Source organism: Ornithorhynchus anatinus, chromosome 19 (assembly GCF_004115215.2).
Source record: "Ornithorhynchus anatinus isolate Pmale09 chromosome 19, mOrnAna1.pri.v4, whole genome shotgun sequence".
Taxonomy (NCBI): Eukaryota; Metazoa; Chordata; class Mammalia; order Monotremata; family Ornithorhynchidae; genus Ornithorhynchus; species Ornithorhynchus anatinus.
In genome coordinates this window covers 1702380-1755981 of record NC_041746.1, presented here as the reverse complement: position 1 = coordinate 1755981, position 53602 = coordinate 1702380, and the positions used below count along the sequence as shown (strand labels likewise).

Below are 53602 nucleotides of genomic sequence, written 5' to 3'. Positions count from 1 at the left end.
GAGCACTGCTCTAAGCGCTCTGGTAGACACAGACAGGGTCATCAGGTTGTCCCACATGAGGCTCACGGTTAATCCCCATTTTACAGATGAGGGAACTGAGGCCTGGAGAAGAATAATAATAATAATGTTGGTATTTGTTAAGCGCTTACTAGGTGCAGAGCGCTGTTCTAAGCACTGGGGAGAGACAGGGTCATCAGGTTGTCCCACGGGGGCTCACAGTCTTCATCCCCATTTTACAGATGAGGTAACGGAGGCCCAGAGAAGTGAGGTGACTTGCCCACAGTCACCCAGCTGACAAGTGGAGGAGTGGGGATTCGAACCCCTGACCTCTGACTCCCCAGCCCGGGCTCTTTCCACTGAGCCACGCTGCTTCTCTACCAATAATAATGGTATTCGTTAAGCGCTTACTCCGTGCCGAGCACTGTTCTAAGCGCTGGGGGAGATGCAGGGTCATCAGGTTGTCCCACGCGAGGCTCACAGTCTTCACCCCCATTTTCCAGATGAGGGAACTGAGGCCCAGAGAAGTGAGTGACTCGCCCACAGTCGCACAGCTGACAAGTGGCAGAGCCGGGAGTCGAACCCATGACCCCCGACTCTGAAACCCAGGCTCTTTCCACTGAGCCACGCTGCTCCCCCCGATCGTATTCATTGATCTCCTACTGTGTGCAGAGCATCGGACTAAGCGCTTGGAATGGACAATAGGGAAGCAGCGTGGCTCAGTGGCAAGAGGCCGGGCTTGGGAGTCAGAGGTCACGGGTTCTAATTCCGGCTCCACCACTGGTCAGCTGTGTGAATCTGGGCAAGTCACTTCACTTCTCTGGGCCTCAGTTTCCTCAGCTGTAAAATGGGAATTAAGACCGTGAGCCCCACGTGGGACAACCTGATGACCTTGTATCCCCCCCAGCGCTTAGAACGGTGCTTTGCCCATAGTAAGCGCTTAACAAATACCGTCATTCTTATTATTATTGATCGAGGGACCGTCTCTGTCAGTCGCCGAACTGTCCATTCCAAGCGTTTAGTCCAGTGCTCTGCACACAGGGGCTCAATAAATACAGTTGATTGAGGGATTGTCTCTCTCGCCGAACTGTCCATTCCAAGCGTTATTATGATGATTATTATTATGATGATGATTATTAACCCGCCTTCTGCCTGCGATTGGTCCCCGCGAACACGTGACGAGCCGGCCTTCCTATTAATTTTGCTAATGAGGTGTACGTCACCTTGATTCTATTTATTGCTCTTGTTTTAATGAGATGTTCATCCCCTCGATTCTATTCATCGCTACTGTTTTTGTCCGTCCGTCTCCCCCGATTAGACCGTGAGCCCGTCGATGGGCGGGGACTGTCTCTATCTGAGGCCCATCTGTCCATTCCAAGCACTCAGTCCAGTGCTCTGCACGTAGTAAGCGCTCAAGACAAGCGGCTCAGTGGAAAGAGCCCGGGCTTGGGAGTCAGAGGTCATGGGTTCGAATCCCAACTCCGCCACTTGTCAGCCGTGTGGCTGTGGGCGAGTCACTTCACTCCTCTGGGCCTCAGTGACCTCATCTGTAAAATGGGGATTAACTGCGAGCCTCACGTGGGTCCCACCCGATGACCCTGTATCTCCCCCAGCGCTTAGAACGGTGCTCTGCACCTAGTAAGCGCTTAACCGATACCAACGTTATCGATTAGACTGCGAGCCCGTCTAAGGGCAGGGACCGTCTCTATCTGTCACCGATTTGTCCATTCCCAGCGCTTAGTACAGTGCTCTGCACATAGGAAGCGCTCAATAAATACTATCGAACGTAAGCCCATTAAAGGAGAAGCAGCGTGGCTCAGTGGAAAGAGCACGGGCTTTGGAGTCAGGGCTCATGAGTTCGAATCCCAGCTCTGCCACTTGTCGGCTGTGTGACCGTGGGCGAGTCACCTCACTTCTCGGGGCCTCAGTTCCCTCATCTGTAAAATGGGGATGAAGACCGTGAGCCCCACGTGGGACGACCCGATTCCCCGGTGTCCACCCCAGCGCTTAGAACGGTGCTCGGCACCTAGTAAGCGCTTAACAAATACCAACATTATTAAAGGGCAGGGACTGTCTCTGTTAACGGATCTGTCCATTCCAAGCGCTTAGCACAGTGCTCTGCACATAGTAAGCGCTCAATAAACACTATCCAACGTAAGCCCTTCAAAGGGCAGGGACGGTCTCTGTTACCGATCTGTCCATTCCAAGCGCTTAGTACAGTGCTCTGCACTTAGGAAGCGCTCAATAAATACTATCGAAGGCAGGGACCGTCTCTCTCTGATACCGATCTGTCCATTCCAAGCGCTTAGTACAGCGCTCTGCATATAGTAGGCGCTCAGTAAATACGAATGGATGAATGAACGGACGGACGAACGAACGAACGAACGAACGAACGAACGAACGAACGAACGAACGAACGAACGAACGAACGAACGAACGAACGAATACTATTGAATGATTGGTTCCCAGGGAGGAAAAGAGGCGGGACATCCGGCCTGGGCCCGGAGGCTTCTGGGAATTGTAGTTCGGGCCGGGTTGTGCCCGGCCCAGGCCGAGCTCACAGCGCCGCCTGCCGGTCCCCTGAGCGCTCAGCACAGTGCCCTGCACCCAGTAAGCGCCCAGCAGATCTCACTGGGGCATCGACTCGGGAGCCGCTCGGGAAATCTACCGTTATGAAGGAGATTTCTGTTTCAGTGACTGAGGGCGGATAATCCCGTGAGAAGCAGCCTGGCTCAGTGGCAAGAGCCCGGGCTTGGGAGTCAGGGGTCATGGGTTATTAGGTTGCTATCTGTTAAGCGTTTACTATGTGCAGAGCACTGCTCTGAGCGCTGGGGTAGACACGGGGGAATCGGGTCGTCCCACGTGGGGCTCACGGTCTTCGTCCCCATTTTACAGAGGAGGGAACCGAGGCCCAGAGAAGTGAAGTGACTCGCCCACAGTCACCCAGCCGACGAGTGACAGAGCGTCCCGAGAATGGATTCGAACCCACGACCTCTGACTCCCGAGCCCGGGCTCTTGCCACTGAGCCACGCCGATTCGGGGGTCGAATCGCGCTTGTGCCACTTGCCAGCCGGGTGACTGCGGGCGAGTCACTTCACTTCTCTGGGCCTCGGTTCCCTCGTCTGGAAAACGGGGGTGAAGACCGTGAGCCCCCCGTGGGACGACCTGATGACCTTGCATCGCCCCAGCGCTTAGAAAGTGCTTTGCACACAGTAAACGCGTAATAAATGCCATCATTATTATCGTAATGCCGGACGATTTCGCCCAACCACCTTCGAGCGGAATAACATCCCCCAGAGGGAGAATTTGGTAGCAGGAAGCGGGGGCTTCCACCGAATCGCAGCAGGTGGGTCATCGTTATCTAAGCCCCTTTCACGGGCTCTCCGTGGCGGGATTTGCGTTCGTCGCATCTCGAAATGACAAAGGACTCTAGTAAAAAAAAAAAAAGTTATTGCTTTATTTCTCTACAAGCTGTCAACGAGGCAGAAACACAGAGGCGGGAGTCGTGGCGAACTGGCGTCAAGCGGAAAAACGAACGGACGTCGACGGAAATGGGGACGGACGAGCGGACGACCGCGGCCCGCCCCGTGAGGGGGACGGGGCGCGAGGCCCGATCGAAAGGCCCGGAGCGGCTCAAGTCCCCCTCTCCCCTCCCGAGGGTCTCCCGCCGTCGAGACGACGCCGGTCGAGCGCGGCGCAAGCGTCAGAGGGAGGACGGACGTGAAATCTGGCTCTCCGGTCGCCGGCCGCCGGCGTGAAGGCTCTCTCGCCCCGGCTCTCCTGAGAAGGCCTCCCCAGACCGGCTCCCGAGCGGCGGCGATCCCTCGGCCGGCTCAGGGTGCGAGGGAAAACTATGGCGGTGCCGCCGCCTCGTTAGGCCGCGGTGATTTCTGCCGCCAGAAGACCGTCTGCCCTCCGGTCGACTCTCCGCCGCCTGTGCCGTCCGAGCTTGGAAACCCCAGCGGGGAACCCCCGAACCTCGTCTTCTTGGATACCATCGACCCCTTCCCCCGACGATCGGACCTCTAACTAGGGTTGGGACCGACCGGAGATTCCTCTGCCCTGTCGCCCGGCTCCCGGGAGAAGCCTCTCGGCCCCGGTCGCGAGCGAGCCGGAAAGTGACGGAGACCGCGTCTGGGAAAGCGCGGGGGCGAGGGGCATCCTCCCCGCCAGGAAGGACGAAGCTCCCCGGCTCGTTCTTCGTCCCTTCGACGTCCCCGTCCGGACGGATTCGAGCGGCCCGGGAGCAGGACGGCCGACGGCCTCCGGACGTCGTCTCCCGAGCGGCCCCAGCCTGGCCTCCTGAGCCGGCGGACGAGGGGGCGGACGTGGCCGGAAAAAGGCTCGCGGATCTTTCGCGGCTCCGTGGGTCCCCAGTCTCGAACGTCTAACCGTTCCGTGTTTTTCCACATTCTTAAGCTCTCTCTCTGTCGCTGTCTCTCGCTCTCTCGTCATCCGTCTCTCTCTCTCCTCCCCGCCATCCCCCGGGCCCTCCCGGTTCCGCCTCCACGTCTCCTCCCACCCCGCGCTGGACTAGCTAAGCCTAAGAAGCCGACGCTGAAGCCGCCTACGGTGGCACCCACTCTCACGCACGCGAGGGACGGCACATTCGAACACGTTACGTTGCCGGGGGAGGGGAGGAGGGGGGCGGGAAGGGTCGGGGGCGTTCATCGCGCTTCGGAAACCCACGGGGTCGAACGATCCCGCTCGTCGGGCCTCCCGCGAGGCCCGGGCTCTGGCTTCCGGCGGGGCGGGGGGCGGGGGGCGGGGTGGGGGTCGGGGGCAGGGCGGACCGGGGGAGAGGGGCCTTCCGGGCTCACAGGTCGCTTTCCCCGTACAGGGCGGACGAGAAGGCGGCGTAATCCAGGGCCCCGGGGACGCTGCCCGGGCCCGAGTAGGCGGGCATCCTCTTGATGCAGTACTGGGCCTGGTCCGGCGGCAGCTCTCGGCGTAGCTCGTCGGCCAGGATGTAGGGCTGGGGGGGACGCGGGAAGACCGTCCTTACTGCGCCCGGGGACTCGCGCTGGGACTCGCCCGGGCACCGCCGGCCTCTAAGCGCCCCCCGGGATCGGGAGGGGCGGAGGTTTGCCCTCCGCCGGGCTCGCCTGATGGCTCAGCACGACGCGGCGCGTCCGGCGAGTACCCCGACTGAATCGGGAGCGGGGAAGACCCGCCACTGGAGCGGGAGGACAGCCGGAGTGGGCCCGCGGAAGCCTCGCCCGCCCAAGCCGCCAATTCAGGGCAGCGGGGCCTTAGCGGAGGGGGTGACTGGAAGCTCGTGGGCGGGGAGCGTGTCCGTTTATTGTTCTATCGTCCTCTCCCAAGCGCTCAGTTCAGTGCTCTGCACATCGTTTGCGCTTCCGTCCCACTTCCGGCCCACAGCACTCTATCTATCTATCATCTATCTATCTATCTATCTATCTATCTATCTATCTATCTATCTATCTTATGTATTCATCTCTCTATCTAGAGAAGCAGCGCGGCTCAGTGAAAAGAGCACGGGCTTTGGAGTCAGAGGTCACGAGTTCGAATGCCACGTGTCAGCTGTGTGACTGTGGGCAGGTCACTTCTCTGGGCCTCAGTGACCTCATCTGTAAAATGGGGGTTAAGACTGTGAGCCCCACGTGGGACGACCCGATTCCCCTCTGCGTCCACCCCAGCGCTCAGAACAGTGCTCGGCGCATAGTAAGCGCTTAACGAATACCAACGTCATTATTATTACTATCCCTAATTGATCTATCGATATGAATGTCCGTCTCCCTCTCTAGACCGGAAGCCTGTGTCGGGCAGGGAACGTGTCTGTTACGTTGTCCTCTCCCAAGCGCTCGGTCCGGTGCTCCGCACCCGGTAAGAGCTCAGTAAATACGATCGAATGACTCGAGAGGTATCACCGGCTGGCAGGTGGCGTGGGAGAGAGGGCGCCGGTCCCGGCGGGCCCCTCGTTCTGTACCCGCCGGCTCCCGCTGGGGCGCCGGGAATCCCGGGGTCCGGCTCCGGACTGACCTTGTCGGAGGCGAGGATCCTGAAGGAGGCGATGACCTGCTCGGCCGTGTCCGTGTCGGCGGTCTCCCGGGTCATGAAGTCGATGAAGGATTGGAAGGTGACGGTGCCCTGCCCGTTGGGGTCCACCAGGGTCATGATGCGGGCAAACTCGGCCTCCCCCTGACGCGACAGCGGAAGAGACGCCGCTTACCCCCGGGCGGACCCCTCCGACCGGCTCCGGGCGCCCGCCCTCCCCCTGGCTCATTCAGAGGACGTCGCCCCCTGGCCCGGGGCGGGGGGCGGGGGTCAAGGCGGGGCCGGAGGGGAGGGCGGGCGCTCTCATTTGCAAATCCAGGCCGAGAACCGGGACGGAGGACGGGGTGGTCTTAGCGGGCAGCTCCCAGCCGGGGCCGACTCTCCAAACCCCCTCCGTGCGGAGAGGGGAAGCGCTCGGCCCGGGCCCGGAATAACATCCCCATCCGACGCACGTGGGCGGCGGGCCGGCCGGCGCGCCGCCCGGCATCCCCTCCCCGGGGACCAAGGTCGATTAGGACGTGGACCCCGCGGGGAGGTCCAGACGGGCGCGCTCGGCCCGCTTTCTGGAAACGAAAGTCACCGCGCGGTCGCCCACGGGGCTGGGCCTCCGCAGCCGAGCCGGGCCCCGAGGGGAAGAGGTCGACCCCTCCGAGTACGACCGGGGCTAGAGCCCCCGCTCCCATTTAGACTCCCGGACCCGTCGGCGCCCTCCTACCAGGTCGTAGCCCATGGAGATGAGGCAGGCCCTGAAATCCTCATGGTCCATGAGCCCGTTCTTCCTCTGCGGGCCGGCGGCGGGCGACCCCGGGGGAGAGGCAGGAGGCGGCCGGGCGGAGGCGAGGCCAGGCGCGGGCGGGAGGGCCGGCGCGGCGGGACGGAGGAGAGGTGGCGTTGTCCGGCCGCGGCAGGACGGGCCGATCCCACCCCAGAGAGAGAGAGACAGACGACCGGGTGAGACCGGACAGACGGGCGGGACACAGCCACGAGGAGGAAAAGCCAAGGAGAGAAATTTAGCGTCGTGGAGGAGCCGGAGAGGGGCGGCGGCTTCGAGCCACCTCAGACCTCAGGAAGAGCCGCGTCCGAACGGTTCCCCCAGCCGGCCCCGCCTCCGGCCGCGGCCCGAGCGGGACGCCCCTCTCCGTCACGGGTCGGGCGGCTTGGGGGGGGGGGGGTGTCCCTCTCCACCCCCAACCCCCCCCGCTTCCCCGAAGGGGTTGGTCCTCGATGGGAAATCGGGACGGCGTCCCCCTCCTCTACCAGCCTCTCCCAAGCGCTTACTACAGTGCGCCGCACCCGACGGTTGAAGGGGCGCGGGGAGAACACGGGCCTGGGAGTCAGGAGGACCTGGGTCTCCTCCCCGCTCTGCCACTTGTCTGCTGGGTGCCCTTGGGCAAGAAGCAGCGTGGCTCAGTGGAGAGAGCGCGGGCTTGGGAGTCAGAGGACGTGGGTTCTAATCCTGGCTCCGCCACTAGTCTGTTGTGCGACCCCGGGCAAGTCGCTTCGCTGTGCCTCAGTTACCTCATCCGTAAAACGAGGATTAAGACGGCGACCCCCGCGTGGGACAACCCGATCACCTCGTAGCTACCCCAGCGCTTAGGACAGCGCTTGGCACATAGCAAGAGCTTAACGGAGACCCTCGTTATTATTCTCTGGGCCTCGGTTCCCTCGTCTTTACAGTGGGGATTAAGACCGCGGGCCCTGGACCGAGTCGACCTGATCACCTCGTATCTACCCGGCGCTTAGGACGGTGCCGGAAACGTAAAGATAACCGCGTAACGAAAACAACCGACTGACGGAGTGATGGCGCGGAGGCACGAAGGGACATCCCAGGAGCGGGCCTCCCGCCGGAGGGCAGGGATCGCGCCAACTAACCGCCGGGCGCGCCGTACCCGGTCGAAGTGGTTGAAAGAGGCTCGGAACTCGTTCATCTGCTCCTGGGTGATGCCCTTGGCGTCCCTGGTGAGGATCTGGGTCTCGATCTCGTTGATGGTCCTGGCGATGGTGGTGAGAAGCAGCTCCCAGCCCACGCGGATGTGCTAGGGAGGGAAGCGGGCGACCGGTCGGGCCCAGAGGACCCCCGTCGCCCCCGCGGGAGAGAGCCGAGGTCCGTCGGGGACGGCTCGGCCTCCGTGCCTCGGCCGGGGAACCGGCTCTGGCCCTTTTGGGGCGGGGCGGGGGGCGGGACTCCGCTCCTGCATCCCCTCGCCCCCCAGAGAGCCTCTCCACCTCCCCGGAGTGGCGGACGGGTAGGATACCGGGGGACCTCCGTTCACTGTGTTCCTGAGCTCGGGACGGGGAGGAGGGGAAAGGGCGGGTGCCGAGTTCTCTCCGGTGGCTCTTTCTGCGTTTCTGCCCCCGCCCGCCCCGGGACTGTAAGCCGCATGACGGCAGGGGCGGTCCCAGGCGCCCAAATCCCGCGGGCCCAAAGTGGGTGCTCGACATAAAAACAGCGAATCCGGCTACCCCCAATTTCGCATCCAGCCCCGAGCTCCCGCAGGGGCCGGTGGGCACCGGTGCCGCCCCACCTCAGTGCCCACCGTCGCCCGCACGGAGGACGGGTGGAGCGGCAGAGTGAGCCCGCAGCCTCCTGGCCCCCGACTCCGGGTTGGGGGACGCGGAAACAGTCGTGTGAGAATGACTCTTCAATTCGGCAACTGTTCCGTCGCCGAACTGTACATTCCACGCGCTTAGTACAGCGCTCTGCACATAGTAAGCGCTCGATAAATGCTATCGAATGAATGAACGAGAAGGAGCGCGACCTAGCGGAAGGAGCACGGGCCCGGGAGTCGGAGGACCCGGGTTCCCATCTCCGCTCCGCCGCTCGTCTGCCGCGCGACCCAGGGCAGGTCTCGTCACGCCTCTGTGCCTCAACTTCCTCCTCTGCACAACGGGGATTCAATACCCCTTTTTCGTCCTACTTAGGCTGTGACACCCCCCCCCCCCCACCGTGGTCTCGTATCTACCCAGCGCTTAGTTCAGTGCCCGGCACCTAGTAAGCGCTGGACGGAGAGCCCGATAAAGACGATCGTCACCTCCATGGTGTAATTGGTGTGCTTGTTGTCGAACACGAGGGCCTCCTGGATGAGCTGGTGGTCGCCCTCCAGCTTGTCGATGTTGGTTTTGTAGTTGATGATGTTGTGCTCGTACTGCTTCAGCTGGTTCATCTGGTCCTCCAGGGCGCCGGTGATCTGGATCGAGCTGCGGGCGATCTCCTGGCCGGCGGGCAGACGGGCAGAAAGAGACCCCCAGTGCCACCCCGGGAGGCCGCGGGCGTCCACGCGACGTCATCCCGGGTGCCGTTTTGCGGGAGGGGAACCCGGAAACCCTCCCGACGCGTTCCGGGGCCGTTGGTGGTCCCCCACCGTGTCACGCCCCCGTCTCGCGGCCCGGCGGCGGGAGCCACGACGTGAACGTCGAAAGGACGCCGAAGTGCCCGGGGTCGGACGCGGGACGGCCCCGCCCCAAACCGGACCGTCCCATCTCCGACTGGACACCTGGTCGCCCTCGCACGCTAGACGGGGAGTGGTGGGCCGGGGCCCTCGGTTCTTCCCGCGGGGAGCAAGAAGCCACCGGGGCCAGGCGGGCAAACCGCGAGGAGGGGGACGCCAGGTCCGGCGGGAAATTAGGACCGGGCCAAGGCGGCGAGACCCAGCCTGACCAGGGAGAGAGGGGAGCCCGCTGGATCTGCGCAATCGTTCGGGCGGCGGTAACAGACCCGGAAGCGCTCCCTCTCCGCGCCTGGGAGGCCCATGGCCCGCGACGCGAGATCCGGATGGAAGACGCACACCCGGGACCGACGGGCTCCGATCCCCCGGGAGGCCGTCGGACCCCTGGCCTCGTGCAAAGAGGCCGACGGGCTGCTCGGAAGGCCCGGTCGATCCCCCGGACGGTTACCTCCATCTTGTTCTGAATCCAGGGCCCGACGGCATTGGCCTGAGCGGCAAACTGCCGGCGCAGACGCTCATTTGCGTGCTGACGAGCCAGTTCCTCCTGCAGGGACTGATCCCTCACGGGCACGAGCTGCTTCACCTGGCCGGACATCAGGACGCCGTCAGCGGGGCCCGCCGCCCACCCAGCTCTCCCGCTCCTGAAACCGGACGCGCGGGAGCTGGGGGGAAATACCTCCCGCCCCCCCGGAAGGGAACGAGCCACGAGACGGAGAGAGACCGGGGGGGGGGCGGGGGGAGAGAGAGAGAGAGAGCCGCAGTGACCGTATCCTGGAGGGCCCGCCCGACCGGGATCGAAAAACGGGTTATTGGGCCCGGAAGGACCAGAGGACAGCGACGGCCGCGGAGTGGTTCGTAACGGCCGGCGTCGACCTCGTCTTCCGGCGTGCCCGCCCGGCGTCGGCAAAGCCCGTCCCTCCCGGGAAGGCCCGGGCGGAGGGCGCCTTGGGGGTTAAGTGCTAGGGTGGATCCTGGGTGGTCCCCGCTCGCTACAGAGCTCCCGCTCTCCCTCTCTAGACTTTAATAATAACGACTGCGGTATTTAGTAAGTGCTCACTGTGTGCCGGGCACCGTACTGAGCGCTGGGCGGATCCAAGCAGACTGGACCGGACGCAGTCCCTGCCCCACGTGGGGCCCCCGGCCTCGATCCCCGTTTTCCAGAGGAGGGAAGTGAGGCACAGAGAAGCGAAGCGCCTCGCCCGGGGTCACACGGCGGACCAGCGGCAGAGCCGGGATTAGAACCCCCGACCTTCTGACCGGCGAGTCCACCGTGGGCGGGGAATGTATCGGTTCTGTTGTTCTCCTGTCCTCTCCCAAGCACTTAGTACGGCGCTCTGCACAGAGTAAGCGCTCAGTAAATACATCCGACCAAGAGGGAGGGAGAACGGGGAGGGAGCTCTTCCTCATCGCAGAGGTGAGGAAACGGAGGCCCAGAGAGGGTACGGGACTGGCCCAGGGTCCCCCCGGGTCCCGGGCCGGTGCCCGCCCGCGTCCCCTACCTTGTCCCACTTGGCCCGGAGCTCGTCCATGGTGACGGTGCTGTAGGGGTTGGCAGAGCTGATCCGGATGTTGTAGCTCTGGATGACCTTCTCCACCTCGTTCTGGATGGCCATGATGGCCTGCCTCTCCCCGTCCGCCTCGGGCAGCGTGGCCTTGAACTGCTCGTGGGCCGTGATCAGGCTCTGGGGGGCGGCGCGGGGGAGACGGGACGTCACCTCGACCCCCGCCACCCGGGCCGCGTCGCCGGAGCCCCCTCCCCCGGCCCCCGAGCCCAGGTCGGCCCGCCAGTGTCCCTGGAGGGCGGGGATCGCGCCCGCCGACTCCGTCGCCTCGGACTCTCCCCGGTGTCCCGCGCGGAGTGAGCGTTCGATCGATCCCGTCGACCGGGCGGGGCTGGAGTTGGAGCGACCCGAGACTCGCCTCTCCCTCCTCCCGCCGAGCCCTCCCAGCTAACGGTGATAACAGGGGGTAGCTGTTAAGCGCTTCCTATGCGCCAAGCACCGGGCCAAGCACTGGAGTAGATGGGGGGATGATCCGACCGAGCCCGGTGACTGCGTTTGGCCCGTGAGCCCGTCACTGGGCGGGGATCCGTCTCTGTTGCCCAATTGTCCGTTCCAAGCGGTTAGTGCAGTGCTCTGCACGTAGTAAGCGCTCGATAAATGCGAGCGAATGAACGAACGGTGCCGGTGGGGCCCGTGGTCTGACGGGGAGAGAGAACCGGTATTTAATCGCCGCTTCACGGATGAGGAACCCGAGGCCCGGGGAAGCGAAGTGACTTGCCCGCCCGGGAGGCGAGTGGCAGGGTCGGGATTAGAACCCAGGTGGCCCGCCCTCCCCGGCCTTGTCCCCCGCTCCGTCCACTAGGCCGTGTCCCTCCTAGACGGTAACCCCCGCGTAGCCCTCCGGGGCGTCTGCCGTCTGCCGTCACCGTAAACGACGGAACCCGCCCCCCTCCTCGGCTGGCCTTCGGGGGGCTGCCCGGGAATGCCATTTTGGCCCCCGCTCTAGCCCCCCTACCTGAATCTCCTCGATGCTGTGGACGATAAACATGTCCTGCAGGTCCTCCATGGCCCCTTCCATCCAGTTATTGAAGGGGGCGGCTCTCTTGGCGAACTCCAAGTGAAGCTGGTCGATGGTCTCCAGCAGCTTCTCGGTCCTCTGCAACGGGAGAGCGGCGGGTTTCACCCCGGCGGCCACTCTAACGGTAACGCGGCTAGCTGGGACGCGCTCACTACGTGCCAAGCGCCGAACCCGGGGCTGGAGATCATCAGGGCGGACGCGGGCCCTGTCCCTCACGGGGCTCGGTCCACGTCGGGGCGGAGAACGGGATTCGGATCCCCATTTTACGGATGAGGAAACCGAGGCACCGAGAAGCCGAGTGACTTGCCCAAGGACACCCAGCGGGCAAGTGGCAGGGGGGATTAGAACTCGGGTCCCGTGACTCCCAGGCCTGAGCTCTCACCACCAGACCACACTTCTTCTCTACTGTTCTGCGTTCGGCGGTTGCCTCCCACCTCTCTTATCCAGAGAAGCAGGGTGGCTCACCGGAAAGAACCCGGGCTTGGGAGTCAGAGGTCGTGAGTTCTAATCCCGGCTCTGCCACTCGTCAGCTGTGTGACTTTGGGCAAGTCACTTCGCTTCTCTATGCCTCAGCTACCTCATCTGTAAATTGGGGATTAAGACCGTGAGCCCCCCCCCCCCCCCCGTGGGAGCTCGCAGCTATCCCGGCGCTTAGAACAGTGCTCGGCACCTAGCGAGCGCTTAACAGATACCATCGCCGTTACTAGCTGTCAAACGTGGCAGAATCGAGTCCTCCCCCTCGCCCCTCTCGCCCCACTTCCCCACCGAAGCTCTCTCCGTCGCGCCTCAAAGCCCCCCACCCCTGGAAGGGTTTTCAGAGAAGCTGGGATGGCGGTGACGGATGAGTCGTAGCGGGAGGGGACAGGACGAGGCAGAGGGGGCGGAAGAGGAGGGGGAAGGGTCAGGAGAGCTGGTGGGGAGAGGGGTTCTCCACGCTCCGTTCGGCGACCTCGCCACCGAGGCTTTCTCCTGTAGATTGCAAGCTCCCTGAGGGCGGGGACTGGTCTTCCGGCTGCTGGGGCGCTTCCCCAAGCGCCCTAAACCCTTGAGAGAGCAGCCCTGAGTCCGAGATCCGGTCCCTGCCCTCAAAAGCTTACAATCTGCGGGAGGGAGCTTCATTAAGAAAAGGCAACCTTCCATTTCCTCGCCCCCCTTCCCGTCCCTTGAGTTCCCCGGGCGGAGCTGGGCCCGTGGCTGAGATAGCAGCCACCCGCGCTCTCCGTCCCTCCCACGGTCGGGGGGCCGGTCCCGGTCTCACCTCCAGGGCTTCTCTGCGCTTCTGGGTGAGGGTCCCCAGACGGTCCCACTGGTCACAGATCTTCTGGCACCGATCGTTGACGTTGGCGGCGTCGTGGTAGTCCAGCTCGCTGGGAGGGGACGGGGGCCGCGGTTGGAGGGGGCCGGCCTCGGAGCGGGGGCAGACCGGATGGCGGAAACCGGCCCCGCTCCCCACCCTCGACCGAGGCCGGGAGCCCGGCGGGGAAACGGGCACCCGCTCCCCGGGGCGGGCGCTGCTGCCTTAAACGTCGGCACAGTGACCCGCGGGGTCGAGGGAGGACGGGCGGAAGGTCCCCCGGGCTCCCGCCGGAGACGCGGCCGGGCTCGGGGCCGGTTCCGGACCGTCGTCGCCCCGGGTCCCGTCTTCCCTCTGCCGCCCCCGCCCCCGGGCCCGTTCCGTAGGCCATCGGACGGAAGCCAGTCCCGACTCCGAAGCCGGAGCGTTTCTCTGGAAGCGAGGGTCCCCGGCCCCCCCCGCGGAGGACCACGGCTTTCCCCTACTGTCAGAGCAGAGGGCTTCCCTGCGGGGGGGGCGGGGTGGTTTCGTGAGAGGCGGGCTCCTGGACACACAGCTAGGGTCGGGGCTGGAGTGGACCTCGGGCCAGCTCAGGTGAAGAGTGCACCCCCGAGACAGTTAAAAATACACACAAAACCACCCTACCGCATACGCGCTCCCAAACCAACACGCATACCCACACCCATTAGCCCACAGTCACTCAAAACCATATATCCCAAACCGCATCCTCAAAAAACCACTTCCGTAACACCCCATTCAACCGCCCACACGCACAGGCCACCCAAAACTCAACCCGCAACACCACCCGGCCACACCCGTGCCCAAACGGCAACGCACGGCCCAGGACACGCACCTCCTGGCCACCAGATACACCCCCGCAATCCCCGCCGACGCTTGCCCTCGGGTCCCTCTCCGCGTGCCCCCCGCCCAACACGGCTGCCTCTCTAAATCTAGCCCCGGACGAGCGGGGGTCGGGCCCGGCCGGGGCCGGTCTGGGGGACGGGGAGGAGGAGTGTCCTCCGGGGCGGGGTGGCCACGGGACCTACTTCAGCTCCTGGGCGATGGCGGCGATCTGCTCCACCCGGTCCTGGTGGGCGGCCAGGTCGCTCTCGAAAGCCTCGTGTTTCCTCAGCAGGGCGCGGATCTCCGTCAGGGACGCCGACTCGTAGTCTTTCTGCAGCAGGATCTGCTCCTTACCTGGAGGGAGCGCGGGGAACGGGGCGATGCGGGAGGGGTGGGGGAGACCGGTGCGGGAGGGGTTGGAAGGCGCAGGTCAGCGCCTCCAGGGCGCGGCTTGGGAACTGAGGCCCAGGGAAGTCAGGCGGCTTATCAAGCGCTTCCCACGCTCTGAGCTCTGGGGTAGATACAAACTGATCGGCTTGGACACGGTCCCTGTCCCGTACGGGGCTCGCACTCTTAATCCCCATTTTACAGATGAGGGAACTGAGGCACAGAGAAAATTACTATTATCATTACTATTATTACGGTATTTGTTAAGCACTTACTACGTGCCAGACACAATACTAAGCACTGGGGTGGATACAAGTAAATGGGGTTGGACACAGTCCCCGACCCACGTGTGAGCCCCATCTTAATCCCTGTTTTACAGATGAGGTGACTGAGGCCCAGAGAAGTGAAGCGACTTGCCCAAGGTCACACAGCAGGCACGTGGAGGAGCCGGGATTGGAAACCAGGTCTTTCCGAGTCCCGGGTTCGTGCTCTATTCACTAGGCCATGCAGCTTCTCCTCTCCGGGCCCCTCCCTTTCGTTATCCGCAGGATGGGGATGAGATCCCCGTTCTCCCTCCTCTTTAGACTCTGAGTCGGACGGGGGACGCGTCCGACCCGATCATCTCGCATCTCCCCGAGCGGTCGGCGCGGCGCCGGGCACCGGTAAGCGCCGGACCAACGGCCCAGGGCGTGAACGTGAACTGACCGTAGGCCCAGGTCTCGTGAGTGGAGGCCTTCTGCTTGAACTTCTCGGCCAGATGCTCCAGCCGCTCCAGCCGGCGGATCTCGTTGAGCAGCCACTCCTCGTAGCCCTTCTCGGCCTGCTCCAGCCTCTGCCAGGCCCCCGCGATGTCCTACGGAGAGACAGAGGGGCAGGCTCGGGGTGCGGGTGGCCACTCTCCCCTCTCCGCCCATCTGGGGGCCACCGGACCCCCTTTGATGTGGCCCACAAATTGGGGTTTTCACCCACCCCACGGTCGCACCGGATCACTCGGACGGGGCCGGGCTTAACCGACCGAGTCCGGTTCTATCGCCGGCTGTGGTCTGGATGCCCACTGGACCAGGCTTTCGCTGGGTAGAAAATGGTAGGGCGGACGGAGGGAGAAGCGGGAGGAGATGTGACTTCCCGGGTCCCCATTTTGGAGGCAGGATGGGGTACCGAGAGTGGACTGGGAACCGGTCCAAGGGCAGCCATCTTGAGGGGCAGAGAGAGAGAAGGAAGGTGGGGAGGGACAGAGAGAGAGATAAAGGCCAAATAAAAGGATGGGGGAGGAGAGGGAGAGAGACAGGGAAGGAAGAAGAGAGGGAAGGAAAGAAAAATGAAAGGGAAAGACAGATGGAGAAAAGGACAGCTGCAGGAAGACAGGGAAGGAGGAAAGAAAGGAGCGAGGGGAGGAGGGAGGGAGGAAGAGGCAGAGAGGGAAGGCGAAATAAAGAGAGAGAGGGAAAGACATAGGGAGAGGAGGAGAAAGGGAAGCAAGAAGGGAGAAAGAAGGAGAGAGGTAAGGACGAAGGGAGAGAGAAGGAGTGAGGGAAGGAAGAAGGGAAGGAGAAGGAACGAGGGAAGGAAAAAGGGAGGGAGAAGGAGCGAGGGAAGGAAGAAGGGAGGGAGAAGGAGCGAGGGAAGGAAGAAGGGAGGGAGAAGGAGCGAGGGAAGGAAGAAGGGAGGGCGAAGGAGAGAGGGAAGGAGAAGAAGAGAGGGAGATGGAGAAAGGGAAGGGGAGGAAGGGAGGGAAAGGGAGAGAGGGAAGGAGAAAGAGCGGGAAACTTAGGACGTTCTGTCCTCGGGGCGGGAGAAGAGGCTCAAGGATGAGAGAGTGAAGCTGTGGCCGCCACCGGTGGCCCCCGTCAGGGATGAGGGAGACGCCGGGAGGCTCTGGCTCACTCACCGAGACCATCTTGCCCTCGGAGGGCATGAAGGCGGGCCGGTTGCTGATCCTGAGCTTGGTCTGCAGCGTGTTGAAGTTGATCTCCAGCTGGCATTTCTCCTGCACCTTGGGGGGCTTGTGCTTGCGGCGGTAGTCGCGGAAGTCCTCCAGCTTCTTCTGCATGGCCTGCATCGTCTTCTCGGGGGTCCGGTTCTCCAGCCAGGGGATCGTCCGGCGAATCCACTCCAAGAGCTGCCCACCCCCCGGAGGCGGCGCGGTCACGCTCGGGAGGGCCGAACCCCGCAGCCCGGCCCCCCGCGGGCGCCGGGCAGCTACGTCCGGAGGCTTCCCCGCCCCCAGGCCTCTTGGTGCCCGAGCCGGGCCCAGAGGGCATCTGGGAGAACAGGGTAGGGGTCCTTCCCTCCCGTAGCCGCTGACCGCCCCCACCGCCTCCTCCGCCAGGAACAGCGCGGCCACGAACCGCCCATCTCCCAGACCTCGGGGACCGGACTGCGTGGGCGAAGTTAGGGGAAGGCCCGTCTCCTCCAAGAAGCCTTCCTTGACTAAGTCCTCCTTTCCACTTCTCCCACTCCCTTCTGCATCGCCCTCGTTTGCCCCTCCCTGCCCCATGGCCCTTAGGTCTATATCTGTAATCTATCTATTTCTATTAATGTCTGTCTCCCCCTCTAGACCGTAAGCTAGCTGTGGGCGGGGGATAGGTCTGTTTCTTGTTCCACCGTACTCTCCCAAGCACTCAGTACAGCGCCCTGCAGGAGTAAGCACTCAATAAATACGACTGACAGTGAATGGATCGATGAATCTCAGACACGGACTATCTGCAGGTCCGAGGCCCGAGGCGGCTCTGATATTTCCCCCACCCAGCTCTTTCCTGGGGCAGGACAGAGGCGAGGGGCGGGAAACCGTTCAAGTGGACTGAGAACTCCGGCCAGAGGCGAGAGAAGGACACCGGAGCAAAGAGGGAAAGACACGTGTTCAGAGGAAACGGAAGAAACCTTATTTTAAACGCCGTGATCGCCGATGCCAGCTTTTCAGTGAATTTTTGCAGGAATGGGGATTGGGAGGAGATAGGCAAAGAGCCAAGAGGCCAGAGTGCCGCCATTCGGGGTCTCTTCGGGCCGGGCTGGAAATTCTCAGGTCTTGTCGGAGGCCCAGGAGGAGTGAGGCCTGAAGTACTGACCGGCTCCTTCCCGTGGAGGACGCACCGATGTTGGCGATAGGAGCTCTGTCTCAGAAGAAAGCCCTAAATGGTTCCGTGGTACCTCTCATTCATTCAGTCGTATTTACTGAGCGCTTTCTGCGTGCAGAGCAGTGGGCTAAGCGCTTGGAATGGACAATTCGACAACAGATAGAGGCGATCCCTGCCCAACAACGGGCTCTCACGTCTGAGAGGAGCTCCCCGAAACTGGCAGGAATCTGCTCCCGGTCAAGAATCCTCTGAAAGCCCAGCAGGAGACGGTGGGTAACTGACAGTCACATCAGGGCCCAGTGACCATCTCCGGGACACCACCCAACCGGTGGCTAGAACCCGGGGCCCGGGAGTCAGAAGGTTCTGAGTTCTAAATCTAACTTCTCCGTGCCTCAGTTACCTCATCTGTAAAATGGGGATTAACTGTGAGCCTCGCGTGGGACGACCTGATTACCCCGTATCACCCCCAGCGCTGAGAACAGTGCTCTGCACATAGTAAGCGCTTAACAGATACCGACATCATTTAAATCCCGGCTCCTCGACTTGTCTGCTGTGGGAACTCGGGCCGACGACTTCACTTACTCCGTGGCCTCGGTTCCCTCCTCTGTCAAATGGGGATTGAGACCGTGAGCCCCGTGGGGGACGTGGGCTGTGTCCAACCTGACTAGCTGGTATCTACCCCGGCGCTTAATATAGTTCCTGACACGTAGTGAGCGCTTAAATGCCATTAAAGAATCCCAAAAAGCCAAAAAACACCTCTTCTCCCACCACGTGGCCGACCAGAGCCCCATCCCAGCCACCGTTTACCTCACTCGCTAGTCTTTCGTATTCTTCCATGAGCCGCTCGTTCTCCTGGTTCACCGCCAGCACCTTGCATATCCTGTTAGCCGCCGTCTCGGCCTGGAGGACACAACGGAGAAAGAAGAGAGCTCCAAGCCCCGTCTACAAGTGGGTGAGGAGGTGTGGCGGCCGGGGAGAGGGCCGGGCGGGGGTGGTTAGCGGGGAGGCCAGGAGTGGCCCGGGGGCACGGTGGGTTAGTCGAAGGCCCGAGGAGGTTAGTCCCGTTCGCCGTAGGACGCCACGAGACACGGCAGCCCGTAGGTGCCCGCTTTGCACCGTGAGCATCGGGGGTGGGCGAGAAGCGGGTAGGGACCGTCATCTCGGGTCCGTCCAGCCCCGACTGGACGCTCTCGGGTCCGGTTTCGGGACCCCGGGAGGAGCGAGGCCGAGAATCGCGCCGTCGCTCCATCAGCCCTCGCGGAGTGGGCACCTATGGGACCCGCTAACGCGACGGTCTTCACACGGAGTCACACGGCGGGCAGATTACGGTGCGGGAGGGAAAGGTGTCATTAGACTGAAACAACAGAGTCACGGAACACCGGCTGAGTTAGTGACGGCAAAGGCAAGCCCTAAAGAATCCCAGGGTCCCGGCCGAGCGTTCGTCGGGGGAGGCGAAGGTCGTGCCGAACTCCACATCGACGACAGAGTCATCGTCGTAATAACCCCCGGGCTGGGCCCGGCGTTTTCATTCTGCCGAAGACCTTTCACGTCTACCCTCCCCGTTGAGAAGCAGGGCGGCCTAATGGAAAGAGGACGGGCCTGGGAGCCAGGGGCCCTGGGTTCTGATCCCGGCTCCGCCACGCGTCTGCCCGGTGACCCGGCGCCTCGGTTACCTCATCTGTAGAACGGGGATCAAGACCGTCAGTCCCGTCTGCGACACGGACTGTGTCCGATCTGACTAGCTCGTACCTACCCCAGCGCTCGGTAGAGAGCCCGACGGGTAGTAAGCGCGTAAATGCCATTAGAGAAAACCAAGCACGACTTCCGTGTGAGGGAGGGCGTTATTATCCCCATTTGATAGACGAAGAAACCGAGGCCCGGAGAGGAGGAGCGACTCGCCCGAGGTTACCCAGTAGGCCGGTGGCGTGGATGGGACTAGGACCCAGGTCTCTTGATTCCCAGCGCGGGCTCTTTCCCCTAGGCCGGGCTGTCTCCCGAAAGATCGAGCCCATGAACTCTAGTCCGTGCTGTTCATTCATTCGATAGTATTTATTGAACGCTGACTATGTGCAGAGCACCGTACTAAGCGTGCGACGCCTCTCCCTTGCTCACCACTCAGAGAGAGCTCCTGCCACTGAGCCCTACCCTCCCAGATGCCTTTGCTGCTCCGGACAACCGTGGCTTCTCGAAGGGGCCCACGTTCTAGACTGTGAGCTCCCTGTGGGCAGGGAACGTCTCTACCCAGTCTGTTATATCGTACTCCCCCAAGCGCTTAGTACAGTGCTCTGCACACGATAAGCGTTCAACAGATACCATCCACTCACCGCTTTCCACCGGCTGTAGCTCTGTAACGTTTTCATGGCGGGCACTATGCCCCCCCCCCCCCAAGGGGGAAACTGAGTCACAAAGTGGCAAAGTGACCCGGGCCAAGATCTGGGCGAGTCCCAGCTAGCGAGTGTCCCGTCTTCGGGTCTCGCTCTCTCTCTCGCTGCTTCCCTGCACAATTCCCAACGTTCTCTCTTCCGCCCCTCCCTCCGTAGGCTCGTCCGGCCAAAATCCATCGACTCGATGGGGCTCCTCAGGGCCAGGGGGTAAGAAGAACCGAGGCCGGGACGAGGGGACGTCCAGGAAGTCACGCGGGACACGTCCGTAATGTCACTCGAACCTCTTCCCTTCGGGGTATTCTTACCCTAAAATGCCGTCACTTTTTTCCCAAAGTGAAATCTTTTTTCTCTTTCCTCTTTGGCTTTTTTTCCTTTTTAGGCATTCTTTACTCACTGAAGACCGAAGCACTCCCTCCTGTAGCTATTCCCCTTCCTTTGTGATTTCTAGCTATTAACTATTCCCTTCTGGACCTTGAGCTCGGTGTGGGCAGGGACCGTGTCTACCCACTCCATTATACCGTATTCCCCCAAGCGTTTAGCGCAGTGCTCCGCACACAGTAGGTGCTCGGTAAATACCAGTGATGGATTGACCGACTGATTTCAGGGTCAGTCTCCCTGGCTAGATGGGAGACTCCTCGAGGGCAGGGATTGTGTTTACTAATTCACGAGGACTCCCTCGAGCGCTCAGCACAGTGCTCTGCTCACGGGGTAGATGCCCAGTACCTTGCTTTGCCCAAAGTAGGTGCCACCCAACCGGGTATTCGGGACGGAGGTGGCCAAACTCTAAGGTCCTGGAGAGCAAGGATCCCATTTACTAACCCTAGCGTCCCCTCCCAAGCCCCCAGGACGGTGGTGTGCACACCATCGGCGTTCTATAAATACTACTGATTTATACCACTGGTGTGGGTGATTCTTATTTCTCCTCAAGATAAAAAAGAAAAAGAAAAATCCCCATTTCATTTCGCGGTGGAGTCAGAGAAAACGTCACTGGAAGGAGGAGCCGAGGGTTCGCCGCCTTTCGGGACTCGGGACCAACGAGAGCGTCCCGCCGGGACCACAATCCCATCCCGACGGGAAGCGCGGACGGCCACGCGCACGGATCACGGTTCAAAGCGGCACGGCAACCCCAAAGGGCCCAGGTGACCGGGTACCTGCTCCGCTCCAGCAAAAGCATGGTAGAAGCAGGAGACATAAGTCATGATAGCTCGTTCATCGGGTTTGGGAGTGTTCACAATGTCTGAAGGGGAGGAGAAAGAAAAGAAAAAACACACACACAAATGCACGCACACACGCACACATACACAAAAGAAAAGAAAAGAAAAAAACCAATGAAGAGGAGAGGCCGGATGAAGAAGGGAAGAGCGGCGAAGCCGCTCCTTCTCCGGGGGCCGGGACCAGAGCGGATCTCCCTGCTGGAGGGGTTGCCGACCCCTTCCGGCGTGGTGACTTGAAAAATTTTTAAAATCCTTCCAAGCTGAAGCCCCTCCTCCAGGAAGCCTTCCCCGATTGAAGGCCCAGACCCGTCATCCCGATATTCACCGCCACACTTCCGGACAGACACGGGCCCAGCCTTGGCCTCTCCCAGTATCCTTCCTATCCTTGTTGTCCCTTTCTCCTTCTCCTCCCACTAATTCATGGTCATATTTACGTGGGTCTTCCCCAGGAGAATGCAAGCTCTTTGACGGCGGGGACCGGGCCTTTTACTTCTCTCGTCCTTGCCCAGGCGCTCAGTACAGTTCTCAGCCCGCGGGAAGCGCCGGATGAACACCACCGTCTGTCAGTCCTAACCCCACCCTTTGCCTCCGCTGTATGTTTTATTCCCTACCCTCTACGATGTAAATAAATGTCTAAATGAATGAACTGTCTAAATATCTACACGCATTCGTTGCCCCCTAGACCGTGAGCTCGTTGTGGGCAGGGAATATGTCTGTTTATTGTTCTACCGTACTCTCCCAAGAGCTCGGTTCAGTGCTCTGCACACAGTAAACGCTCAAGAAATATGATTAACCGACTGATTAAAGCCAGTCCGGTCCGCCGAGGCGGAGAATGAGCAGGCTGCCCACCACCGGTCTCTCGCGTAGCCTCCCGAGAGGGGAAGAACGAGTCTTCTGTATTTCCCAAGCGCTCAGTTCAGCGACTCTGCACCCAGCGGGGCCCGATAAATATCGTTACGACGGCAACTCTTTCTGCGGAAAGTCGTCGGCGTCTATCGCGGGGCCGCTGCGGGATGCTTTGGCTCCGAGGAGCCCGCCCGGGGTGACCTGCCCCTCTCCGCTACGCGAAGCCCCTCCTATCTCCCCCCAACCACTGAGCTCTCTGAACACTCGCCTCTCCCTTGGGTTTTCTGCTCCGAGAGGGTTCCCCGGGCCCCTGATGCCCACCGTGCCACACTGACCATCCCCACCGTATCCGCGATGACCCGGAGGAGAGGGCGAGGGAGCGGCTCTTTCCCCGCCCAGGATCCCGGTCGGGGCCCTGAACCGCATCACGACAGAGTGTCCCGTCGAGAATAACCGACGAGCGGCGAACTCTGCCCTCTCTCGCCCCTGCCCGACGTGTTGCCGCTGTGCAACGAGCGAGTCGGCGGGCAGGGACGCGGCACGTGGAGATGGGAACGTGCAGTTCTTGCCCGTGTTAGGGCAGAAGAGGGGGGAGAACCTAGGTCTCCTGTTTTCTACTCCAGGGCTCTTTCTCCCGATCCAAGAGCCGGAAGGGCTTTCAGAACTGGGCTCAGGAACTTAGGTTCCCCCTAAACCCCCGCCTGTAATTTAATTTTCCCATCTCCCCTGCTGGACTGCGAGTTCCTTCGAGGCAGTGTCTACTAACCCTTTTCTACTCCTCCACTCCGTTACAGTGGAAGCTCCTTGTAGGGAACGTGTCCCCTCTTCTGTACTTCCCAAGCGCCTAGGACAGGGCATCACACCTCCGTGGGCGCTCAGTACATGCCTACCGTTACTCAGGGTTGAAGCCGATTCCAAGATCGGAAGGCCGGGAGATGGGGACACAGAGACCACTGGGAAGTGGGCAAAAAACGACAGAGGCAGGGAGGATTTGAACCCCGTTTCGGGGCTTTCATGTGAGCCGATCTATCTCCCGGACACGACGAGGGGCGAGAAGTCGAGGAGAAGAGACGAGGAGAAGAGTCGGAGAAACAGCACGGCCTAGTGCAGAGAGCACGGGCCCGGGAGCCTGAGGATCTGGGTTCTAATCCCGGCTCCGTCGACTGCTTGCTGTGTGATCTTGGGTATGTCACTTCACTTCTCTGGACCTCCGTTGCCAAAACTGTAAAATGGGGATTAAATCCCTGTTCTCCCTCCTACTTAGACTTTGAGCCCCATTTGGAACAGGGACTGCGTCAGATCTCATTGACTCGTACCTACCCCAGCGCTTAGAACGGTGATGGACACATAATGAGCGCTTAATTACCATTTTTTAAAAAAAGAGAGACAAGGTAGTGAGCTTTCACACAACCTTCTCAAGCTCAAACGAGCTCCCATTTGCCCTTCATTCTCAGCCGGTTTCTTTGCCTTTTCTCCCTGGGTGACGGCCAGATCGGGTGAGAGCGGATTCGATAGAAAGGGATGTTAGAAGACAAGCCCCCTCTCCGCCTGAAAGAGGGGAAGGGGAGGAAGAGAACAGGACGAGACACTCCCGAGGGGGATGGCAGTGGGAAAACCGGCCATCCACCCATCAGTCCGCCGGCTGGGCGCAATCGGACTCCCCTTCCGGGGGAATCAATGCCGGACGTTGTGGCTTAGAGAACGGGCTCCTGGTGGGTGGGAGAGGGGATTGATGACCCACCGCTGGGAAGGGAGCGGAACAATTTTTGGACAACCCCCGGGGGTGGGGCGGGGGGGATCTCCCGGCGGGAACGGTGGCTCAGGCCCGGTTTCCAAGCCGAGACGTTGACGAGAGTGCCGGCGCCTCGCTTGCTAGCGGCTCTGGCCGTGGGCCCGTTGCGGTCAGGGAACGTGACAACCGATTCTGCTCTACTTTGACTCTCCCGAGCGCTTCGTACGGTGTTCCGCACCCAGTAAGCGCTCGATAACACCATCGAAGATTGACTGCATGGCGCCGCTGGCATTCTTTTGCACCTGCCTGCCGGGTTTTCCCGCTGGATTCCCAGGAACGGATTCCACGTCGCCTCCTGCGGCCCCGGCTTGTGGACGGTGAGGGGGCTCCTCGTAGAGGAGTCAGAGCTTCGCCACACTGCCGCTCTCACACTACACCCGTGGTGCCCCGAAACCCAGAGTCTCCCCTCTGGGAGAGCCTCGGCCCTGAGACGTCACACCCTAAAACCGGGGCGAGCAACACAACGTAAATCCCCACCTTCTGCATCCAGCATCTTGGGGATATCCAGGTGTTTTTCGGCAATCTCCATGGCCAGGTTGATGTTTCCCACGGGGTCATCCTGCCGGGAGATGGAGGGAACGGCCGTTAAAGGAGCCCCGGGGGCTTTCTCTCCACAGAAAGAAGAGACCCCAAGAGATCTCACAAAGAGACCTCCCGCTGTCCCCCACCCCTCCAGCCCAAATGGCAAATTATGGCGTCGCGATTGAGGTCGTTTCGCCTCCCCCCATCCATCGGGGCGAGAGGACGTATACTCCAAATGTGTGGGACGGCGGGAGATACAACCGCAGGATCGCCGTGGAGCTCAGTCAGGGGCCCGCACACAGTAAGCGTTGGATAAATACGATCGATGGATTGGAGCTAAAATACTCCGGAATTGGTTGCCAAAGGTTGGGCGGGGCGTGCGCAGGCTAATGACACGCAGGGAAACTGCTGGGGTTTAGGGTGCAGGCTCTTACACGGGGCGGGAACATCCCCGATCAGCGCAGCCTAGGGTTAAGTACGTGGAGCCGGGGGGTCAGGAGACCGGGATTCGAGTCCCAGCTCTGCCCCTGGCCCGCTGGGTGACCTCGGGCAAGTCCGGCTTACTACAGTACGGCACCCGCGGGAAGTGCTCAATAAATACCACTGACAAGCAGCGTGGCCTAGTGGATAGAGCCCGGGCCCGGGAGTCAGAAGAACCCGGGTTCTGATCCCGGCTCCGCCACACGTCTGCCGTGCGACCCTGGGAGGGTCGCTTCACTTCTCTGGGCCTCATCTGTAAAATGGGGATTAAGACCGTGAGCGCCATGTGGGACAGGGACTGGGTCCAACCCTATTAACTCGTATCTACTCCAGTGCTCAGAACAGCGCTTGGCACATATAAGCGCCTAACAAGTATCACGATTTATTAATTAACTTCTCCAAGCCTCTGTAAAAGGGGGCCGAGTCCTAAAACGAGGTAGGGAAGCAGGCGGGGCACAAGAGCATGCTGGAAATTCAAGGCGAAGTCGAGGGAAGACCCGGGCGGTGTTTCGGCAGCTCTGGGGCTGCACCCCCGGGCCTTTGTCAGGGCGGTGCCGGGGAGGGGGCCGGCTCGCCGGGAGACCTCCCCGGGACCCCCACGCCCAGGACGGCAGGCAACCCGCCAGCAGGTCCGCTCGGGCCGGTCACCTTGTTGAGCTTGGAGTAGTCGATGAGGTCCGGGCGGTGTCTGTGGATCAGCGCGCACAGGCCCAGGCCATCCTTCCAGCTGCGCGGTGGACGGCGGACACAGTCGGGTTAATCGGGGCGGGAGGTCCCCGCCGGACACCTCTCAGCCGCGCTACCCCTCCCCCCGGGCCGCTACAGTCGCACGCGGGGCCAGGCCGGGAGCTGTCGGCCACCGGCCGTAACGGCACTCGACTGGACGCTGGGGTGGCTCGTGAATCCTGGGCCCCCTCCCCCGGTATCTGCCTTCCACGGGTCACGGAACGTGGTCGACAGATAGGCGTCTCGTTCTGTCTCTTACATGACGTAACACGAGGGTGTCGTTAGATGACGAGACCAGTGCTTCTCTGTGGAAGTCGGTGGGACCAATGTGGCTTCCACCCGGTGGACCCTCCCCGCCCTCCACATCCCACCTTGCTCCAGACTCTCTTACGCGCCCTCCCCTTCCTTATTCGCACCCACCGTCCGCCCTCTTGCCCATCTGTTTCTTCGCTTAGCTATCTTTAGCGCTCCGACCGTACGCTTCTTTTTTTGGGGGGGTGGTCCGTCCCCTTGTTCCCACCCAGGGCTCTCACCTGAGGTGGAAGTTCTGAATGTTCACATTTCGGTAAGGCGCCGTCTTCCTCTGACACCACAGCAGCAGACCTTCTTTGGCGGAGGTTTCTGTGAAAGAGCGTCGGGAGCGGGGAAACGATTCGTCCAGTCCGCTCCCGGCACGTCCCGGGCGGATTATCCCCTCGGCGGGCCGCCTCCGGCGAGCCAGAGTGGATTATCCACTTTCGCCGAGTCCCGGGTGGGTCCGTGGGCCCGGCCGCTGCTTAGCCGGCGGAGGCAGGGTTCGCCATTTTGTGGACTATCCCTTCCTTTAACCCTCTTGACCGGGCCTCTGGTAGAGAGATTCCGGGCTGTCGGTCAATCGATCCATCGAACAGATTGTTTACTACGCCCAGGGCCCCGTGCTAAGCGCCTGGGAGAGTACGACGCGACCGAATTAGCCGGGCTCCCTGCCCGTAACTAGCTTACAGTCTAGAGGGAGAGACGGACGTTCACGTGACTAAATAGGTAATGTGCAATAGAGAATTTAAAGATCTGTACATAAGCGCTGTGGATTGAGGGTGGGGCAAATAATAATGATAATGGTATCTGTTGAGCGCTCACCCTGTGCCAAGCACCGTTGGAAGCGCTGGGGTAGATACGAGGCATTCAGGTTGTCCCACGTGAGGCTCACAGTCTTAATCCCCATTGTACAGACGAGGTAACTGAGGCACAGAGAAGTGAAGTGCTAAACTGCGCTAAATTTAGCGCTCTGCCTCTGCCCCCGGATCGATGGGGAAAATCTCAGTCTAAAAACTCCATCTAATTGGGTTTTTTGGCCAAATCGAAGCCTCTCGGATCGAGGGAACTTGCTGAGGCCGAACAACTACAAAGGTCCAGAGAAAAGGCTTTGAGAACCAGCGTGGTCTACCGGAGAGAGCACAGGCCGCGAGGTCAGAGGACCTGGGTTCGGATCCCGGCCCTGCCACATCCGCTGGGGGACCTGGGACCTGTTGTCCCTCCGATTTAGACTGGGAGGACTGTGTGAGACAGAGAATGTGTCAGACCTGATTATTTTGTATCTACCCTAATGCTTAGTATAGTGCTTGGCCCACAGTAAGCGCTTAACAAGTACCATTAAAAAAAAAAATCGACTTGTGATCGGTGGCCTCATTTAGCACGTAACATCAGTTTAGAAGAGAAGAGTAGCACGGTCTAGTGGATAGAGTCCGGGCCTGGGAAGAAGGACCTGGGTTCTAATCCTGCCTCTGCCACGGGTCTACTGTGGAACTTTGAGCAAGTTACTTCTCTGGGCCCCAGTCACCTTATCTGAAAAATGGGGCTCACGACCGTGAGCCCCACGGGAGACGTGGACCGTGTCCAACCCGATCAGGTTGCCTCGATCTCGGCGCTCAGTAAAGTGCCCGGCACATAGTAAGCCCTTAACTTAAGGTGCCTTGCGGGTTGGGAGCTGCGTGGCCAATGGAGGGAGGCTGGAGTCTCCACTTGGTGGATTATCCCTTACTTTAACCCTCTTGGTCTGGACTACCATAAAAAAAGCAAAAGAAAAAGGGAGTTGCAGGACCGTGACGTGGCTCTGACATCACTGTTTCTCACTCATTCATCCGATCCTATTTATCGAGCGCTTACTATGTGCAGAGCGCTGTACTAAGCGCTTGGAATGTACAATTCGGCAACAGATAGAGAAAATCCCTGCCCAATTACGGGCTCACAGTCAACCACCTGAAGGTCACCGTGACGCTTCCTGCCCTACTAGGGAAGCAGCGTGGCTCAGGGAAGCGGCGTGGCTCAGTGGAAAGAACACGGGCATGGGAGTCAGAGGTCATGGGTTCGAATCCCAGCTCTGCCACTTGTCAGCCGTGGGACCGTGGGCGAGTCGCTTAACTTCTCTGCGCCTCAGTTCCCTCATCTGTAAAATGGGGCTGAAGACTGTGAGCCTCACGTGGGACGACCTGATTCCCCTGTGTCTTCCCCAGCGCTTAGAACAGCGCTCTGCACATAGTAAGCGCTTAACAAACGCCAACATTATTACTATTATTATACTATGCTAACGGACGGCCCTTCTTTCAGACCCCCAGGGGACAGGAGCCCCCGCTTCCGTCCTCCCTCCGGGCTGGGCCTCCCTCCCGACCCGTTTGGATCGGCACCTTCCCCATCTTCCAAGCCCTCCTAAAGTCACATCTCCTCCAGGAAGCTTTCCGTGATTAACCTCCTCTCATCTCCCCACCCCACCCTCCCTCCCTTCTAACCCCTGCACTCTCTGCGGACTCGGCTACTCGGCCCCGCCCCAGAGCACTGGGGCCCATCCGTTCCTCCTCCGCCATTTCCCTTAGCTGTGATTTATTTTCATGTGTGTCTTTCCCCTTAGACTGTGAGCTCCTTGTGGGCCAGGATCATGTCTACCGAATTGGATTCTCCCAAGCGCTTAGTAGAGTGCTCTGCACCAGATATGTGCTCAGTAGTAATAATAATGTTAGTATTTGTTAAGCGCTTACTATGTGCAGAGCACTTTTCTAAGCGCTGGGGTGGACACCGGGGAATCAGGTTGTCCCACGTGGGGCTCACAGTCTTATTCCCCATTTTACAGATAACTGAGGCACAGGGAAGTTAAGTGACTTGCCCGCAGTCACACAGCTGACAAGTGGCGGAGCTGGGATAAATAAATACCAGTAAATACCAACGACTGATCGACTGACGGTCAAGGGAGTTTGGGCCAGGCCTATCGGTGAGCGGGACAACTGTTGGCTTGGTAGAGAACGGGTAAATCCGGATCTCACCCTCCCGGACGCTCTCTCCCTTACGCCGCCGGACAATATCTCCGGGGTTATGGCCCTCCCTGGCTTGCCTGGTGTTTGAGGACTGTAAGCTCGCTGTGGGCAGGGAACGTGTCTGCTAATCCTGGGGCACTATGCTCTCCCAGACGCTTAGTACAGTGCTCCGCACACGGGAAGTGCTCAATAAATACGACTGATTGAGAAAACGCCAGGGGTGGCGTCTTCCCGCCCCTGAGCGCCAACGAGGGCGCGGGAGTCCCGCTGGAGGTCTGACCGGGTGTCGGCGGGTCTCCGGGCCCCGACCGCTCCCACGCCTCTTACCTTCAACGGAAATGTCTTGGATGGCGAAGCGGAGGATGATGGTCCAGATCATGCCCAGGGTCATCTTGACGTTGCCGTCGACGATTTCTACGGAGGGAAAGGACGGGTCAGGGCTCCGGCCCTCCGCTCCCGGGGCTTCGGAGAAATCTCCGATACCCCGGGCTGTCCGAGAACGCTTCCGGAACCGCCCAAGAACACAACTCCTCTCGGGAGTAGCCTCCGGGCTTCCAACTGCGGGGGGAGGGGGCCCAGGGCCGCCGCTTGCCTGCCGGGTGACCTTGGGCAGGTCGCTTAACTTCTCGGGGCCTCGGTTTTCACATCTGTGAAATGGGGAGAAAATAACTGCTCTCCTTCCCTCTTCGGAGACGGGAACCGTGTCTGGTCTCATTAACTCAAATCCGTCCAAACAGCGTTGGGCACATAGGAAGCACTTAATAAACTACCGTGGCATTATGACGGTCACGTTGTTATATTGGACTCACCCAGGCTCTTAACACAGTGCTCTGCACACAGTAAGCGCTTCATAAATACGACTGGCTGATTGGGGATTTCGGTCACTAGCCGTAGGGGCCGGATTTCCAGACTGACTCTCGGGCGAGCAAGCCTGGAGATCCCAAGCTAGGCGGAATAAAATCAAGAAGCTATTGGCGGGGCAGGGAGGGGGTCCTGAGGGCCGAGCCAAAGGTTTCCACAGCAACCTTAATAATAATGTCGGTATTGGTTAAGTGCTTACTACGTTCTAAGCACTGGGGTAGATACAAGGTCATCAGGTTGTCCCACGTGGGGCTCACAGTCTCCATCCCCGTTTTACAGATGAGGGAACTGAGGCACGGAGAAGTTAAGTGACTTGCCCTAGGTCACACAGCTGACAAGCAGCGGAGCCTGGATTAGAACCCATGACCTCTGACTCCCGAGCCCGGGGTCTTGCCACTGAGCCACGCTGCTTCTAAACTTTGCCACCAGACATTCGCTGAGCCGCTGTACGAGAGAGCGGGGAGGGGAGGGAAGCAAGAGGAGGAACCGAGGGCCAAGGCAGGGTCCCCCGCCCACCCGACGCCCCGGGCGAACGCCCGACCCCGCCAGGCCGCCGCCTACCTTCCGCCCCGATGGACACCAGCTTCACGCCTTTGCTGGCGATGTAATCCAGGGCCTTGTTGACGTTGGCGATCTTGTGGAAACGCATCTTTCCCCTGTCGGGCTTGGACAGTCGCTCCCCTGGGGGGAAAGCCCAGCGCGCCCGTCGAGCGAGGAAAACGGGGAGTGGAAGGAACGGGCTGGGGGCGGGGTGACGCAGGGCGGCCCACCCAACCCCGGAGTGGGCGCTGAGCCCAGGTTGGCACCACGGCCGATCGGCGTCTGGGAGGATGAGGTCCGTCTCCCACCTCCCAGGGCACCGGGCTCGCCCCCCCGCCCCCCCGACTCCGAGGATGGAGTTAGCGGCTCCGAGTCACCCGAGGAGGGCTGCGGCCCAGACGGGTGGGGTAAAACCAGTCCGCCTGCCTATCGGATCCTTACGGACGGAGGGAGGACCATTTCAGGGATTCTGGGAGATCGGGAACGGACCTTACTGAAACTGGAAATCTCGATTTAAAGCCCCCGGCACCCTGACCGGGGCAGGTCGGGGGAACGTGGCCTCATATTCCGAGAGCCCCAGATAGGAAGACGGGGCCCAGGGGGAAAGGGAAAGGGGATCTGGCTGAAGGCTTGTGGCCGCCCACCTGAGATGACTTCCAGCAGCAGCATGAGTTTGAGGCCATTCCTGAAGTCTTCCTCGATGTTCTCGATCTGGGTGCCGGCTTTCCGGAGATGGGAGTTGCACCAGGCGGTAAATGTCTGCAAGAGGAACCGTCGGGAGTCAGCCCCGGGTCGGGGGGAGGAGGGGGGTCCTCCCTGAAAGACTCCCCCGTCCCCAGCCCCCACACCCCCACAGGCCCAAGAGTTCCAGGAGGCTGCAGGCGCGGTCCTTGGAGGACCGGACGGGTCCAGCCCAGAATCCGGTGTCCGGTGGGATCCGACTCCGATTTTCGGACCCGGGCTCTAATCTCAGCTCAGCCCCCGGCCCCCCGTGTGACATCGGGCAAGTCACAACCTCTCGGATCCTCAGTTTCCTGCAGAATGGGGTTAAGATCTCTTCTTTCCCTCCCTTTCAAGATGTCCCTCTCCCCCTCTAGACTGTGAGCTCATCGTGGGCGGGAAATGTATCTACCAACTCTGTTCTACCACCCTCTCCCAAGCTCTTGGTATAGTGCTCTGCACACAGTCAGCGCTCAATAAACACCAGCGATCGACTGAAGAAGTCCCTAGGGCTCCTTCCGATCATTCATCAGCAATGAACAGATCTCTAATAAATATGATAATTATTTCGAAGGGCAACGTTACTAAACGACGGGGCTGTAGTGAGCTGAGCCGACCGCCTCGGGCCCCGGGTTATATCATTCGATCAGTGAATAGAATTGATTGAGCCCCTAATTCATTAATTACAGTCTAAGAATTAATTGAGCATACGGTCTACGAGGAGAGGCCGGACCGGAAAATAAATTACAAGTAGGGGAAATAGGAGGGAATACAGATATTTATATCGTGGATTTCAACGGCTTGAAACTCACGGGTCACACAGAGCACCGTATTAAGCACTTGGGAGAGTACGGTAGAGTTAGGAGACGTTTTTCCTCCGGGAATTGACGATGTAGAAGGGGAGACGGATCCTAAAGCAGACAGATAAGAGGAAGGAGGAAAAGTGTTGGAGCGAGGTCGGAATCTGTCAAAGTGCCACGGAGGGGGAGGGGGTTGTGAATACACAAGTGTGTATGAGGCGCAGAAGTGCCGACGTGGCCGTCGGGAGGGGAAATAAATTGGGGAATCGAAAGTTCAATTAGGGAAAGTCTCCCGATAACAGTCCATCTCCCCTCCCTGCCTCTGTCCCAGAGAAGTCAATCGATCAGTGGTATCTATTGACCGCTTACTGTGCGCAGAGCACCGCGCTAACTGCTTGGGAGAGTAATAATAATAATAATGAATGATTTTGCCATTTGTCAAGCGCTTACTCTGGTCTAAGCACCGTTCTAAGCACCGGGGTAGATTCGAGGTCATCAGGTTGGCCCATGTGGGGCTCATAGTCCTAATCCCCATTTTACAGATGAGGTAACTGAGGCAGAGAAAAGTCAAGTGACTTGCCCCAGGTCACAGAGCAGACAAGTGACGAGGCAGGAACCCGTGACCTTCAGACTCCCAGGCCCACGTTCTGTCGGCTACGCCGCGCTGCTTCTCATTCCAAAGAGTTGACAGGTGTGATCCTGCCCACAAGGAGCTTACAGTCCATGAGGAGAGACCGGACACGAAAATAAATTACAAGTAGGGGAAATAGGAGAGAACGCCGATATTTATATTGCGGATTTCAACGGCTGGAAACTCGGGAAGGGAGGGTTCTCCACAGGGTGGGACGTTGTTCTCCTGGCAAGATTCTTGTCTCTAGCAACTGCGCTATAAGCAGATGAGCCCTGAATCCCACAGCAGCTGGGAGGCTGGAGACAACTCGCATTCTCCGCCAGCAGCTGCTTGCCCTCTTGCTAATCATAACCACGGTGGTCTGTATTCAAACTGCTCACCACGTGCCAAGCACTGTGTTAAGCCCATGGGAAGAGAGAAGGTGATCGAGACTCCGAGAAGGGGGCGAGGACGGGAACTTCGTCCCCATTTTTTACAGATGAAACGGAGGCCCAGAGAGGGTCTAGAACTCGCCCAAAACTCAGACAGTGGGTCAGTGGTACAGCTTGGGTCAGAATTATAATAATTACGATGACGGTAATAATGATGATGATGATGATGAATCCAAGCCGCGCCACTGATCTGCTGTGTGACTTTATTATTATCATTATTATGATGGCATTTATAAAGGCCCTGAGAGGTTTGGTGATGTGTCCCACATCACCCTGGAGGTTGGATTTAAAGCAGGGACCAGAAAAATGATAATAATGAAAATAATAACGACAATAATAATAATAGGCCTTTACAGAGGACCATTTACGAAATGCAGCATGCCCTAGCGGGTAGAGCTTGGGAGTCAGTAGGGCCTGGGTTCTAACCCCAGCTCCGCCACTTCTCTGTCGTGTGACGTTGGGCAAGTCACTTCACTTCTGTGGGCCTCGGGGACCTCATCTGTAAAATGGGGATGTTGACTGTGAGCCCTATGTGGGACAAGGACTGTGTCCAATCTGATTAACTCGTATCTACCTCAGCGCTTGGGAGAGTGTCCGGCACAGAGTAAGCGCTTCATAAATGCCATTAAAAAAAAAAACCCCAGCAGGTTCCCAGGTGACCATCCCGCTGACTTCTTGAAGTCCATCTTGCCTCCCCTGAGCCCCCGCCAGGCTTTAGGCACGGACCCGAGCGAGGCCGGAAACTTCACTCCACCCTGAAAAAAATCCTGCCCCTCCATCCCGCCGTGGCCTCAGGGACCACCGCTCCATCCGGGGTCCTGCCCAAAACCTCCCGAGGCAGAGGGCAGGATGGGCCAAAATGGGCCACCTCAATCAAGACTTCCTTCTCTCCGCTAGCCCAGCTGATCTCCTCATCCCATTCCGGCCCGGGAGCGGTGGCCGAGATGTACACACGCATGCGGACACTCGTCTGCGTGAACCTATCCTCCTCCCCACCCCGGCCCCCGCCAGTTATTCCAGTGGCACCGGCCAAAGTCCGGCTCCGGTCAGACTGGTCTGCTCCCACCCTCCTCAGGGCTCTAGGAAGGGGTCGCCTCCCGTGGGCCTGGATCCGGTCTCCGGGGGTTCCACGGGGGCGGCGAGGAGAGCCCTCCCGCCCTCCGGCCCACGCGACATATTTCATCCCCTTCCACCCCCGAACATGACATTCCCGCTGCTTGGAATGTCCCCTCTCTCCTCCCTCCGGGCCGGGATCCCCTCTCCCCGTCCCCTCCCTCTCCAACCCTGCCTCGGGTCTATTTCTGGCCTGTCGGCTTAGCTTCCAGTCTTGGCGTCCAGCTCGAAGGGTTCGGAACAAATGGAGCGGGAGGGAAGAGAATGCCGACAGGTGATCGGCCGGGGCTTCCGCAGAGCCCGGGGCAGAAATTCGTCCAAGGCCCCGTTATTTCGAGGCGGAGGAATCCAAGAGAAAAGGATTCCCACCACTGAGGTGTTCAAACAACATTTTCAGCAGGGGCACAACTCACACTGTGTCTGTCTCATTATCTCGTAGTCGTTTAACAGGGAGCTGGCCCGGTAGTGAGCACTTAATTACAATGCATTAATTAATCGAATGAGGGGTGCACTTAGACAGTTTCCCCTCGTATTGGTTTGTGCGTTCCAAGACTGTATCCGCTTCTGTCTCCCCCTCTAGAACGTGAGCTCGTCGTGGGCGGGGAATGTGACTTCCAATTCTGTTCTATAGCATTCATGCATTCATTCAATCGTATTTATTGAGCGCCGACTGTGTGCAGAGCACCGTACTAAGCGCTAGGTATGTACAATTCGGCAACAGATAGAGACAACCCCCGCTCAACAACGGGTTCGCGGTCTAAAGGACAGACAGCAAAATAAAACAAGTAGTCAGGCATCAATATAGATCAATAGAATCATAGATACGTACACATCATTAATAAAAATAGAGGAGTAAATAATATATACAAATATACACAAGTGCTGTGGGGAGGGAGAAGGGGAAATGGGGAGGGGAGGAGGGGCAGCGGGAAAGGGAGGACTCAGTCTGGGAAGGCCTCCTGGGCTCGGAGGGGTCACGTAACTACTCTCCCAAGGGCTTAGTAGAGTGCTCTGCACACTGAGGGCTCGGTAAATACAATAGATGTGATCCGTCATATTTATTGAGGGTTCACGTTGCGTAGAGCACCGTACTCAGCAGTTGGGAGAGTACGGGATCTAAAATCTCACCTAATCTTATTCAGGAAGTTTACCAATCTGTTCTCTTGTCAGAGTGCCGCGATGGTGCCGCAATGGCCTTTTCAGACACACCCCTCTCCCGCGCTCCCCGGCAGTGGATGGAGCCCGGGCCTGGCAGTGAGAAGGACCTGGGTTCCAATTCTGACTCTGCCACTTGTCTGCTGCGTGACCTCAGGCAAGTCACTTCACTTCTCTGGACCTCAGTTACCTCATCTGTAAATTGAGGATTTTGCACTGTGAGCCCCATGTGGGACATGGACTGTGCTCAACCTTGTATCTACCCCAGCGCTTAATTCAGTGCCTGGCACGTGTAAGCACTTACCAAACACCATTTTAAAAGAAAAAAAAGTCTCAAAGCATGGGACATAATTTTACACCCCGGAAGCTTGAGAAAAAGTAAAGAATCGATTTAGTTTCCGGGTTCAAACGGTCCAAAATGCCTTTGCAAAAGGGCAAGTGTGTAGCGGTGGATGGCCAATCTGGGCCGGGGCCTTTCCTCGACGCCCTTTAAGGATTCAGGCGTCGGGCAGGGAGAGGAACGACGAAAATACCTGCCGGCTGACGCGGCCTTCTATTGCTGTGCCAGATGGTGGCCGGGGAGGAACCGAAAGCTCCGAAAGGAATTGTATGCAGCCAATCCCAGCACTTCACCGGGGTTCCCACCCGCTCCGCGTGGAAAACGCCATTTGAGTTCTCGGGTTTTGGAGAGCCGCGCCTTCTAAATGGCTCCCGAACCGGTATCAGATTCCTAGTGTGATCAAAATGACCCAGGGGCGGGTCCTCAATCCCCGAGCTACCGTCTTTCATTCATTCGTTCGGCGTGGCTCAGTGGGAAAGAGCACGGACTTGGGAGTCAGAGGTCACGGGTTCTAATCCCGGCTCCGCCACTCGTCAGCTCTGCGACTTTGGGCGGGTCGCTTCACTGCTCTGGGCCTCAGTTCCCTCATCTGTAAAATGGGGATGAAGACCGGGAGCCCCACGGGGGACCACCCGATCACCTTGCATCTACCCCAGCGCTTAGAATAGGGCTCGACGCATAGTAAGCGCTTAACAAATACCATCATTAGCACCATCTTGCCTAGGGCCCCTATTTCTACCGCGGCCGAGGGTTTCTGGTCGTCGGGGATCAAATGGTCACGTCCACATCTACTTGGCTCCCAGCTACCACACCCACCCTCTGCCCTACCGCATCAATTTTCTCTCCCGCTCCCTCCCATCGTGGCTATAAAAACCATTTCCCCCGGTTTCTCTCATGCGCCCCTCTCTCCGCCCAAGCCACGCAGGAACCGGGGGTGGGAGAGCCAGAAGCCGCCACCGAGCCTCACAGCCCACACCGAGCGCGGTCCGAAAGAGGGTCGGCGGGCGGCCTGGCCGGGGGCGACCCCCGGCTCTGGAAAGCCGGGCAGGACGTGGGTTCTGCGGCCACGTCGGCCGGCGGAGGGAGAGGGTGAAGTCAGAGAGCAAAGATAGCGGGCCGAGAAAAGGCTCGGCAGATGCCGGCGGGCCGGGTTACGGTTTCCGACCTGAGGGTCTTGGAGCATCTCGGACGGCCCTAGCGTTTCTGCAACCCGAGCCGTAAGAACCCCCGCCCCCCCCCCGGCCATCTCCGGCCCTTATAATCTCCTTATTTAGATGCCGCCTTATCCTCCCTCCCTTTTTTTTTTTTTAATAGTATTTGTTCAGCACTTACTATGTGCCAGACACTGTATCTAAGCACTGGGTTAGATACAGGTTATCGGGTTGGACACAGTCCCTGCCCCATATGGGGCTCACAGTCCTAATCCTTATTTTACAGATGAGGTAACCGAAGCACAGATAAGTCAAGTGACTTCCCCAAGGTCACACACAGCAGACCAGTGGCGGAGCCGGGACTAGAACCCACGTCCTTCGGACTCCCTGGCCCGGCCTCTGACCGCTAAGCCACACCGCTTCTGCCGTGTCGCCTACTCGCTCGGGTCTGAATCCCCAGACGCTCCGATACTCACTCCCTGCCCCAGCTCCACGGCGTTTCTGCCCATATCTTAAATCCTGTGGCTTCCCTGACCTGTCATTTATCTGAACGTCTGCCTCTCCCCCTAGACTGTAAGCCTGGGGAGAGCAGGAATCGTATCTACCGACTTTATTGTACTGGAATTAAGAAGAAATAAATAAATGATGGTATCTGTTAAGCGTTCACTACGCGCCAAGCCCTGTTCTAAGCGCTGGAGAGGATACAAGGTCATCAGGTTGTCCCACGTGGGGCTCACAGTCTTAATCCCCGTTTGACAGATGGGGGAACTGAGGCCCAGAAAAGTGAAGTGACTTGCCCATAGTCACACAGCTGACAAGTGGAGGAGCGGGATCAGAACCCACGACCTCCGACTCCCAAGCCCGGGCTCTTTCCACTAAGCCACGCTGCTTCTGAACTGAACTGTCCCCAGCCCTTAGCACAGCGCTCTGCCTCCCGTAAGCGCTTAATAAACACCACCAACTGATTAGACTCACCCTCAGGACGTGGGTCTGTATACACATTACTGAACTGTGAATTTGCAACTTACTTCGACTAGTCTGTAAATTTACAAGCCCGAGGATCCCACTGGAGTGGAAGCTCTTGATGGGCAGGGAAGCAGCATGGCGTAGTGGAGAGAGCCCGGGCCTGGGAGTCAGAAGGTCATGGGTTCTAATCCCGGCTCCGTCACCTGTCTGCGGTGTGACCTCGGGCAAGTGGCTTCACTTCCCTGTCCTTCAGTTCCCTCATCTGGAAAATGGGGACTGAGACTGCGAGCCCCACGTGGGACGGGGACCGCGTCCAACTCCGTTCGCTTGCGTCCACCCCGGCGCTTAGTACGGTGCCTGGCACATAGTAAGCGCTCAACAAATTCCATCGTTATCACTCTTCTCTCTTTCCAACTTCCTAAGCGCTCAGGCCAGTGCGTCGCGCCCAGTGAGTGCTCAATAGACACTATTCCGCCTACGATACCCAACGCCTGTGGTGAGCAAGAGGGTCGAGGGAGGGGACGGAAATCATTAATTAAAGGAGCCCCACCTCTCTTGATGGAGCACCCCTCCCTCCGCCCCGGTCTCATTCCAAAACGGAGCTTCGGTTCCACTCCGGGAAGAACCGAGGGGAGGTTCTGCCGCGGGCCGGCTCGTACTAAGAAAGAAAAAAGTCCCCGGGCCTCCCGGGGGGTTGCAACCTGAGCCAGGGTCACCGCTAGGCCTCCCCTCAGCTCTCCGCCACCGCATTGGTCACCGGGCCGGGGCAGAGTCTCATTTCTCGGGACCAAAGGGGAGATGATTCAACCCTCGAGCGTCTCAGGAAGAGGGAGAGCCTTTTATGGACCTCAGTCCCCAGCACGGGGGTGCGACTCCAAAAGGTCAGGGGGCCGGAGGGGCCGTCCCGCCCCCTGCCCATCAGAGGGTGAACGTGTGGCTCCTCCCCGTCCTCTGCGGCTCGTTGTCCGGGCCGACCCTCCGAGAGGACCCCCCGGATGAGCGTCCTCCAGGCCGGGGGCGGGAGAAACAGCGAGGCCCAGTGGAAAGAGCCGGGGCCCGGGACTCAGAGGACGTGGTTTCGGGTCCCAGCTCTGTCACCTGTCTGCCGGGTGACCTTGGGCACGGCGTTTCACTTCTCTGGGCTTCAGTCACCTCATCTGTGAAATGGGGATTAAGAGGGGGAGCCCCATACGGGCCGGGGACTGGACGCAACCTCGTCGGCTTGGCTCTACCCCAGGGCTTAGAACAGTGCTCGGCATATGGTAATGAAGATGACGGCATTCTGCTAAGCGCTTACTAGGTGCCAAGCACTGCTCTAATAATAATAATAATGTTGGTATTTGTTAAGTGCTTACTAGGTGCCAAGCTCTGCTCTAATAATAATAATAATAACGTTGATATTTGTTAAGCGCTTACTATAGATGAGCTGAGCACCGTTCTAAGGGCTGGGGTGGACATAAGGCAATCAGGTTGTCCCGCGCGGCGCTCACAGTCTTCATCCCCATTTTACAGATGAGGGAACTGAGGCACAGAGAAGTTAAGTGACTCGCCCAAAGCCTCACTGCGGACGAGTGGCGGAGCCCGGATTAGAACCCATGACCTCCGACTCCCAAGCCGGGCTCTTTCCACTGAGCCACGTCGCTTCGTTAGGGCGGGAGGAAGGGGAGAGAGGATGGGCTCAGCAGAAATGAATCTGAAACCCGTCAAAAGGACCTGGGTTCTAATCCCAGCTCCACCACCTGTCGGCTGCGTGACCTCGGGCAGGTCGCTTCACTTCTCTGGGCCTCAGTTACCTCATCCGTACGATCCTGTGCAGGTCAGGGACTGCGGCCGACCCAACCTGCCTGTATCCACCCCAGTGCTTAGTACAGCGCCTGGCACGTAGTAAGCGCTTAACAAACACCATGATTGTTATTATTATCCTTTTTAAAGGGCTCTGAAACAGGGCCTAGCTCTCAGGAGGCATTCGATAAATGGAGTTGTTTGATGGACGAATTCATAGCCCTGTGTAAGCCTGTTCTGAGACATGATACTGTTGTGTCTTCCTAACATCACTGCTCTTCACCAGCCTTGAGACGAAGTGTTACTGCTCAATTCACAATGGGAGAGATTTTTAAAAGAGAATAAAGAGTTGATTTCCCTGGGCTTAAGCCTCCAAACCGGCAAAGTTAACTAAGAAAAAAATTAGTTTAAGGAGAGCTCCTTCTTAAAGGTACCTAAAATAAAACATAAATTCCACCTCCGTGAAATATTTTTAGCTGAGTTATTTTTTTTTTTAATGAATCGAGCCTACCCTCTCCGTGCACTCGGAATCATTACAATGCTCATTGTAATTTTTCCCCCAAACTGGTCACTATTTTTTCCACTAAGAACAGAATGCGAACTTCATCTTCCAAGGGGCCGCCTTGAGTAAACTCCCCGGAACGATTTTGGAAATAAAAAACCCTCTGCGTTCCTGCGTTGATGATTATTCCTTCACGTGGGTTCCGTGGGAATGTCGGCTCCGGGACAGCTGGCTGAGTTCCTCGGTTTCCGGGCGTGGGAATACCTTCCCGGACCTTGGAGATTCCAAATGGGCCGAGCCGAGACTCAGGGATGACCAGCCGGCTACCCTCCGGCCTCACTCAGCATCCCACCTGCCGCTTTAACACTGCGTATTAGCCAAGCCCTTGGTGATAATTATGGTATCTAAGCGCTTACTGTGTGCCAAGCACTGTTCTAAGCACTGGGGTAGATAGAAGCTAGTCAGCCCCACGTGGGGCTCCCCGTCTTAATCCCCATTTTACAGATGAGGAACTGAGGCACGGAGAAGTGAGGTGACTCACCCAAGGTCCCACAGCAGTCAAGCGGCAGAGCCGGCATTAAAACCCAGATCCTTCTGACGCCCAGGCCCGGGCTCTACCCACTGGGCCACGCTGCTTCTCCTGGGGCACGCTGCTTCCTGGGTTGTATAAATGTAGGCTTTCAGGCGGTCTCAGGATGAACTGCGCATTCTCTTTTGAGTTCAAACTTTGAAAAGCACATCATAAAGACAAAAAAATGACTAACTGCCGCCTGCCTGCAATAGCCTCAGGAGGGCTCGGAAGATGGGGAGAGCAGGGGTTTGGGGGTTCTGACGGGAGAGGGGGTTCCAGGCTCGGGGGGGATGTGAGCAAGGGGTCAGCGTTGGAGAGAGAGTCTGCCCGAAAGGGACTTGGAGACCGTAAGCTTCTTACGAGCCGGGGGACGCGACTATTAATTCTGTCGGATCGTACTCTCCCGGCTGCTTAGTACAGTGCTCTGCACATAGCGAGCACTCGATAAATATGATCGACGGGGTGCGATGATAATAACAATAGTGATATCTGTTAAGCACTGTATTAAGCGCATGCTTAGAAGAGAGCTTGGCACAGAGTGCTTAACAAATGCCGTCATTATTATTATCGACAAACACCACAACGATGACGATGATGAACTATCCCGCAGGATGAGATGGGCAGGGCGGCAGAATCTGCTCCGATCCACGGTCAGCCCCCCCCAGCACGGCCAGCCTGCTCTATCACGGTCGGAGGGCTCGTCTTCTCCTCCGAGTCCCCCCGCTCAGATGGCCCCTCCTTTCTCCGGCTCCACACTCCCACGCGCAGCTTCGTGAATAACCATGGTATTTATCAGACACGGCTTCATAAATAACCGTGGGCCTTATCATCAAGCGACGGAGCCCACATACAAGACGCACGGTCCCCGTCTCACTTGGGGCTCACGGCCAAGAGGTAGTGAGAGCGGAGATCCGCTGCCCATTACGCTCAGTGGGGAGCGGCGCGGCCCGGGGGGTAGAGCCCAGGCCTGGGAGTCAGAGGACCCGGGTTCCGGGCCCGGCTCTGCCACCTGGCTGCCGTGTGAGCTTGGGGAAGTCACTTCACTTCTCTGGGCCTCGGTTCCCTCATCTAGAAAATGGGGACTGTAAACTCCTCAAGGGCGGAACCCCTACATACAGTAGGTGCTTGATTAATACTGGGGCTGAGGAGGATGGAGAGGAGGAGGAGGAAGAGGTGATGATGATTAAGATAAGTGCCCAGAACAATGTTCTGCAGGCACCAGGCACCCACTACAGTATTCTGCACACACCAGGCACTCAGTAAATACCATTAATCGATTGACCGATTGATTGAGACACCCAAGCCACTCTGCTTATTCCTGTGAAAAGCACCATGCACCCGTTTCCATTTCAGGCCCTGACCTGACAGTTTTCTTGTCACGCTCGGTGACACAGAGGCGCTTCCTCTCACTCTAGAGGCACATTTAGGGCTATTAAGCGATATCTCTTCTCCCCACACAGTGAGCCCAGTGGGGAGACGAGGCTCCGAGCACGGCCCCCTTACCGGTAGACGGCCTGCGCTGCAAGACTTCACCGGTGGTGGTCCTGCTTTAATAATAATAATAATAACGATGGTATTCGTTAAGCGCTTACTATGCGCCGAGCACTGTTCTAAGCACTGGGGGAGATACGAGGTAATCACGTGGGCTCACGCTCTTTATCCCCATTTTACAGATGAGGGGCCTGAGGCCCAGAGAAGTGAAGTGACTTGCCCACGGTCACACAGGCAGACGAGTGGCAGAGCCGGGATTAGAACCCACGACCTCTGACTCCCGAGCCCGGCTCTTTCCACCGAGCCACGCTGCTTCTGAACCAACGGAACGGCTCTTGAGGACGGGGATCACAGCTCCTAACTCTCCTGAACTCCCCCAGGAGTTTTCTATCTTTAACCGCTTCGATCCATCAGCAAGTCAGATCCCCTACCTGCACGGCGACACAATCAGGAGAGCTCCTCGTGCCCGTATAAGGGCAAGTCTGGTCTCCCGCGCAATAATCACTGAATAAACACAGGGCGCATACTTCCCGAGATAGGACGCGTCTCCAGAGTCACCCTGTGCTGACAGTCGCCTGCTGATTAGGCGTCCGTCGCATAGCCCGTCCAACGTATCCGGACCAGGCGGTCGGGGGGAGGGGGGGGCCGCCGGACGCCGCCCTCCGGGTGGAGATCCCAAGAGACTCGACGGATGGCTTGCTCTGCGGCACGGCCTAGCGGTTAGAGCCCGGGCCGGGTCGTCGCCAGGACCCGGGTTCTAATCCCGGCTCTGCCACTCGTCTGCCGCGGGACCGCGGACGAGTCACCGGGGGCCTCGGTTCCCTCAGCTGCCAAATGGGGATTAAGACTGTGAGCCCCCCGTGGGACAGGGACCGTGTCCAACCTCGTTAGCTTCCGTAATAATTACTACTAATAATGATGGTATTTGTTAAGGGCCTACTATGTGCCGAGCACTGTTCTAAGTGCTGGGGTGGATACAAGGTGATCAGGGTGTCTCCCGTGGGGCTCACATTCTTAGTCCCCATTTTGCAGATGAGGTAACTGAGGCATAGAGAAGCAGTGGCTTGCCCAAGGTACAATTCTGTTGCCGAATTGGACGTTCCAAGCGCTTAATACAGTGCTCCGCACATAGTAAGCACTCAATAAATACAACTGAACGAAAGGTCTCAGAGCAGACAAGTGGCAGAGCCAGGATTAGAACGCACGCCCTCTGACTCCCAAGGCGTGCTCTTTCCACTGAGCCACGCCGCTTCCATCTACCGCAGTGCTTAGAACCGTGCTTGGCACACGGTAAGCGCTGCACAAACACCACCGCCATCATCATTTGCGCGTAAACGCCCGGCGGCCAAGCCCCAAGTTGGCCGAAATTCCGAGGCACTCAATCTTTCATTCCCTCATATTTATTGAGCACGTACTGAGTGCGGAGCCCTGAACCAAGTGGTCGGGAGAGTACAGTGTCGCCATAACCAGACGCGTTTGCAGCCCACAGCGAGGTTACAGTCTAGAGGGGGAGACGGACATTAATAGAAATAAATTTATTTATATAACCGGGGGGCTGGAGAACCCTCCCGTCCCAGGAAGCTCAGGCTAGAGATCACATTTCCCCCAGCGCCGCGGCCGTATCGAGGTGGACACGCTTTGGGTCTTCTCCAACTCCCTGACCTCCTTCGCTCAGGGACGTTGGGTGAAAATGTCTACGGCAGAACTATCAATCAGTGGCATTTATCGAGCGCCCCACCTTGTGCAGAGCACTGGACTAAGCCCTTTTCGTCCATTTATTCAGTTGTATTTATCGAGCGCTTACTCGGAGCACTGAACTAAGTGGTTGGGAGAGGACCAACGAACCATCTAACAGACGCGTTCCCTGCCTACAACGAGCTTATAGTCTAGCGGGGGAGACAGGCATTAATGGAAATAATTTAAAGATATGGACATAAATTACACTTAAAAAAAAGCCCCGGATCGGAGAAGCAGCGTGGCTCAGTGGAAGGAGCCCGGGCTTGGGAGTCAGAGGTCATGGGTTCCGATTCCGGCTCCGCCACTTATCAGCTGTGTGATTGAGGGCGAGTCACTTCACTTCTCTGGGCCTCAGTTCCCTCATCTGTAAAATGGGGATTCGGACTGTGAGCCTCGTGTGGGACAACCTGATCACCTTGTAACGAGCCCAGCGCTTAGAACGGTGCTTTGCACATAGTAAGCGCTTACCGAATACCATAATTACCTATAGCGACGGTCGTTCCTGGGACCTACGGAACCCGGGGATTTCATGCAGGATTCCCCGTGGCAGGGGGAGGCCTGAGAGCCAGGTCACCGCTGACTCCTGGCCCCCGTCCTGTCTCTGGCCTGGAACCCCCTCCCTCCTCAAATCCCACAGACAATGACTCTCCCCTCTCCTTAAAAGCCTTATCGACGGCCCACCTCCTCCAAGAGGCCTTCCCTGGCTAAGCCCCCCCCTCCTCTTCTCCCACTCCCTTCTCCGTCGCCCTGACTTGCTCCCTTTATTCATCCCCTCTCCCAACCCCACGCCACTTACGTCCACCTCCGTAATTTATTTATATTAACGTCTCCTTCCCCCCTCTAGACTGTGAGCTCGCTGTGGGCAGGGAACACGTCACTGGCTCCGCTACACTGTACACTCCCAAATACTGGCAAGCGCTCAGTAAATAGCAGTGATCTGCTTCTATTTTCCACCGGTGGCTCACGCCCTCCCTTCCCGCTTGGAACTCTCTCCCCTCTCAGATCCGACAGACCGCCACTCTCCTCACTTTCCAAGCCCTGCCAAAATCACATCTCCTCCAGGAAGGCTTCCTTGAATCAGCTCTCATCTCTCCACCCTATTCTCCTTCCCTTCTGCAACTCCTACGCACTTGGGTCCGTCCTCCTTAAGCCCTTGGGCAGTCACCCGGCCCACACAGCGCTTACACGGACACCTTTATGCTCCCGTGCTTCCCCTGCCCGTAATGTATTTTATCGCCCGACTTCTCTACTATTCAGTCAGCTCCTTGAGGGTAAGAATCACTACTGACTCTATTGGACATTCCCAAGCGTTCAGCACAGCGCTCCACGCGGAGCAAATACTGCCGATTAACTGACACTACCCTCGGCACTTGGGGTTAGGTGCGCGATCAACTGAATTTACCGATTCTGATTACCCCACGTCTAAGAATTTCTAACGTTTCCCTCCCCCACTGGATGGTAATCTCCTTGTGGGCGGGAGAGGTGTCTCGTGCTTCTTCTATCGTAATTACGGTACTTGTTAAGCGCTTACTATGAGCCGAGCACCGTCTTAAGCACTGGGGTAAGTTCAACTTAATCAGGCCGGACACAGTCCCCGTACTACATGGGGCTCAGCGTGGTTCAGTGGAAAGAGCCCGGGCTTCGGAGTCGGTGGGTTCGACTCCCGGCTCTGCCACTTGTCAGCCGGGTGACTGTGGGCCAGTCACTTCACTTCTCTGGGCCTCAGTGACCTCATCTGTAAAATGGGGATAAGCCGCGAGCCTCACGTGGGACAACCTGATTACCCTGTATCTACCCCAGCGCTTAGAACGGTGCCCCGCACATAGTAAGCGCTTAACAAATAGCGACGTTATTATTATTATTTTATGCAAGAGGGAGGGGGATTTAATCCCTATTTTGCAGATGGGGGTAAACGAGGCCCAGAGAAGTGAAGGTGCCCAAGGTCACGGAGAGCGGAGCCGGGATTGGAACCCAGGTCCTCCCACTAGGCCACGCCGCTCCTGTGCTTCCTCAAACGCTTCGTTCAGTACACCGCATCCAGCGAGCGCTCAAGAAGCGTTATCCCAGAGAGCGCTCTGACTCCCCCCCGCCATTCGGAATGCCCCTCCGGAGGGCCTGGATTAGGGAGGCTATAATTAGGCCTGACATCCATTCTAACCCTAGAGACGTCACCATGTGTCACCGGCATCTGTTGACAGATCTCATTCCGGGCGCGCTATCGAAATGGCAAGTCTGGAGGGGACGGCCCACGATGGAAACAATGCCATCTCAGCTCAGCCCCCATCCAACAGACCGGGCTCGCAGGCCCCGAAACGCTGCCTTCCCCGAGATGACTGTTCCGTGTCCGATTACAGGCTCCAGAGAGGGGTAGGCCTTCTCTGGCCAAAGCCGCCGCAGAACCGGGGAACTTATTTTCTGGACCTTATCTCAGCACTCTGGGCCGGGGCGCAGGAAAAATAAAAAATCCGGAGATCTCTAGATCACTCCGCGTCCATCGACCACGGTGTCGGATCTCCGCTCCGAGACACCCGACCGCTCCGCGGAGCCAAGCCGTGAGAATCCCTCACTTCTGCTCGCACCGCGGAAAAAGCCCGGAGGTCGTCTCGAATCGAGACGGATCGATAACGTCACGAGACGGACCGTGAGCCCCTTGAGGGCAGGAGTCCCTTCGCCCGATGATATTTATCGAGCGCTCACCGTGTGCAGGGCACTGCACTAAGCGCTTGGAAAGTACCGCGATTCAGCAACAGAGAGAGACGATCCCCGCCCACAGGGGGCTCACAATGAAGAAAGGGAGAGGGGGCGTCAAAAAATAAGTAAACAGGCATCTATAGCATCAATACAAATAAATAGAATTATAGATATATACAAATCATTAATAAAATCAATGAATAATAAATGCGTACATTGGGTCTCCTGACTGGAATTCTCCCAACCGCTCAGTACGGGGCCCTCGCCCTCGGTGGGTGCTTGATAAACCCCACTGACCGTTTGATTTCAGCAGGGCTTGAAGCGAACGACACTGTTGGCTGACAGACGCATCCGTCTCGGTCAGTCAACGGATTTTACTGACTGGTTCCAGAGCGCTGTGCTCCGTAAGCACTGTGGGGAGTTGAAAAGAAAGAACGAGACCGTCCCTCTCCTCGAAGGGCTTGCGATCCAAAGCGGAGGTAGAACGCGCTTGAAAACACCAAGGCCAGATGCAGGTACATAGGGGAATACTTTAATTTCCCTAAAATTAATTTCCCTTGGCTCACCTGTGTCGTCGGCACTTGGGATTCGCTTCCTTTTTCCACTCCTCCCTCGGCCCCACGGCACTAACGTCCGTATCCGTCATTTATTTCTTTCTATTAATGTCCGTCTCCCCTCTGGACTGTAAGCTCACTGTGGGTCTACCACCTCTCTCGCCCCGTACTCTCCCAAAGGCTCAGCACAGCGTCCCGCACACAGTAAGCGCTCAACGATCACCACCGACTGATAGAAAAAATCGTTTTGTCCGATAGACTTTCTAAAACCAACGGTTCCTTGTGTGCGAGCTTGATCCTTGAATAGGAAGACAAAACCAAAATCGGGAGATTTTCAAAATCAAATCTTTAGGGCCAGCAGGTTGAAGCGAAGAAGCGATCTTCCGAAGGAAAACAGCCTCCGTCTCCCCGGCTGCCCCACGCAACACACATTCAGGAGGAAAATATCCATCCGGCTCTTCGAGTTCCTTTGTGGAGAAAAGGACGCTCCGAGAGCCAGGGATGACGAGCCTCGTGGAGCCTAGAATCGCCGAATCTGACCTTTCCCCCAGGCAAGGTTTCAAGATTGCCATCTTGATGAAATAAGGGCAGCCCCGTTTGTGACCCTCGGGGGCTGTTTTTCCAAAATGACTCTTTAACTTTATGCCATTCCCCACTTTACTTTCGGAGCATTCATTTCTCAAACTCGTCTAGCAAGCTAACGTCTGTGACAGGAACACCGTCCTCTTCTGCGGACGGGAAAGGCTCGAATCCCGTCCCGGAAAACATCGCTCGGCGCGATGAAGTCGAGATTTTGAATCGCACGTAGGATCGGGGGGGCTAAGACACATCGCTGGGAATGTGCCTAGCGGCGGCGGGCAGTGAAACCTAGCGAAAAGAGGACGGGGCAGAGAGCGCCGAGTTCAATTCCCAGTTCTGCCACTGGCCTAATGTGCGACCTTGGGCAAGTCACTGAAACTCTTGAGGCCTTACTTTTCACCTCTAGAAAATGGAGAGATGGACCGTAAGCCCCAAATGAGACAGAAGCGGCGTCTGTGACCCGATACCCTAGGGTCAACTCTGACGCTCAGCACGGAGTCAACGCTTAATAGGCACCGTAACCCCTTTAAATAGACCAGACCATAAACTCGCTGTGGGCGGGGAATGTGTCTACCAACTCTATTGCATTGTAATCAATCGTATTTATTGAGCGCTTACTGTGTGCAGAGCACTGAGGGCTTGGGAGAGTCCAAAAGAACAGGGTTGGTAGAACAGGCTCCCTACCCACAGGGAGTTTACAGTCTGGAAGGGGAGACAGGCGCTCAACAATAAATTATGGCTGTAAGTGATACGGACACAAAGAGGAGCAACGTGGCTTAGTGGAGAGAGCCCGGGCCCGGGAGTCAGAAGGACCTGGTTTCTAATCCCGGCTCTGCCGCGTGTCTGCTGTGTGATCTTGGGCATGTCACTTCACCTCTCTGGGCCTCCGTTCCCTCATCGCTAAAATGGGACTGCGCCCAACTTAATGAACTTGTATCTATCCCAGGGCTTGGAAAGGTACTTAGTACATCCTAACCACTTAAGTGCCACAACTGTGATCATGATGATGATGATGAAGCGCTGCGTGGCGGAGTCACAGAGATGCTTAATTCCGACCGTGGCTTCCGGTTCCGGAACGGTCATCTGGCCGAAACACTGTCCCCTAAAGCAGGGACGTCCCTAAGGAGTCGATGAGGACAGGAGGTCACCCCCCGGGCTTAGACTGCCGGGCCGACGGTCTTCCCTACTCCCGGCGACTGAGGAGGTGGGCACCGACCACCCACCGACACGGCTGGGGCGGCTTCATTCATTCGATCGCATCTATTGAACGCTTACTATGTGCAGAGCACTGTACCGAGCGCTCGGAATGTACAATTCGGCCACAGAGAGAGACAATCCCTGCCCAACAATGGGCTCAAAGCCTAAAAGAAGCTTGTGTCCCTCCGCTTCCTCTCCTCGCTGTGCTGTCGGGGAGGTAACGCGGCCTGGTGGCAAGAGCCCGGGCCTGGGAGTCGCGGGACCTGGGTGCTAATCCCGGCTCCGCCACTTGCCTGCTGTGGGACCTCGGGCGGATCACCTAACTCCGCTGGGCCTCAGTCTCCTCGTCGGCAAAAGGGGGCTTCGGTCAATCGGTCTATCGCATTCACCGAGCGCTTGCTGTGTGCAGACCATCGTACTAAGCCCCCGGGAGAGTGCGATGCAACAATAAAACTGACACCTTCCCCGCCCGCAACGAGTTTACGGTCTAGAGGGGAAGGATTCGCTAGCTCTTCTCCCGCCCTCTTAGACTAGGAGCTCCACGTAGGGGAAGGACTGCCTGATCTTGTGTCTCATACCCATCCCAGAGCTTAGAGCAGTGCTTGGCACAAAATAAAAGCTTAACAAATACCGTAATTGTGCCATTAAGATGAATGTCTGGGTAGGAGGAGGATGGGTTTTTAGGGAGTCAGCTTTCCCGGGCATCCTCTCCCCTCCCTCACCTACCAGAAGTGGAAAAAATCAGAACCCCAGCTCGTTTTCCTTATCCCCGGAAGGGAATGTTCCCACTTGGGTTTTGGCAGTGCCTGCAGGGTGGCACCTCTGTTGTCTTTGCCGCTCTTCTCCCCGCCCAGAACTTGCCCTGCCGTGTCCCCTCCAAAACCCCAGATCCCCGGCTCCGCCAGGCCACCGCCCCCCCATATTCGCAGCTCTCCTGGAATCCCACCTCTTTTAGGAAGCCTCCCCTGATTTAACTCCCAACCCCCCCAAAGCTACATCAACCCAAAAGCCACCCTTAGCCCTAATATATATATAAATTTATTTACGGTATCTGCTAAGCAAGCGCTTAGAGCGCCAGGCACCGTATCGAGCACTGGGGTAGATACAAGATAATCGGGTTGGGCACCACCCCTGTCCCACTCAGGGTTCACGGTCTCAATTCCCGTTTTACACATGAGGTGGATCCTCAGAACTTCTATACGGATGCATAATCAACTGTATATTCGGTTATCACCCCCGGACACGTCTGTACGACCCGTTTTAGACTCCTGCCCACTTTTGAGAAATCGTTTAAGTCTGCCCCGCTCCCCCATTAAACTGGAAGCTCCCTCGAGGGCAAGGAATGAGTGTCTCGCTTCCAGACCGTAAGCTCGTGGTGGGCAGGGAACGTGTCTCTTCCACGGTACTCTCCCAAGCACTCACTACAATGCTCGGCACACGATGAGCACTCAGTAAATACGACGGACTGCCTAGCGTCCCCTCCCGAGAACTTAGAGCCTGGGAGTCAGAAGGACCTGGGCTCTGATCCCAGTTCCACCACTCGTCTACTGCGTGACCTTGAGGAAGTCACCTCACTTCTCTGTGCCTCAGTTACCCCACCTGTAAAACGGGGATTGAGACTGGCCCCACTCGGGACAGGGCCTGAGTCCAACCCGATTTGCTACTATCCTCCCCAGCGCTCAGTACCGTGCCCGGCACGTAAAAAGCGCTCAACAAATACCCCAAAGATTATTATTACTTGTAGGATGCCCACGACAACTCTCCTCCCTTAGCGGGCACCCCGAAAAAGCCAGTGACGATGCGGGCGCCCCAGGACTCCTGACTCGGACAGAGCCGGGCGGGCGACGGCAACCGGAGACCCCACCGCCCCCCCCCCGGCCCCGGCCCGTCCGAGGTGCCGTCGCGCAGTGGAATATTCCGCTGGACCTCAGGGTGTCGCCGGGCGGGACGGACAGAGAGAGTGTTTTTAGAACCTGGCTGACTCCTCCGTCCTCCGAGCTTACCTCAGGGCACTATATTTAAAGTGTGAAATAAATAATAAATGCTTTCTCAGTGAATAGCTGGTATTCAGGGAGCACCTTTCCCGGCAGGAGTCCGAAGCATTCGGGGGATAGCGTTTCATGAGGCCTCGGAGCGTCCCTGACGGGCGGAGATGGCGATGACAACTTTATGACCGTGCTGGGGCAGGGGGCGAGGGGGTAAACTGAGGCCCTCCCAAGAGGTCACTTGGGAGACACACCCAAGGGCACGGACTCCCGTCCGGCGGCCCGATCCCAACGTTCCCGAATGGACCGGTGGGGGCCACCGGGGACCTCACTTCTCCAACGTACCTCCTCTCGCCCCGAACGGCCCCTTCTTCCTCCCCGCCCTGCCGGGACTCTGCTGGGCCCTGGGCCCCCAGGGTCGGGGCGGACCGGCCGACGCTCTCTCGGCCCAGGAACCCCTCACCCGGCGGAAGGGTGGCAAGGAGTCACCTCGCCACCTAGGTTGACCCTGGGGGATACCCCCCCCCCCCAACGCCAAAGATGGGACACACTGTGGTGGAAGAGCCGGGGCTCAGTTCAGATGGGCAGGAAGGGGGTGGGTGGAGATGGGGATGGGGAAGGAGAAGGAGAGGAGGAGGTGGAGGAGGAAGACGTGGAGGGGGGCAAAAAGAGGGGAGAAGGAAGGAGGAGGAGAAAGAGGGGGGCAGAAGAGGGGAGATGGGAGGAGGAATGGGACAAGAATGAAGTAATGGTATTTACCGAGTGCTTACTAGGTGCAGAGCGCTGTACTAAGCACTTGGCAAAGGGGGAGAGGGAAGCAGGGGGAGAAGGAGAGGGGCAAAAATCAAGCAACGGTATTCACTGAGTGCTTACTATGCGCAGAGCACTGTACAAAACCGTTTGGCAAAGAGGGGAGAGGGAAAGGAAGGGAGGAGGGGGAGGAGGGCAAGAAGAGGGGGAAGGATAATGGGGCAAGAATCAATCAATCGATGACATTTATTGAGCACTTACTAAGTGCGGAGCACTATACAAAACCGTTTGGCAAGGAGGGGAGAGGAAAGTGCTCAGTACAGTGCCCGGCCCACGGTGTGCACTCAAAAAATACGACCGAATGAATGAATCTCCCCCGATTAGACTGTAAGCCCGTCAGTGGGCAGGGACTGTCTCTACCTGCTGCCGATTTGTACATTCCAAGCGCTTAGTACAGTGCTCTGCACATAGTAAGCGCTCAGTAACTACTACTGAATGAATGAATGAGGGGGAGGAGGGCAGGAAGAGGGGAGAGGGAAAGAGGGGGAGGAGGAGTGGGGCAAGAATCAAGCGGTGGTATTTATTGAGTGCTTACTAGGTGTGGAGCAATGAACAAAAAACATCTGGCCAAGAGGGGAGAGGGAAGGAGGATGGGAGAGGAGGGGGTCAAAAAGAGGGGAGGAGAAAAGAGGGGGAGGAAGACGGGGTCCAGAAGGGGGTAAAGGGAAAGAGGGGGAGGAGGATGGGGTCGGGAAGGGGGTAAAGGGAAAGAGGGGGAGGAGGCCGGAGGTAAGAAGAGGAGAGAAGGAAGGAGGGGGAGACGGAGGAGGGCAAGAAGAAGGGAGAAGAGAAGAGGAGAAGAAGAGAGAAGAAAGGGGGAGAAGAAGAGAAAGAAAGGGAGGGCCAAGAAGAAGAGGAGGAAGATGGGGTCCAGAAGGGCGAAAAGGCAGAGGGAAGGAGGAGGCTGGAGGTAAGAAGAGGAGAGAAGGAAAGAGAGAGAGATGGAGGAGGACAAGAAGAAGGGAGAAGAGGAGAAGAAAAGAGGGAAAGAAAAGGGGAGAAGAAAAAATAAAGGAGGAGGGAGGCAAGAAGAGGGGGAGGAGGACGGGTTCCAGAAGGGGGGAAAGGGAAAGAGAGGGAGGAGGCCGGAGGTAAGAAGAGGGGAGAAGGGAAGGGAGGAGGGAGAGACGGAGGAGGCCAAGAAGAAGGGAGAAGAGGTGAAGAAAAGGGAGAAGGAAAGAGGAAAAAGGGAGAAGAAAAAAAGGAAGGAGGAAGAGGGGAGCGAGAAGAGGGGGAGGGGGAGGGGGTCCGGAAGGGGGAAAAGGGAAAGAGGGGGAGGAGGCCGGAGCTAAGAAGAGGGGAGAAGGAAGGAGGGAGAGATGGAGGAGGCCAAGAAGAAGGGAGAAGAGGAGAAGGGAGAAGGAAAAAGGGAGAAGAAGAAAAGGAAGGAGGAAGAGGGGGGCAAGAAGAGGGGGGAGGAGGACGGGGTCCGGAAGGGGGAAAAGGGAAAGAGGGGGAGGAGGCCGGAGGTAAGAAGGGGGAAAAGGGAGGAGGGAGAGGTGGAGGAGGCCAAGAAGAAGAAAAGAAGAGAAAGGGAGAAGAAAGAAAGGAGAGGAGGAGGAGGAGGAGGAGGAGGAGGAGGAGAGGGTGGTGGGCGGTGGGGAGGGGAGGGGAGGGGGATCCCTCCTGACCTTCCTCTGCTGCTTTTCCCAGGCGGGGTCGAGGAGCAGGTCCCGATCCCACTCCTCCTCCTGGATCATGTACTCGTCATCCTCGTACACGTAGTTGTACTGCAGGCCGGGCTCCATGGGGCTGGCGGGCAGGGGGGCAGGGGGGCAGAGGGGCGGGCAGGGGGGCAGAGGGGCAGGCAGAGGGGCAGAGGGGCAGGCAGAGGGGCAGAGGGGCAGGCAGAGGGGCAGGCGGGCCGCCGGCCGGGGCGAGGGGGCGAGGACCGGCGCGGGTGGGCGACCTTGCCCCTGCTGGGCCTGGGCCTGGGGGCTGGGGCCGGGGGCGCTCAGTCTCCAGCCGAGCGAGGGCTCCGGCGGCGGCGGCGGTGGGCTTTAATAGCCCCCACCGGGGGACGGGGGGGGGGGGGGGGAGAGTCACGTGGCCCCGCCCCCTCCCCTCCCCCCTCCCCGCGCTCCCGGGGACACTGAGGCAGGCGGACACGG

The 53602-nt window shown here is 58.6% G+C and overlaps 1 protein-coding gene across 1 annotated transcript; it reads right to left on the bottom strand.

Moving 5' to 3' along the window:
- Positions 1-3430: 3430 nt before the first annotated feature.
- Positions 3431-53239, bottom strand: ACTN2 (actinin alpha 2). Its single transcript, XM_029047413.1, has 21 exons — positions 53123-53239; positions 30930-31044; positions 30307-30426; positions 29212-29298; positions 26137-26224; positions 25526-25604; positions 24353-24434; positions 21175-21260; positions 18447-18539; positions 16454-16684; positions 15271-15418; positions 14382-14532; positions 13300-13408; positions 11979-12119; positions 10961-11143; positions 9910-10044; positions 9048-9227; positions 7905-8051; positions 6731-6796; positions 6001-6159; positions 3431-4972 (listed from the first exon to the last, which is right to left on the bottom strand). The coding sequence occupies exons 1-21, from the start codon at positions 53237-53239 to the stop codon at positions 4814-4816; spliced, it is 2676 nt and encodes an 891-aa protein (XP_028903246.1). The 3' UTR covers positions 3431-4813.
- Between the last annotated feature and the right edge of the window lie 363 nt (positions 53240-53602).

Bases quoted from the DNA above. Each gene is read 5' to 3' on its own strand.
- ACTN2 (XM_029047413.1), bottom strand. From the start codon at position 53,239: ATGGAGCCCGGCCTGCAGTACAACTACGTGTACGAGGATGACGAGTAC. The intron at 29,299-30,306 runs GTAGGCGGCGGC...TTCCCTCCGTAG, and splicing joins GGTGTCCATCGGGGCGGAAG to AAATCGTCGACGGCAACGTC. The intron at 14,533-15,270 runs GTCAGTTCACGT...CGCTCCCTCCAG, and splicing joins TCACGAGACCTGGGCCTACG to GTAAGGAGCAGATCCTGCTG.